We start from the raw sequence: 72,089 nt of genomic DNA, 5'->3' as shown, positions 1-72,089 counted from the left end.
ATATGTACATTTGTTATTCTTTATAAAGAAAAAATATCCTGTTCGCAAATAATTTTTTTTTAACATAAGCTGAACAAATTGGACAGTTGTGGATGTTATACATGTCAGGCAATGATTTGAAAGTTATATCAGTCAAAATGTCTCTTAAAAAATTAGTTTAAAATTTTCATAATGCTAAATATGTCACCATTCAGACCCCTTTTCTGCAAACATATAAGTGAATATGATAATACTAAAGAGATCCATAAGCCTCAATAATGCTGGCATGAAATGTTTTACAATACTTATTTAGTTTTGATTCAACGCATCGAAAGTTTTTAATTTTTTACCCAAAGAAAATTAGGTAGTGGGAATAACTCCGTCATGTCCGTCCATTGTTTAAAGTATTATAGTAATAAGGGTAAGTGTGCAGCAGAAGTGCATGAACACTTTTCTTCTATACATTGAACTATATTCTTCGCCTTCGGCACTACTAAACTGTAGTATTATTTTGAAGAACATTAAAACAATTAAAGCTTAAAAACTATTTCAATATAATTAGTTGAAATCTAATATTAATAATAATAATAACAATAATTATCAAGCAAATCGGAGAATTCAGCAACAAATCTGAAGTCGGTTAAAATTTAATAAATCTAATGTAAACTCAACGTAATCGTAAACACAAATATTGTTACATTTGTAATTACCAAACTAGCATTCCGGCAATTAGTGACCAACATATGATAACAATAACTTTTTTGTTATTGTTACATTTTCAACGTAGTCGTAGCCAGTGCCTTATAATAATTGTCAGATCTTGAAATGAAATGCTATTTTTATGTTTGGCTTACAAATGTACATGTAAGTTAATTGGACAAAGGACATGAAGCTAAGGAGTAAGGAAGCCTTCCAAGACCACATAATTATTTGGACTAGACATTTACATTGCTAATCATTGGGCAATAGTTATCTCAGTCGTATGATTGATGAAAAGGAAATCGTAAACACTATCAGAATGTTGTTGCAGAAAAAGTGTGCAAAAATATCTCGTAAAGTTGTCACAAGTTTAAACATGAATTCGTGAGTTATATCTAATGTGCAAAATTACCTAACCAGTAACCCACACAAATCGATCTTGTTAATGAGAAAATACTTACAAAAGCTGTTAAATCTTGAACATTTTTAGGATCAGAACCACTGGACATATAATCTTTGCCTGTATCCATTTCAGTGTTCTTCTTTTAATGAAAAATATAAACAGGAAGACAGAGGTTGGTAATGCGCAAACTTTATAGTATATTTTCGGAACCCTTCGGGATACATTATCAAGTACTATTGGCGGGAAATTACAAAAATCACCGACCCCATATTTTATATAGGCTGTAGACACGTTCCTACATTTTCTACATAAGGAAATGCCTGTACCAAGTAGGGAATATGACAGTTGTTTTTCATTCGTTTGACTGATGTGTTTGGGCTTTTGATTTTGCCATTTGATTAGGGAGTGAGTTACCGAGCGTTACCCCGGTTTTTGGTGGGGTTCGCGTTACATATTGTATTATATGTCTGGCGTTGTTCCGTCTTTATTTTTCTATGCTGTGTTTTGTATGCTCAGAGGCGGATTTAGGGGGGGGCAGGGGGCCCGGGCGCCCCCTTTTCTGGGAAAAATTTGGTTGATTATATAGAGAATCACTGAAGCATGACCGGAGCGGGCCCCTCTTAGGCAGTCAGTGGGCCCCCACTTATGAAAATTTCTGGATCCGCCACTGATGCTCACTATAATATGTAAAAAAGCATCCAAACAGATAAATGTATTAAAAAGAATTTGAAAACACCTGACTAAACTTGGAAAGTTAACAATTTATTATTCTTTCATAATGTCCAACTTTAATTACAGCCCACTAGTTTGGCACTTTTGTGGGGAGGTTAATACAAAAAAGATTGAGCCCAATTCAAGAGAGAGCACTGAGATTTATTTATGAAGACTATTCAGCAAGTTATGAAGTTCTATTCTGCAAATCAAAATTACCATCTTTAAAAATTAGAAGAATGCGATCATTGGCTATTGAAGTTTTCAAAATTATTAATAAAGATTGTCCTGTTTATCTCCATGATTTAATCCACTTAAAGGAAAACCCTTACTCTTTTAGATACCAGTATACAGCAGACCTACCACATGTGAGAACAACCGCATATGGCCTACAATCTTTAAGGTATGTGGGTGCTAAGCTTTGGAATGAGCTGCCAGATGAGCTACGTAAGCAATCATCTTTAAATTAATTCAAGAACTAGATAAATTCTTGGTCTGGCAGCTCATGCCAATGTTTCGCCTGCAAAACCAGTTAATTGTTATGATATTGTAACTATTATGTTTATTTAGTTGGCCTAATTTGTTTTGTATATCCTTATAACAGGTATAACTGTGTAGTTTAGAAATCACTGGAACAATCATAGAGACTGATGGAATGATTAGAACTTTCTACTTGACTTGCATAACGATTCCAGAATGATCATAATAAAAGATGCGTAATTTAAACTTCTTACACTGTTCTAGAAGTTTCCCTTCTACAGTGTTCTAGAAATTTTCGTGACAACTATATATACATGTATATACAGACACTAAAGTTAAACTTTCAGACATATACATCAATATTCTCAGAAGTTCTCTCATTTACGAACAACATCATACTAGATTGTGACTTATTGGACGTAATATTCTGTTTGGATTCCCGAGAAGAATTCCGGATAAAGAAAAGACAAAAGATCGGGCATACATTTTGACAGTTAAGTTGACATTTCTATTTTATGTAATACTTCTTGTAAACTTGTGTACAGTATTATAACTCTTGTTAAATCTTATTATTGATTTGTGTCTTTTGTTGGCTACAATTAAAAGGTGATATCAACAGAAATTGGTGGCTCGTCCGGGACAACGTTAATAACAGATTAAAATTTTCTGTATTTATAGAATTATAATTAGCCAACAAAATTCTACAAAATGGCATTTGATGCCGGTAAATTTTTGAAAACGCCAGACCTTGAAGGGTTTGATAACTTAAAGAAAGAGGAATTAGTGTTGCTGGCTAAACATCTAAAAATCAATTTTAGAGGATCTATGAGAAAACAAATTATTAAAAATTTGGTAATAGACAATTTAGTTGACTCAGAAACTAGCTCAGAAATCTTTGGTGAAGAGGCTCTTGAACTCAAGGTCGAAAATGTTGATGCTTTCATATTAAAACAGCTTGAATTATAACATGAACTTAAATTAAAACAACTTGAATTAGAAAAGGAAGATGGATTTAAATCAAAACAATTGGAAAACGAAGTTAAATTAAAACAATTGGAAAAACAAAAAGAAGAAAGACAGACAGAACTTGAAATGAGGGAAAGGTTATAGAGATGAAGAAAATGAAAATTGAAATGGTCAACAAAGTAGAAAGCAACACTAATGTAGAGTCAAAATCAGAACATTTTTATTTTGATGCAGCAAAATATATACGTTTGGTTCCCAAATTTTGTGAAAAAAACAGTTGATAAATTTTTTTGACAGTTTGAGAAAATTGCTCAAAATTTAAACTGACCAAAGCCTTTATTTATTTGACTACAAGGCTGCAAAGTGCTTTTGAGGGCAAGGCCGCTGAAATTTACTTAGCACTTTCATCAGAAAAAAGTTCTGATTATGACACTGTTAAACAAGAAGTTTTGAAAGCTTATGAGCTAGTGCCAGAAGCATATAGAAGGAAATTTAGGTCTTATTCAAAGTTTGATTCACAAACCTATGTTGAATTAGCTAGGGAAAAAGAAGTTCTATTTAATAAATGGCTTAATTCAAGGAAAATAGATCAAAATTTTGATAACTTAAGACAATTGATGTTATTAGAAGAGTTCAAGCAGTGCGTTCATTTAGACTTAAAAACACATATGACGACAAAACTGTTTAGACATTACAAGATGCAGCTGTTATTTCCGATAATTATACCCTTTCACATAAAAGAAGTTTCAAAGGTCAAATTTTAATACTTCGAGTGGAAATTACAAAAATCAAAGTACCGAGCATACTGATAGTAAGCCTGTTGCACAGAATAAGAGTCAGTCTAGTTATAATATGTCTAGTCCAAAATTTGATGATTTTGAGAAGAAGTCACTGACTTGTGGTTATTGTAAGAAGAATGGTCACCTGATGGCTGATTGTTTTAGACTACAGAAGAAGAATGAAAGAGATAATAGGCCCAAGACCAGTGCTTGTACGACACCCCTTGTTAGTTACCAATAAGTTGGAATGTCCTGCGAGTCAGGCTTGTAAGTCCAGTTTTTGTGATTACATGGAGGATTATAAACCCTTTATGTCTGATGGGTTTGTTTCTATTGTTGATAATACTACTCCTCAGCCTATTCAGATTTTACGAGACACTGGAGCTTCTCAGACTTTATCGTTAGAAGATGTGTTGCCTTTGTCCGAGGAGACTTCTGTTGGTGCCTCCGTTTTGTTACAAGGTGTGGAGTTAGGTTGTATAGATGTTCCCCTCCATCGTAATTATCCGAAGTCAGATTTGATAACTGGACCAGTTGTTGTGGGTGTTCGTCATAATCTCCCTGTTGAGGGTGTTTCATTATTGCTAGGAAATGATCTAGCTAGAAACAAAGTTATTGCTGAACCAATTGTTACCAGTGAACCGGTTGTGGATGTTAAATCACCGGAATATGATGCTGAACTGTAACAGCTTGTGTTGTTACTAGGGCTATGGCAAGAAAACAACAAAACGGAAGAAGACCAGTTTGATTACATGGGCCTTTCTGACACTTTCCTTGTCGACATTGAAGGTCCCGGTAGCTCAGAGAAGGCCATAGGAAGACCACCTAGTACTAACAAGAATGTAATTATGCCATGGCCAGACGTGAACAGCCATTCATTAGACTGAAGGAAATTTGTCGAAGAACAAAATAAAGACCCTGAGGTTCTTCAGCTCCGCAAGAGGGCTCAACCACAGGAGGAAGCAGACAAAGAGGCCGAATGCTATTATCATCAAGACGGCATTTTAATGAGGAAGTGGAGGCCCCCTGATGCTACCCCAGAGGAGGAAAGGAGAGTAGTATACCAAGTGGTTGTGCCTAAAGTCTATAGGCAAGAAATTATTGGTCTTGCCCATGACACCCCCTTGGCTGGACATTTAGGTATAAGGAAGACTTGCCTTAAGATCTTGCAGCATTTTTACTGGCCCAGACTAAGAAATGATGTCATAGAATACTGCAAACCATGCCATATATGCCAGGTTGTTGGTAATCCCAACTAGAAAATACCACCAGCACCACTTCTGCCAATTCCAGCCTTTGAAGAACCTTTCAGTGGAGTACTATAATTGACTGCGTTGGACCTTTACCAAAGACCAAGACTGGAAAAGCGTATTTATTGACGGTCATATGTTCATCCACTCGCTTTCCTGAGGCTATTCCGTTAAGGAATATCAAGACGCCAACAATTGTCAAAGCTCTTATCAAACTTTTCACGTTAGTAGGACTTTCTAAGTCTATACAGTCCGACCAGGGTTCAAATTTCTTGTCAGGTTTATTTCAGCAGGTCGTTTACCAGTTAGGAATTGCTCAGTATAGGCCAAGTGCTTATCATCCAGAATCTAAAGGTACCTTAGAACGTTTTCATCAAACATTGAAGAACATGATTAGAGCTTTTTTCTTCAATTTGACAGAGACTGGGATGATGGTGTTCACTTTTTACTTTTTGCGGTCCGCGAGTCTCTTCAAGAATCCTTTGGTTTAAGTCCCTTTGAGTTAGTGTTTGGTCATACTGTAAGGGGACCTTTGAAATTGGTTAAGGAAAAATGGCTTACTGAACACACTGACTTGAATCTTGACTATGTATCTAGATTTAAAGAAAAATTGTATACTGCTTGTCAAATTGCTCAGAAAAACTTAAAAACTGTTCAGAATAAGATGAAAATATGGTATGATAAAGATGCAAAGGACAGAGTTTTTGAGCCTGGTGATAAGGTACTTGTATTTTTGCCAGCCCCTGGACATCCATTACAGGCTAAATATGGTGGTCCTTATACCATAGAGAGTAAAATTAATGATTTGAATTATATTGTAAAAACACCAGGTTGGCGTAAACAAAATAGAGTGTGTCATATTAATATGTTAAAACCATATTTTGAGCGTACTAATGAAGGTGAGAGCAACCCAGTTGCCACTTTAGCCATGGTTTAATTGGAGAACAATCATGACAAACCAGATATAACTGAACCACCTTTTGATTCTAAAACTATGGAACAAACAGCAAGATTGAACAATTCAGAAATTTTGTCAAATTTAGACTCAAAACTTGCACATCTGACTTTTGATCGCAGAGAAAAATTAAAAACTTTGGTATTTTCTTTTAAAAATCTTTTTCCAGATGTGCCAAACAAAACCACTGCTGTTTGTCATGATGTTGATGTTGGCGATGCATCTCCAATTAAGCAACATCCTTACCGGTTCAATCCACTTAAACGCGAATTTATGAGACAAGAAATTAGATATATGCTTGACAATGATATTATTGAGCCGAGTAACAGTGAATGGAGCTCTCCTTGTCTCCTTGTGCCCAAACCAGATAAAACCTTTCGTTTCGTAACTGATTTCAGAAAAGTAAATTCAGTTTCAAAATCTGATTCCTATCCGATTCCAAGGATAGACGATTGTATTGATAATATTGGGCAAGCAAAATTTGTGAGCAAATTTGATTTATTGAAGGGTTACTGGAAGGTACCTTTGACACAGAGAGCTCGTGCAATATCAGCTTTTGTCACACCAGACGGCTTATTTCAGTATACTGTAATGCCGTTTGGTATGAAAAGTGCTCCGGCTACATTTCAAAGAATGATCAATAATGTTATAAAAGATTTAGACTGTTGTTATGCTTATATTGATGATCTTATTGTATGTAGTGATAGCTGGGAAGAGCATTTAACACATTTATATGATACTTTTGATAGATTGTCACAATTAAATTTGACTGTTTATCTTGGTAAAAGTGAATTTTGTGAGGCCACTGTTGATTTTTTAGGCATACAGTTAGCCAAGGTCAAGTGAAACCTATTATGGCTAAAGTGGATGCAATTACCAAATTTCCTCCTCCTACAAATAAAAAAAACAACTTATGAGATATTTAGGCATGATTGAATTTTACAGGAAATTCTGTTCAAATTTTGCTACTGTTGTTCAACCATTGACTCATCTTTTACGGAAAGATTCTAAATTTATCTGGAGTGATAATTGTCAAAACGCTTTTGAAAATAGCAAATCACTTTTAATTAATAGTCCAGTTCTGATCACTCCAGACTTTGAAAAACAATTCAAACTTGCCGTTGATGCAAATGATGTAGGAGTTGGAGCTGTTTTATATCAAGAGACAGATAATAATGTTCAGAAACCTATTTCATATTTTTCTAAGAAATTAGATAAACATCAGAAAAATTATTCAACTATTGAAAAAGAGTGTTTTGCACTGTTGTATGCACTTCAACATTTTGATGTATTTTTTAATCCCACTATGCATCCTATTCTGGTTTATACTGATCATAATCCTCTCACCTTCAAACATAAAATGAGAACCAGAGGTTGACTAGGTGCATGGAGTTCATTGTTAAAGGAATATGATGTTATTGTAAAACATATCAAAGGTAAAGATAATGTAATAACAGATGCTTTATCTAGATCTTATTAAAACACTGTATACATAGTATGTATTTTTGTATATATTGTTCATGAAAAGTTCTTGTTACACTCAGACTTTTTTTAAGGGGGGAGGTGTTATGATATTGTAACTATTATGTTTATTTAGTTGGCCTAATTTGTTTTGTGTGGCCTTGTGACATGTATAACTGTTCAGTTTAGAAATCACTGGAACAATCATAGAGACTGATGGAATGATTAGAACTTTCTATTTGACTTACATAATTCCAGAATGATCATAATAAAAGATGCGTAATTTAAACTTCTTACACTGTTCTAGAAGATTTCGTTTTCTATGAGTTTCCCTTCTACAGTGTTCTAGAGATTTCCGTGACAATTATATATATATATATATATATACAGACACTAAAGTTAAACTTTCAGACATAGACATTAATATTCTCAGAAGTTCTCTCAATTGGATTGACACTTTTATTTACGAACAACATCATACGAGATTGTGACCTATTGGACGTAATATTCTGTTTGAAAAGAAAAGACAAAAGATCGGACATATATTTTGACAGTTAAGTTGACATTTCTATTTGTGTAATACTTCTTGTAAACTTGTGTATTATAAATCTTGTTAAATTTTATTATTGATTTGTGTCTTTTGTTGGCTACAATTTAAAGGATATATCTGGCCGTAACATAATTCTGTTCATTATTTTTGGTTAAACTTGTTTGATGCTTTGTTTTCAGCATTGCAAAATTATTTTGTTTTGTTTATTTTAGTGCTTCTGCTATTTGTGCTTATTGTAGTTACTTAACTAATCTCTATGTGCGTTTTATGTTAAACCATTTTACTTTTGCTTTTGTTTTTTTACCTCATAAGTGTATGCTTCAATGTGTGTGTTTAAGATGCTTTATAGAACTTTTGTGTTGCATGTATACATATTAAAACGAACTCTTGCTTTCTATAATTAATTGTATGTGTGAATGACTTGATATGTATGTTTTGTTTCTTGTGCTTTTATTCTGTCGGTTTTAAAAGCTCTTCAGAGCTTTTGTTTGTAATTGTATTGCTTATACCGACTTTAAACAAAGCTTTGTCTTATGTCTTATGTCTCACATGTAGTTTCCTCATGTTCCTGTTACCTTCTGTTAATTCCTCCTCTATCAGGTGTACCTGGAATTTTTCAGTAGTTGTTTTATATCTTTGTTACACTATAGCACGGGGGTAACTTCCTATTATTGGGTATACGGGGATGTGCTAAAAATATGAGTCATAATTTTCGAGATTTTATATAAAAACAGAGACATATATAATAATTATGTCTCTGATAAAAATGACCCTCCTTTTTAATGACATCCTATATCAAAATGCATTTACGTTTGATAACTGTATATTGAATTGGGGTATGATCCTCATATCATATATAAATATGCTATTGAGAATCGGGCTTACATTATTAATGGTCAATTATTATATTAAATTAAATCAATTCATATTTTAAATATTGTATATAAGTATAGGTCATTCTTTCTTAAATATTTATATAACTATATAGGTACTGAATTTTAGTGAATGTTATATTAAAATGGGTACGTTTTTTGAGGCAAAAATGGCACACCCTACCAAAAAAATATCGATGTTACCCTCCGTGCACTATATAGTACATTATTTATAACAAGCGCTTTTCTTCCACCTCTTTACCACTATTAATTTGGTTAATTAGTTAAAAGATTAGATTTTGTTTATAGTAAGTTTATTCTGAGACACTGACTACCTATCAATCTGCTGTTATAGCAGTCTCGGGTTTATTGTAGTAAGAAAACAAGGACAGGTTAATATAATAATGATAATATTTTATTCAATAAAATATCGAGCATACAAGTTTTACAATACACAATATACAATACATAAAGACATATACTAACACATACTTGATAAACATGATAAAATACAGCATTTTAATTGGTGAGTATAGTACTCTTTGTGAACGGAAAAAAATGGTGATATTTTATCAGTGATAACCCATAAAGCTCTGAAGCTTGTTTCCTATGGGGTCCCTTTATGTAAACCGCTTATAGTTTCCACACAAAAAAATGATAATACACAAATTAATCCAACATAAAACTTCATATAAAACTAATTTAGATAAAAAAAAAAACAAATTTAATAATATAAAAAAACAGTCAGATGAAGCCGCACTTGGCTTTTGGGTTAAAACAGAAAGATTTTGAAAGCAGAGAAAACTGCACCTTCTAATCAGCATGACTTAATCAGATGACACAAAACGAATACTAAAAATCCAGGCTAAAAATAAGGCATCGGTACTTTTAATTCAGGCACATGTCGCGGGTGTGTTCTAGTGATCTAGTATATACTAACAACTACATTAAGAAAACACCCGTGACATCGCATGTAAATTTATTGTCTGATTACTAATGATATTTCAATATAACTATAAAAATATCATGGTATACATTTGATTTACTTCACATGTTTATTTTTTATAGAATAACATACAAAAGTCATTTAATTTCATAATTTGGACTCTTTAATGCTTCAGTGATACTCTGCATGGTATCTAGATGTATGTGATATAGAAAAACAGATTGGATTGTCTTACCTCTCTGCTAACATTTTACATTATAAACAAGGTTATCAGTAAAATTTACAGAAAAAAAGAAATCTATTGTCACAGTAATTTCTAAACAATTTATGTTTCTAAACTTGAGCTATCATAATATTGATTAATAGAAAAAAAAACAAGAACATATGTCAAGAAATATATAATAATAATAAAAGCATATGTCTTGAAAGTAAGAAATATAAAATGTTTATAGTGTATTAAAACAAATAAGACATAAAAATATCTTAAAATTTTTTTTTATTTCTTTCAGTATATGAATTATTATTAACCACTATTATATCACATCTTAAATTATAGACATACATAATTTAGACCAGGCTATAAGAAACTGCCTGAATTGCCAGCCATCTTTTCCAAGGCTAAGTTTGTTGGCATGAGTGGGACCATGACCAAACTACAGGTATAAAGAACTTGCCTAAAAAATGTGATTTTAAAACACTACCATTAGATGTATTTCTCCTGATAAAGAAACATTGTTCTTCAGAAAAAAGAAAAAAATGTGTCAAAGGATGTTGTAAGTGTTTATGAACATGTTTTTAAAACAGAATGTATACAATTGCAGAAAAATCCCATATGTTATCCTGTTACATTACTTTTTATCCCCATGTTCTACATGAGTTGTGCCCTTCTTTCTTTTTAAAGTCACTGTTTTGAGAAAACAAAATGACTGAATGCTGTTATTCTGCAATCTCTGCAGATCAGGATGATGAAGTCATACAGCTACATTAAAGGATTTTTCAAATACAGAAAATCCCCGTATAAGGTTAATTTTAACCACTTCTGTTACGGGGATTGGATTTGATCCTACATGTATTACAAGAGTGATTCATACCAGTCCCCCCCTAGAGCTCTTTCCCAGTATCTCCAAGAAATAGATAGAGCAGGTAGGCGTCTGAAGCTATTTTGTACTACAATAAGAGATATTGCCAGAAATTTGCCTGGTATTTCAGATGACATAATTTCTTACTGTAACTTCAATTCTTGTCTAAGAAAAAAATTACTATCTGTATTTGGTTATTTAAAGTCGGGTTCATTACAGGATTGTGCATGTTGCAGCTTTTGCAAGTAAACCTGTGCTTGTGAGATTTGTAAAATAGCAAGCTTAAATTTACAAGAATTTAGAATGTTTGTTAATCAGTATTTATGAATGCATGTTTTTGACCTTGCACAGTGTGACCAGTATGAGAAATATTTTAATGACATACATGATATTACATATACTATCAACAGTGGGATACAACTTATCCATTTTTTTATTCAAAGAATGGGGGAAAAAATAAGGACCAGCTGCAATTTTAATCCCCAAAAAAACAGGAACATTTCAGTAAAACTCACGATCAATATTTATCATAACTTACTTGTGAAAATAATTGTAGATTAATTTCAAAGCGTTTTTATATTTTCATCAGTATATAGATTTTAGTCATTACTACAGCCCTCATTAAATGGCTATGAACTTTTATATGCTGTTTTTCACACCTCGTTTATACAAATAACTTTACCTCTAATAAACAAAAATAAATCTTCCATTGAAGATCATATTTTGAATATAACAGACAAATGACATTTTTATTTTCCATGGATTTTGCACTTGAATGAACATTGAAGACAGCTTTTATATCAGTCAACTAGACTCCTAATTATAATGTCTTAATCAAAACTTAATCACCTGCTGGAAAAAAAAAACAAATTAAAGAATTTTTGCTTCATAAGTGCCGGTGGTTTACATTGAATAAGAAAAATGTTATTTACAAGGTAATAGAATATACAGGTCAACTTAGAATATTTACTTGCAAATATTACTTACTTACTTCATTTTGTGATTAGGTTTGCAAGATTGACAAATAAATAAACTCCAGTTATTGTGATAAGTCTTTCTTATTTAATCTTATAATATTACATGGTCCTTTAATTGTGTCCTCTGTCTTATATGTTAGTTGTTTTTGTGCTTCATGCATTTTTTACTAGTCATTTCCAATTAATTAATGGTTTGAATCAACATAATTTATGTGGATTGGTGCCACATGTGGAGCAGGATCTGCTTACCCTTCCGGAGCACCTGAGATCACCCCCAGTTTTTGGTGGGGTTCGTGCTGCTTAGTCTTTAGTTTTCTATGTTGTGTCATCTGTACTATTATTTGTCTGTTTGTCTTTTTATTTTTGGCCATGGCGTTGTCAGTTTGTTTTCGATCTATGAGTTTGACTGTCCCTCTGGTATCTTTCGTCCCTCTTTTATACTATGTTTGGAATCATACCACATGACATCTCCTTATTTTATATATAAAAAAAAATGTCACCGTGATGGGGTTTTCAACAATAGATATGTGTCTATACAATATTCCATTTTAAGCTTTCGGGTCATTTCTAATTGTGAGTGGTAGCATTTCTAAAATGTTCTCTGAAACTTCTGGCACAAAGCACAATGTTTGGAAACATAACAGGATTGATGATTAGGAGACTACATATGATACTTCTTACATGCTGATAAAGTTGAAAAAAATTCATGACACAAAGAACCTGTTACAAATCTATGAAAAAAGTAAAATAACAAAAATACCGAACTCCAAGGAAAATTCAAATTGGAAAGTCCTTTATCAAATGGAAAAATCAAAAGCTAAAACACATCAAACGAATGGAAAACAACTGTCCTATTTCTGAAATGGTACATGCATTTCCTTAAGTAGAAAACGGTGAATTAAACCTGGTTTTATAGCTAGCTAAACCTCTCACTTGTATGAATATTCACATTTCCACATGCCCTGAAATTTAACCAAGCTTAATTGGTATGAAGCACTGATGGTTCAGATGAGATGAAGAATTAGGCCACAAAAGGCATAATTACCATAACATGATAACAATATGTATCTGCAAGTTAATATATCACTGATAATATATGAAGAACACTTAAGTTTTATCAGGTGTTAAACGATAGAATTTCATAAAAGATTCTGCAATAAAGAGTGAGTATGAATTAATATTGTTCAAAATCTAAAAACAATTACAAGTCTGGCAATTCATCATCTTAACTGTCAGAGTTAATGCTGCTGGCATTGTCATCATTGCCAATGTCTACATGGCCTGAAAGAAGCCGATTGACAGTGATGTCAAGGTCAATCTTCATTTTATTGCCATCAATGCATGCAAAAACATTTTCCCCAAGCTCGCCGAATCCTTCGAACTTTCTTCCTGGTGTGAACTTGAAAGGATTCAAGTCTTCCGACACATCAAACACAACTTGCCTTTCTCCTGTAGAAATTGTTAAAAATGTCACCGTGATGGGGTTTTCAACAATAGATATGTGTCTATACAATATTCCATTTTAAGCTTTCGGGTCATTTCTAATTGTGAGTGGTAGCATTTCTAAAATGTTCTCTGAAACTTCTGGCACAAAGCACAATGTTTGGAAACATAACAGGATTGATGATTAGGAGACTACATATGATACTTCTTACATGCTGATAAAGTTGAAAAAAATTCATGACACAAAGAACCTGTTACAAATCTATGAAAAAAGTAAAATAACAAAAATACCGAACTCCAAGGAAAATTCAAATTGGAAAGTCCTTTATCAAATGGAAAAATCAAAAGCTAAAACACATCAAACGAATGGAAAACAACTGTCCTATTTCTGAAATGGTACATGCATTTCCTTAAGTAGAAAACGGTGAATTAAACCTGGTTTTATAGCTAGCTAAACCTCTCACTTGTATGAATATTCACATTTCCACATGCCCTGAAATTTAACCAAGCTTAATTGGTATGAAGCACTGATGGTTCAGATGAGATGAAGAATTAGGCCACAAAAGGCATAATTACCATAACATGATAACAATATGTATCTGCAAGTTAATATATCACTGATAATATATGAAGAACACTTAAGTTTTATCAGGTGTTAAACGATAGAATTTCATAAAAGATTCTGCAATAAAGAGTGAGTATGAATTAATATTGTTCAAAATCTAAAAACAATTACAAGTCTGGCAATTCATCATCTTAACTGTCAGAGTTAATGCTGCTGGCATTGTCATCATTGCCAATGTCTACATGGCCTGAAAGAAGCCGATTGACAGTGATGTCAAGGTCAATCTTCATTTTATTGCCATCAATGCATGCAAAAACATTTTCCCCAAGCTCGCCGAATCCTTTGAACTTTCTTCCTGGTGTGAACTTGAAAGGATTCAAGTCTTCCGACACATCAAACACAACTTGCCTTTCTCCTGTAGAAATTGTTTTTGTATGCCTTGATGACTTGGGTGTAATTTCTAAAGAGTCACATGGCAATTTTGTCATTGATAGCAGCAATGGCTCCAGCAGCTGCAGACGCTCTTTCTATTGCCTTCTGTGTCTTATTAGCACCAAGCTGTTTTATTAAAGCTTTCTGACTTCTAACTGCATGTTCTTGAAGTAGATCACTTTCTTCATTGTTTGACCTCCCCCCTTTAACATTCACAAAAGATCCTTCAAGAACACGCAGTTTCATAAGTGGTGACAATAAATATTCAACATGAATAATTTAATTAATACATTCAACGAGATATTTACTTAAAGTAGAATGATTTCAAAAAAAAAGGCTAAGATATTAACAAAATAGATATGATACTGGTTATGTTACCATCCTTGGCTGTTTTGTTGAGTACCTCTATGTGTACAAACCACTGCGCCAAATAATTGAAATAGTTAAATATTTCATCTTTTTCTTGGCATAACAAAGCATTATCATTAATAGAAGGTACATAATTAAATTTCGAAACAAACATATCTACAATTTCATTTAAAGCTTCAAATTTGTTATCATTTCCTCTATTTCTTCCACTTCTGCTAAATCGCTCATGAATTGTCAGCCTTGTTCTGTAATATCAGCTTCACCAATTAATGACAGAAAAGCCATGTGGGATTTGAAGTGCCCTTATACTTTGCCTGACACATCTGTTCTTTGCAGTTTGGCTTTGAAATAGGCTAAACTGCCTTCTGTACGGACAAGTCTGTATCGTACATGGCCTTGTAGAATTTCTGAAGTTTAAATAAGGAAAAATATAAAAGTGTTATTTTGTTTGGGCTGTTCTATGATAATGAACATGGGAAAGTCTCTACCGAACTCTATTCTATGGGTGGCTATTGAGTAAAGAGTGAGTTGGATGAAAGAGGAATTCACAAATTACCTCTAAAAATGATAACCCAATTATTAAGTGCCTTCCCTGGATACCGTGTTTGCTTTTTTAATGTAACTACTTGTGGTAGGTCAATAATATTTGGTTTTCAGTTAAATTATCATTTTCACATCACATTTTCATAGCAACTATTTGGCTCTGACCCCCCAATCATGGTCTATTGACTTTGAAACATATCTTTAGTTTATGTGTGATTGGATCAATTATATGAGGACCCCAAGTTGTAGGTCATTGATATTTAGTATGCAGTTGTTATGGCATTTGTATGTCTCATTTCCATAAGATGATATAGTCCCATCTCTTCATCACAGTTCATTGATTTTGAAAATACATACTAAAAAAGAGCAATCACATTAATTAATAGTATGTCACATTTATTTGGTATGCAGCTGTATAAGCATTGTCAAATCTCATTTGTACAGAGTTTATTTGGCCCTACACCTTCATCCATTTTAATTTCTACTATTACATTTACTAACTTGAAATTCAAGGTGTTATTCCATAAAAGGAAGGTTAAGATTGATTTTGGGGGTTATGACTCAATCACTTAGAATGGAGATATCTGGAACAAAGGCGAAAAGATTCAAGACTTACCATGCTCTTCAAAATTATAAATGAGAAAGTTGCAGTGACAAAGGTAGGTCGTCTGATGCCAACTAAACGACTGTCAAGAAACATGCATCACAGAAGCTTTCAAATTCCAGCATCAAGTGATCACCGGAAATATTCTTTCTTTCCACGAACAATCAGAGATTGGAACACTCTCCCTCCTGGAGTTGTATCAGCACCGTCAGTCGAGGCTTTCAATCCTCGGTGACAAAGCTGATCTAAATTCAAACATTATGGGGGAGGGGGGAGTATGCGCACCGAAGTCATGGCAAAATATTCAGTTTGTTGATTGTTGCCATTATCCGGTAGAAGTAGAATTAGACCCTAACGGTTTAGGAAAAAGGGGTCAAAACAATACTTTTGTAATACTTCGTATAAATTGCTGATTTCTTGACCAATTTCAATGGAGTTTAATTCAAAGTCTTGGGGTTCTTTAATATGCTGAATTTAACCGGGTATTTAGAATTTGGATTTTGGGCCCTGTTTTGGAATTGATCCATTTAAAGGTCCAAAGGGTCCAAAATTAACTTTCTTTGATTTCATCAAAAATTGAATTATTGGTGTTCTTTAATATGCTGAATCTAACCGTGTATTTAGATTTTTAAATTTGGGGTCTGTCTTCAAATTGGTCCACATTAATGTTCAAAGGGTCAAAAAATATACTTTGTTTGATTTAAAAACAAATTTAATTCTTGGGTTTCTTTGATATGCTGAATCTTAGTGTGTATTTAGCTTTTTGATTCTGGGCACAGTATTCAAGTTGGTCCAAATTGGGGTCCAAAATTAAATTTTGTTTGATTTCATCAATAATTGAATTATTGGTGGTCTTTCATATGCCCAATCCTACAGTGTTAATTTTTTTTTTTGGTACGTTTTCAAAGATGGTCCAAATTGGGGTCCAAAATTAAACTTTGTTTGATTTCATCAAAAATTAAATTATTGATGTTTTTTTTTATGTGCCCAATCTAACAGTGTTTTAGATTTTTGATTTGGGGCTCGTTTTTCAAACTGATCCACATTAAGGTCCAAAATATCCTAAATTAAACTTAGTTTGATTTTAACAAAAACTGAATTCTTGGGTTTCTTTGATATGCTGAATCTAAGCATGTAATTAATTTTATTTTTTGGGCACAGTTTTCAAGTTGGATCAAATTGGGATCCAAAATTAAACTTTGTTTGATTTTAACAAAAAAAAAATGAATATATGGGTTCTTTGATAAGTGTGTATTTAGATTTTGGATTTTGGGTCCTGTTATCAAATTGGTCCACATTGAGGTCCAAAGGGTACAAAAACAAAGTTTGTTGGAATTCTTCAAAAATATAATACTTGGGGTTCTTTGATATGTTGATTCCAACTAGAATCTAAATTTTGAGCTGTATTGCACAATTATTAGAAATTTTAAGTTGAGTCATAGTTAAAAATAGATATAGCATCATATTCTAATTTTAGAAATTATGTATGAATATAGTTTGAAATTTACTGTTTATTATTAGATATTTTGAAAAGAGGTCAGTTTTATAGATTTTTTAAAGACACTGTATTAATGATGAATGATTTTTTCGAAATTTGTTTTTTTCTTCTTCATTTTTTGGGTAAATTTTTTTGAAGAACTTCGTGGTAGGTTTGTTTGTTATTCTGTATAAATATATATATTTTTTATGAAGCAAATCCCTTTGAAACTTAGCTAATATTGTCCCTTAAAAAATAAATAAATTAAATTCTTGGTGTACTAAGATATTATGGTCCATTAATAAATAAATGAAATAAATTCTTGGTGTTCTTGGATATGCTGAATCCAACCGTGTATTTGGATTTTGGATATTGGACCATAATAGGTAAAATCCAATTTCAATTATTCAGTTCTTTGACCACATTCTTTCTGTGACAGAAACCTATGATGTGTCAAATATTTAATCACAATCCAAATTCAGAGCTGTATCAAGCTTGCATGTAGTGTCTATACTTGCCCCAACTGTTCAGTGTTCGACCTTTGCGGTCGTATCCAGCTGCGCATTTTATTCATTTAGTTCTGCTGCAGGAATATATCTGTTTCCTTCTTCTCACTCTCTCTTTTTCTTAGAAATCTTCTCTGTTTTTCTGATTTTGGCGCTCACACCATTTTTGTTGTCTTTCAGCGTTTGACAGGGCCATCTGAAACGACAAAAGAAGTTTTTAGATACAAATACACGATTTAATAACAAGTAAAATAATTAAGAAATATTTTATGGTAGTCATACATTAATATTTTTTTACCACGGGTAGGCCGGGTAGGCCCTTTATGTCATGAAGTTATACCCGGCAATACCGAGGAATAAAAAGCTTATCACATCACCAAAACAGTGGTGATATCGACTTACAGACGGACAAAGTGACTGTGATGACGATCATGTATATATTCAAGGTAAGTTTGAAGGAAAGTTATGGTCTTAATTCATTAGGTTCATGCACATTTCTTCACCAGGATTTGAAAAATAAGTCTTGTATGGACATTTTTTTCAAATTCGCTTAATGTCCGTAACGGGTCTCATAACTGACCACAGCTGGCACAAGTTTGAAAACAAACCGTGGAGAGACGAACGGACGGACGGACAAATGTCCGGACACTTACTTGACCAAAGACTATATTTTTTTAGGAAGTATGAATTAAAATGACACTTCAAAAGTGTTCTAACATTTTCCCTAGAATTTCTTGTTCAGAATAATTTCGTTGTATGTTTAGACTACCTTTATTGTATCCGTATAGTATCCTCGTATTATGGGTTTTCGTGCAATCTAATTAAAATATAGAACTCGGATTTGGAGTATAACGAAATCCGAGTTCTATATTTTAATTAGTTTGGGTTTTCGTGCTGTTTAGAATGCATTGTGATGTCACAAATTCCATTAAAAAAGCATTCATAGTACGAATTCATATGACGTACGAAAACATATGATCTGACGATATGTCAAAAATGACCTAAAACCTACGTTTTACAAGATTACTTTTAAAAATCCAACTTGTTATGCATCTTTCTTTATCGGTGCAAAAAATAGTCATTATCATATGAACACCATGCAATGTTATCAACATTGCTTAAGGGTATACACTACAGTTTTGATCCCACGGTGAATTATTGACGAAAGTTTGCTACAAGTACAAGCTACTTTTCACCTAGTCAATTCAAATATGTCATAAAAAATATACCTCAGTGGCATATCCAGGAGGTGGGGGGGGGGGGGGAGGGGGGGAGGGGGTTGGAACCCCCCCTTTTTTGTTGACGATCAATGCATTTGAATGGGGACATATAGTTGGAAACCCCCCCCCCCCCCTTTTATCCCGGGTTAGGAACCCCCCTTTTATAACTGACTGGATCCGCACTGTACCTTCATGTGCTACTTTTAGAGATAAATGGGGTCGAAATTTTAGACATTTAATGGAAATTTCGGTTTCTTTGACATTTCTATCCAATGGAAAGACATACTTAACTTTTTTGTTTCAAAAGATAAACGCAAGCGCAGTCATGCCAAGAAATCCTCGCTAAAAATTCCGGTCTACCTCCTACGGCACTCATTAGTAGCTAAAGATTTGATTTCATTCAACAAATTAATGTTTGACCTTAGAGCACGGCCATATACCAAATGGTCAATATTAATCATCCATGCAATTTGCTCTATGGGGTGTTTGCAGAATTTCCACGGAGGCAATTTCTTGGCATGGGAGAAAGGAAGAAAGACCATTCACAATTCGTCTTACATTTGTTTTTCTCTTTTTTAATTAAATAAGAAAAATAATAAACCTTTCAAATGTAGAGTTCATAAGATAAAAATATTCCCTATGGAACACCTCCCCTCCCCCCTTTTTTGTACTCTCTATTTTCAACCCTCGAATTAAGCTTTCCAATCTAATTAAAATTAAAACCTTGCTTTCTAACCAATCTATTCGTGTACCGGACCGGCAACTTTCTTTATTGAATACTTAAATCTGCAGTGCCGTTATACACATGCATGCATGTTGTTTGCTTGGAGTCCCCGCCCGAAAACGGAAAGAAATAGCCCAACTCCAAGATACTATATTCCTGCATCACGTGATTTTTACCACGTGGTGCTTACATTTGAATAAATACCGAATATGGAAAGTGAAACTACAATCAAAACATAAAGTCCAAAGACACAAACAAGAAAAAGAATGTTTTTTTTGCAAAGGGCGCCGGGGTAATTCTATATCTGTGTTCAAAATATACATGAAATATTTGCCACTGCCCCTTTTCTGTTTTCTATGAATTCTAACCCTGAGTTTTCTATCTGTAACATGCCAATAAATCCTCGCTAAAAATTCCGGTCTACCTCCTACGGCACTCATTAGTAGCTAAAGATTTGATTTCATTCAACAAATTAATGTATGACCTTCATGTACGTGTCGCTTAGAACACGGCCATATATCAAATGGTCAATATTAATCATCCATGCAATTTGCTCTATGGGGTGTTTGCAGAATTTCAACGGAGGCAATTTCTTGGCATGTTTGTAAAAACATCTGGAATATCTTCTCTACATAAGTGTGTTTTGAGTTTGTGTAACAATTCTTTGGAACTAATTCATTTTTATCATATTTTCATGATTTTAGTAAAAAAAAAGACAATTTTGGCTGTATATTTACATAATTTAAAAAAATTTCATCGGTGATTTGTTCATAAAAATTGGCACAAATAATCTTCATACATAATCAAGCCTAATGTCAGTTTTATAAAAGAGGGGTTGATGAACTCGTTTTTCAAGTTAAATCAGTCTGAATCATAAAAATCAGTCGAAAAATGCATCTTTTCTCGATATGTCACATTTTGACGTCGCGTAAAAAAATAAAATTTTACGTTAGCAGAGGCGGATCCAGCCATTTATAAAAGGGGGGGTTCCTAACCCAGGATAAAGGGGTGGTTCCAACTATATATCCCCATTCAAATGCATTGATCGTTAAAAAAAAAAGGGGGGTTCCAACCCCCGGAACAACCCGCCCTCCCCCCCTCCCGCCCCTGGATCCGCCACTGGTTATCGACGTCATTACCTCTCATGTAACTCTATCGTATGCCCTTATAATGAATATAATCAAGCGTGTTTATTCGGCATACACCGTCCAATGTCCAATCAGAATTTAATTGTCAAAAGTTCTGCCATAGTATCGAATGCTATTTCATCTTGATTGTTGCTACAATATAATTTTTTGAACAAAGATAAAACTTCTGCTTACCTTATATAAAGGCGTTATTCAGTATTGATGAGCACTTCCATCATCAAGTTGAGATATTTTACGACGACAAAACGACTACCGGCGGTGTTACACGAAAATTGTCCCGAAAATGTACGCCCTTTTTGCGCTTTGTCCGAACGTAAAAACTCCACACGAAGCAAGATATTATTTACGGTTTATATTTTCATTTCTGCAAAGGGAGTTTGTGCCATGGTTTAGTATATATACTTTGTTGCAAAGTTGATATAAATATGCATTGTTGCTTGAGATTGATCCGAGTCTTAATTAATAGAAGCCTCGCATAAAAAAAAACAGTCTTATATATATACAGAAATATGATATATCAGTCGACAATCTTTCAAACGAAAACGTCACTATTCCCATGTATGGAAATTGGCCGTTGAAGGTCCAAAATAGAGATTAAAATTAAACTTCTCCAGTATAAAGTAAAAGCAGAGAGAACAGATATGTACATAAGTCAGGCCGTTATTTATGGCACGTCAAACGTTTTAATATTCAAAAAAAGTATTGATTAAAAAAAAATATGTTCAAAACTTACATATATATATATATATATATGCAAAAATTTTCTATATATATATTCAAAAAAATTTAAAAATTATGTAATATTTTTCAATATATATTCAAAAGATAAATTTTTATGTGCTTTCAAATGTTGAGCTAGCGGTCGGAAAAAATATGGTGCTATATTGCACGAATTGTTATGGAAATTCATTCATGTCCAGTGTACAAAGTAGTACCGATATTGTCGACATCGCAAAGTAGGCAATGTCGACACAACATTGTACAACGTTGTCGACATCGTTTCATACTCTAATCTACATCGTTGACATTGACGATATCGCGAAGTAGACAATGTCGACACGATGTTGTACAACGTTGTCGATATCGTTTCATACTCTTGTCAACATCGTTGACATTGCCGATATCGCTAACACATTACTCGTGTTTACATTGTTAATTTTGAATACAACGATGTCGACATTGTGTTGTACTACTTTGTTGATATCCTTTTATCATCTTGGTTCTGCATGGTTGGCATTGCCGACATCGCGAAAAAGATAATGTCAAAACACTGTATTACAACGTAATCTATAATGTCAACATCGCAAAGATGTTGAGGAGGACGAGAGGGAGGAGGACGAGGATGATAGAGATTTGCAACATTAAAAAACTGTCCAAATAAGTTCTACTATTAAGAACATCGACACAGGCGTAATATAAATACATTATTTGAAATTGAAATTGATAAACTAAACACTTCTTTATTTAAAAAAAAACGATGAAGGCGATGTCAACGATGTAGACAGGAAAGGGGCACGATGTAGACGATGTCGTCACGATGTTGTTAACATCGCGATATTGGCGATATCAACGATGTAGACAGCAAGAAAAACGATGTAGACGATGTCGTCACGATGTCGGCGATGTCAACGATGTAGACAGGAAAGGGGGACGATGTAGACGATGTCGTCACGATGTTGTCAACATCACGATGTCGGCGATGTCAACGATGTAGACAGGAAAGGGGGACGATGTAGACGATGTCGTCACGATGTTGTCAACATCACGATGTCGACAATGTCAACGATGTAGACAGGAAAGGGGACGATGTAGACAGCAAGAAGAACGATGTCGGCGATATCAATGATGTAGACAACAAGTAAGACAACAAGTAAGACAATGTTGCGAGCAGGTATAAATCATGAACGAAGTTGACAATATCGGCGATATCGTATCTACATCGTGCACTGGACATACCTCGAATTGTTCGGCAAATTTTGAAATTCTTATAATAGATAATCAGCACTGATGTGATTAGGGAATTGTGATTTTAAAGTACCTACGGAATAAACATTATGTCCAGCTTATCCTGCATAATGACGATCACGAAGACGCTTGATGAACTTTAATAGTACAATGATACAGGCGGTCCCCTCTATTTGTTAAATGACGTCATAAAAGCGTAGCATTATGTCACCACTGTTTCGGAGTTTGAACTCGAAAGTGGTCTATTATTGCATTATGGGTAATATTTGTAATGAAAGCAATACAACTCGCCCCACTGCCAAATCGCCTAACTTTTAACCAACGCCCAATCATGTTAACTAGCTCGCCCCACTTATGTATGTACGTATATTCCTCCGATATGCGAATCACCCCTCGAGAGCTGCGAGGGTACAGTGGAATACGTGCACACTCCCTATAATGATTAATGGAGATATATCAATAACCTATATACAACCCACCACCACGGATAATCCCCAACCCATCACCAAGGGAGTGTTTGGACACTGTTATTATTATGGTGGAGGAAGCCGAAGTATTCGGAGAGACCCACCGTGCTCCTTGGCGGAAACAGACAAATCGAAGGCGAAGAGATATATACAGATTGATATCCAGGTCATTGCGGGGCTATACTTTGACCTACAGAGGCCCCCAAAGTATCCATTCTAGTTTAAACTCCGTGACGGTCTAGGTACCAACGATGTAAATGAAAAAGAGTTTCATCCCGCTGAATTTAGGCCTGCAAACTCGCCCCACTAATGAAAAAGAGTTAAATCCTGCTGAATATAGTCCTGACAACTAGGCCCATTTATAAAAAAAGTAAAAGCTCGGTAAATTTAGTCCTGCCAACTCGCACCACTTATTAAAAAGAGTAAAATGCCGATGAATTTAGTCCTGCCAACTTGCCCTACTTATGAAAAGTAGTTTAATCTACCCATCTCTCCAACTGTACTGCTAAAATAACAATAGACAACAACAAAAATCCACTTGTAACACTTCTAAAAATAGAAAATTTAATATATGATTCTGATTGAAATTAAATAATGCTTCATTTCTTAAAATAAATTTGTACATTTATTCATTATTATGTAATTGTTGTATTTATTTGAGAATAACTTAAATTTTTTCAAGCTTACTTATTTGAATAATAATGGCAAAATGAAACCAGTTAATTATGTCATAATGCGATATATTATCATAACAATTTAAGGATTCCAATTTAACAGCAATTTGTTTTTATATCAATAAACGGATTGGTAACGTTTGCGGACGGTTGGAAACAGGTGCGTTTAGAACGTTAACATCTTCGCAAGTCAAACAGATATTGTGACATATGTCAATACCATCGTACATGACAGAATCGCTGATACTTACTTCTTTCTGCTTTGTTTCAACTTGGGACTATCATACTAACATTATGTCCCAGTTTCAACCAAAAGAAAAGAAGTAAAAACAACATCAGGCCTTTCTAAGATTTTCATCTGTATTCATTTAATTCTTAAATGGGGCGAGTTAGTAGGTCTTAATTCTTTTTTTCATAAGTGGGGCGAGTTGGTTAAAAGCTAGGGCGATTTGGTAGTGGGGCGAGTTGTCTTGCTTCCATTACAAATATTACCCAGAATGCAATATTATTGAATCTATATATATTTTTTACCACATCTATATATAAAATTTTGCGCATAAAAAATCATTTTTTTAATAAAAAATAGAAAAAAATATTGCATAATATATTTGTAAGTTTTGAACATAAAGTATGTTTTATAATATATAGATATAAAAATATTGCATATAGATACGAAAGCCTATTAGGGTCACAAAAAACACTATCGCGTAATTACGAGATAATTATCGCGTAATTACGAGAAAACTATCGCGTAATTACGAGATAATCCATTTTTATCTCGTAATTACGAGATAATCATTTTTTATCTCGTAATAACGAGATAATTATCGCATAATTACGAGAAAACTATCGCGTAATTACGAGATAATTATCGCGTAATTACGAGATAACTATCACGTAATTACGAGGTAACTACGAGATCATCATCGCGTAATTACGAGAAAACTATCGCGTAATTACGAGATAAGAAGTTTTTTATCTCGTAATTACGAGATAATTATCGCGTAATTACGAGAAAACTATCGCGTAATTACGAGATAATCATTTCTTTATCTCGTAATTACGAGATAATCATTTTTATACGCCCGTTTACGGAACGTATTATGGTATACCGTTGTCCGTCTGTCCGTCCGTCGTCAACATGTCGGACATTAACCCAAAAACGCTTTAACTAATTTGCATAAAGCTTTGGTGAATTGTTTATGTCTATTGACGTGAGCTCCCTTTCGTTTTTTATATATTTAAGATTTTACGTTTCCGAGTTACAAGGTTTTATTCATACGTAAAAAAGGGGGATTTTCCAGTTTTCGGACAAAAAATAAAAAATGCTTTCAGCAGTTCTTATAAAACTTTGGTGAATTGTTTATATCTATTGATGTAAGCTCTGTTTAGAATTTTATAAATTTTTCATTTATCATTTCTGAGTTATTGGGTTTTATTCATTAATAAAGGGGTGATTTTCCAGTTTTCGGACAATAACTCAAAAATGCTGTCAGCAATTCTCATGAAACTTTGGTGAATAGTTTATATCTATTGATGTAAGCTCCCTTTATATTTTCATAAATTTCTAATATGACATTGAGAATTAATTGAACTTTATTAGTTTATAGTCTGACAACAGATTTACTAAGTATTGCGCAACAGCACAGTGTATTGCACTACAGCAAGAAATCTTTAATTGAATATAAATTCAATTCATATAACAAATTTCAAGTTCTTTGACTACACTTATTCAGAAACCTATAATATGTCAAATATTTAATTACAATCCAAATTCAGACCTGTATCAAGCTTGAATATTGTGTCCATTTTTGCCCCAACTGTTCAGGATTGTACCTCTGCGGGCGTATCCAGCTGCGCTCAGCGAAGCAGTTTATTTTATCTCGTAATTACGCGATAGTTTTCTCGTAATTACGAGATAGTTTTCTCGTAATTACGAGATAAAAAAAATGATTATCTCGTAATTACGAGTTAAAAAAATATTATCTCGTAATTACGCGATAGTTTTCTCGTAATTACGCGATAATTGTCTCGTAATTACGCGATAGTTTTCTCGTAATTACGAGATATTTATCTCGTAATTACGAGATAAATAATTTTTTTTTGTGACCCTAATAGGCTTTCGTATATATATTTGTAAGTTTTGAACATAATTTTTTTTTTAATCAATATGTTTTTTTAATATTGAAACGTTTGACGTGCCATAGTTATTTTTCTCGTTTGGAATTGTTTAACATTTGTCATTTCGTTTTTTTTTTAGCTTGCTATGCAGTATGGGTTTTGCTCATTGTTGAAGGCCGTATGATAGCCTATATGTCGTTTGGTATCTGATCAGGTGTAGATTCATGATCTTGAAAAAAGGGGTCCCCTAGAAAGCCAACGTTTGGAGTTAAAAAGATAAAGACATCATTCAAATAACCAGACTACTAGTGTATTCATTTGTTGTGCATTTATAAACGCGAAAATACCCTCAACTTAGACACTTGGTAAGTACATTTATACGCTGAAAAGTTGAAATTTATCTTTAACGAACAAGAAAAGATGATATATATATATATATATATATATATATATATATATATATATATATATATATATAGATAGGTGTAAGGAAAACTTTGTTGAAATATTGTTTACCTAAAATGTAAAAACAGATGAACGTAAATATGACTATATTATAAAGCAAAGTGGACAAGCTTACAAAAATAATCAAACTACGCCCATCTTTGAAAAATACTCAAAATCTACTCACATCTTTAAAACCTGCCTACAACCAATAGTGTATTGAAATAAAAATGTAAAATTCAATATAAAGTTTGTGACTAGCGTAATATGGAAGTCGCACATCTTTTAAAACCTGCCTACAACCAATACGGTATTAACATAAAAATGTAAAACTCAATATAAAGTTTGTGACTAGCGTAATATGGAATTCCATTTAGGACCTCCTTAACATATAATTTGGATTCGAAATCCCGAATTAAAAACAAACTTGTGAACACAAATATTAATTATTCGTTATTGGATTGAACTCGTGATATTGAATCTGAGGAGTTAGGTATTACAGATTTTTGTAATTCGTGATCATGTATTCAATTCGTTATCACAAATTGCTTTCAATCATGAAACGGATGAAATATTCGTTATCACAAATTTCTTTCTATCATGAAACTACGAAAGCCCATTTAGGACCTTCCAAAAAAAAAAATGAATTCGAAATCACGAATTTAAATCGTTATCACGAATTGTATAATTTGTTATAACAGATTAAATTTGTGATAACGAATTGTTGGAAATCGTTATAACAAATTTTATAATTCGTAATTACAAATTAAATTCGTTATCACCATTTTTTGTAATTTGTGATAACGAATTAAAATCGTTATAACGAAATGTATAATTTGTTATAACGGATTATATTCGTGATAACGAATTTGTGGAATTCGTTATCACAGTTTTTTTTGTAATTTGTGATTTCGGATTAAAATTCATTATCACAGATTTTTAGCTCACCTGACCCACAGGGTTAAGGGAGCTTTTCTCCTCACTTTATGCCCGTTGCTGTTCATTACTTTTACAAAATTATTCTTCACTGAAACCTTTTTGCCAAAGTGAAACAAACTTGACCACAATCCGTTGCGATTTAGTTTTAACGCATTTTATTTGCAAAATTAGCAAAAGGGATTGGACACAAACTGAAACAGCATTAGTGACGTCTTCTCCATGTACAAATATAAACACAAAAACACTGTACCTAGAAGTTTTTGTCGTGTAAAATGGGTGGGTTAACTCACAAACTGATAAGTAAGTTTATAAGTCAGCGACCCAGTTTACACACCAAAAATCTCCAGAAAAAAAATGTGTCTAATCCTCATATTTCTTGACCGATATAGTTTTATTCCTTATTTTTCATTTAAAGTCTTTTTAGACCGGCGAATATCATTAGTGTGTATCGCGCATGGATACATTTTACACAGAGGCAACGAAAGTAGTTTCGCCAACATGGTTTATCGAAGTGTAAACCTAGGAAAGAAAATCTAACAGACCAATCACATTTATTGATATGCTAATACTATAACAATTATTTAATAATGACGAAAACATAATAGGAGTGCATGTAATTCAAAAACAAACACAAGATATAAAGAGGAAGAAAATAGAATATAAGTGCACAAGTAGATAAGGCTAGTCTGGAGTAAAGTGAAGTGAGAGCAATAAATCATGGTTTCTAGTTCGAAGAATGTGTGCAATGAGCCCGCAAGCGTAGCAAAATGGACGACATGGCCTAAAATAGAACACAAGGGTAAAATGCAAGTTTGTTTCTTTTATCTTGAAAACCTTTATAGAAAGAGAATTGTTTGGAATCACAAGATTTACGTACTGTCTCTTTACATCAAAATTGTAAGATGACTATTTATAGGAATAATTTTCCTTTATTGACGTTTTTTTTTTTATTTTTTGTTTTGTCTATTATTTTGAAAATTATAATAGATAGAGAGATTCTTTCAATCAATTATTATAGCGAAAATGATCACTAAGAAAGCAAAGATCTACAAATAATTACACATGATTGAAAGCGGCAATTGACCCTTTCTTACCCTTATGTTCTATTTGTGGCCATGTTGTTCCGCAGGCGGGCTCATCGCACACATTCTTTATAGTAGATACCCTTATTTATTTCTCTCTCCTCACTACACTCCAGGCTAACCTTATCTTATATATACATTTTATTCCATTTTCTTCTTCCTTATATCTGTTGTTTGTTTTTGAATTGCATGCACTCCTATTATGTTTTCGTCATTATCAAATAATTCTTAAATTATTAGCATATCAACAAAAACTTGAATATGATTAGTCTGTTCGATTTTTTTTGCTGGGTTTTACACTTCGATAAACCATGTTGCAAAAACTACTTCTGTTGGCTCTGTGTAAAATATATTCATGGGCGATACACACGAAGGAAATCGCCGGTCTAAAAAGACTTTAAATAATAAAATAATGAATAAAAATGTATCGGTTACGAATTATGAGTATTAAACACATTTTGTATGCCCCCGCCGCTAGGCGATGGGGGCATTAAGTCTAGTCCTTGTCTGTCAGTCCAGTCCGTCCGTCGCGTACGTTCTCGTCCTCTAACTTTAGTTTGCCTCAATCAAATGTTATAAAACTTATACACTATGCTTATTACCACAAAACACAGATCAAATTTGAAATTGAATGGCGTCACTTCTATCGTTCTTGAGTTATGCCCCTTTATAAATAGACAAAGTGCTAAATCTGTCGTTTTCGTTCTCTACATTTAGTTTGCCACAACCAAATGTTATTAAACTACTATACACAATGTTTATTACTTCAAAACACAGATCAAGTTTGAAATTGGGTGGCATCACTTTTACCGTTCTTGAGTTATGCCCCTTTACAAAAACAAAAAACAAACAATATCCCTAATTAAGTGTCCAATCCCTTTTTCTAAATTTGCAAATAAAATTCGTTAAAACTAAATTGATTGTGGCCAAGTTTGTTTCACTTTGGCCAAAAGGTTTAAATAAACAGCTGCGCCATGAGCGCATGATACGCCCGTCGTCTTGTGTGTGAATTTTTATGCAATAATCATAAATAGTTTCTGACATACGGCCTGACATGCGAAAACCCCCTTTTTTTTTACAAAAAACTCAATATCTCTAAAATAAAATTTTGAATCAAAACCAAAAAGTATACAGATCTTAAGATTAATATAACTAATAAGTGTGTAAAATTTTAAGCAATAATCATAAATCGTTTTTGAGATACGGCGCGACATGTGAAACCCCCCCCCCCCCTCTTTAAAAAAAAAATCAATATCTCAAAAATAAAATTTTGAAACAAAACCAAAAAGTATACAGATCTTTAGATTAATATAACTAAGAAGTGTGTAAAATTTTAAGCAATAATCATAAATCGTTTTTGAGATACGACGCGACATGTGAAAAACCCCTCCCCCTTTTTTTACAAAATACTCAATAACTCAAAAATAAAAGTTTGAATCATCACCAAAAAGTATACAGATCTTAAGATTAATATAAATAAGAAGTGTGTAAAGTTTTAAGCAATAATCATAAATCGTTTTTGAGATATGGCGCGACATGTGAAAAAAACCCTCCCCCTTTTTTTAACAAAATACTCAATATCTCTTAAATAGAATTTTGAATCATCACCAAAAAGTATACAGATCTTAAGATTAATATAACTAAGAAGTGTGTAAAGTTTTAAGCAATAATCATAAATTTGTTTTTGAGATACGGCGCGACATGTGAAAAAAACACACACCTGTTTTAGTTACTAAGTGTCGTAACTCAAAAAGTTTTAATCTTATTTTCACCAAAAAGTATACAGATCGTTTGACCATCATAAGAAACAACTATGTCAAGTTTCATGAAATTTGGATAAGTCGTTCTCAAGTTACGGTGCGACATGTTTACGCCGGACAGACATACGGACAGACGGACAGACGACATTTGTATACCATAATACGTCCCCCTCCAAATTTTGACGGGCGTATAAAAAAGAAGATTTTTGTAAAATTTAATGAACAGCTACGGGCGCAAAGTGAGGAGAAAAGCTCACTTAACCCTGTGGGTCAGGTGAGCTAAAAATCTGTGATAATGAATTTTAATCCGAAATCACAAATTACAAAAAAAAACTGTGATATAACGAATTCCACAAATTCGTTATCACGAATATAATCCGTTATAACAAATTATACATTTCGTTATAACGATTTTAATTCGTTATCACAAATTACAAAAAAATTGTGATAAGGAATTTAATTTGTAATTACGAATTATAAAATCTGTAATAACGATTTCTACCAATTCGTTATCACAAATTCAATCTGTTATAACAAATTATACAATTCGTGATAACGATTTAAATTCGTGATTTCGAATTCAAATTATATTTTTGGAAGGTCCTAAATGGGCTTCCGTATGAAACGGTTTAATTCGTTATCGCAAATTTTAAACAGATTTTTGTAATTCGTGATCACGGATAAACTTTGTTATCACAATTTTTTGTGATGAAGAATTTAATTCGTGATTACGAAGTACAAAAATCTGTAATAATTAATTCCAAGATTCTTTATTATGAATTTAATCCGTGATAACGAATTGTAATTCACGATTATGAATTAAACAAGTTAATGCTCATAACGAATTACAGCGATTTTAATCCAAGATAACGTTTTTTTTTCAATTCGTGATCTCTAATTTTAATGGATGCCCTAAGTTGGCTTTATGTAACCGAAGATGAATTTTGAAAAATCACATTCATAAAAGCAAATATGATAACTTGCCATCAGAAGAAATGAAAGCATTGACAGATCTGTGAGTACGAAAGGTTCAACCATGCAGTCATTGACAAAATCTATACGCTCTAAGAAAAATGTTAACGTTTCATGGACCTCAGCAGTAATATAAGCTGAGATTCTTGTATTTATGACGTACAAAAGAATTATAATACTAAACTAAAGAGAATAAATTTCTTGCTTTGTTACTTATCATGACATCTGTGTCTACGCCGTAAAATCCGGATAATTTTATGTGATGTATTAAATGTAAGTAATTATTTTCAAATTGGCATATGGTAACTCATATTAAACCAGAATGAATAAATTTATAAACTATTAAACGAAATTATTCGAGAGAATCTTTGCTAAGAATATCATTATTCCTGGGTTCCTTCAGAGGTAGAACAGCGAGGTAAGACATTTGGAATGTAATACTCAGACACAGGTAAAGTTATCATTTCAATCTCATGTTTATGATTTTTTCTTCAATGGGCTACATGTTGTAAGTGAATACCAGTTTTCCAATAACTAATTTTAATATAAGATAACTGTTTTACCAAATCAACTGGCGGTAAAAAATAGGCGGATGACACCAAAGGGATATTCAGAATCACAAGTCGAAGACAAACTGACTACGCCAAGTCAAAAAACGAAAAACGACTAAATGACAAACTAAAATCTGAGCAACACGAACCCCACCAAAAACCGGGGTAATCTCCGGTTATCCGGAAGGATACGCATAACGGCCAAACAACTCGTCATGGCGTCTGTAAATTTTTTTCGAAGGGATGACTTTTACTTCACCATTTGGAACCTTGGCTTAATAGCTGCCCTGTAGTCAGCAACTCTCTATTAAGGAAATCGTGATAATAAATAAAAGCTCAGGCCTTGTGGTCATATTATCAGGCTCTTGAATATCGTTTGAACTAGGAGATATATACTCCATATTCAGGCGTAGCTGAAATGTTGCTACATAAAAATTGAACAAGTCGACAAGAGGAGCATAGTTGGTTCCAATGGGAAACACGCTCTCCAAACATAATAGGACAAGAACTTACTCCTCGACCTTTAGACTACTATAGAAAAGTTTCGTTTTTTGCTGCTTTATACAATTTAAATATTCGACAAAGTGAAGGAAGAGCCAGTTCTTCATCTTAGGTTTAAATTCCAAGTTAACTTAGAATAGACCTATAGTATGATTATTCAGGAAAGTTTCCATTTTTGGTAAGTGTCATGGGGGTAAATGCGAATTGCCAATACCAAATTCCTTTATCAAGCAGTTCCTTTATCAAGCAGTTTATGTAATGTGATTTACATGCAAACACGATGTAGTTTGGGGCTTTATCTGAAACAACAGTAACTGTTTTAATTCATAAATACAACTGGGTCATTATGGATGATAAAATGTGCTGATAAAACCGCTTCTGACAAATGCAGCAAAAACGTGCTACAACCCGAAAAGACACGTTAAACCAGTGTACAATCAATTCCCCCATCTATACTTGGTTACTGAAAATTTTGCTACTTTGAAAATGAATATACCCCTGTGACTGATTTGGCTTGAGTTTTTCAAACTTTAAAACGACGGGGTTTTGTATATACTTTAATACTGTACTGTGCCATCTGTCTATCTTTTAGCTGATTCTTGGTTGATAAATTAATAATTGTTGTATTAATCACACCATTCCATAACTATTTGCTCTAATTTTTTAAACAAAGAAACATTCATTAGGGTTAAAGGGACTAGAATGGTAAATTTTCTAAAGCAGCTACCTTTCCCAAGATCAACACAAAACGGAGACTCTATGTTAACGACGCTCCACATATTGGCTTAGGACAGCAAGACTGTTTAAGACAAGATTATTTGAAAAAATGCATTGTTTCTACGAATTATTAGTATGTGGCTCCAGTAAACGATCAGCCGAAAATAAGAGAGTTTTGAAGAGGGTCTCCCAATAATTATTTTCACTTGTTTAAACAACGCACTTAATTGAAACAATTCAGAATATATTTTACTCCTCATACTTCAATAACCTTTCCCCATACATAACACGAAGAACATTACAATGGAACTTTTCAATTCTGACATAACAACTGTTGCATTTAATTGTTACAGAGAAAAGGGATTACACAGAGAGTAATATGGACAAAGACTGTTGTTGAAAGTTTCGCACTGCAATGATCTCTGCTCGGATGGTAAGTAATTTTACATAAAATTGAGAATGGAAATGGGGAATGTGTCAAAGAGACAACAACCCGACCAAAGAGCAGAAAACAGCCGAAGGCCACCAATGGGTCTTCAACACAGCGAGAAAATCCCGCACCCTGAGGCGTGCTTCAGCTGGCCCCTAAATAAAAATGTGTACTAGTTCAGTAAAAATGGACGTCACACTAAACTCCAAAACATAAAATTGAACTAAAATTAAAAAAAACATACAAGACTAACAAAGGCCAGAGGCTCCTGACTTGGGACAGGCGCAAACATGCAGCGGGGTTAAACATGTTTGTGAGATCTCAACCCTCCCCCTATACCTCTAGCCAATGTAGAATAAACAATCACACAGCAATACGCACAGTAAAACTCAGTTTTAAAGAAATCCGAGTCCGATGCCAGAATAGGTAACAAAAGAAACTAAGCAAAATGACAATGATACATAAATTAACAAAGGACTACTAGCAGTTACTGACATGCCAGATCCAGATCTCAATTAAACTGATTGAAAGATTATGTCTTCATCATATGAAAATCTAACACAATTCCTCCCGTTATTGGTTTAGTATCATACCATCATAAAATATATGAGAAATACATAACCCGTATCATGCCAACAACTGGTTTAAGAATAAATGTGTTTATTTCCGATGCAAAGACCATATGAGTGAATCAATATTAATACCAAAATATGCCATCTTCAATGACCTGACAACAGCATCGTAACTATATCCCTTCTGAATAAGTCTGTCTAAAGGTTTGGTTAGCTTTTGAGGTGAGTGTCGACATTTTTGTGCTTTGTATAGAATATTACCATAAAAGATTGGATGTGAAATACCTGAACGTATAAGATGTATGAACGTTGATTTATATTTACGAATGATGTCCTTGTACCGATGATAAAATTTAGTAATGTTTTGACTAGTTTGTGATATCGAAAACCCTGGTGTAATAATTTTTCAGTAATACAGAGATTTCTTTCGTTAAAATCAAATATGTTGTTACATACACGAGCGAATCGAACAAGTTGAGATATATAAACACTATAAGATGGTGACAAGGGAACGTTACCATCTAAAAATGGATAATTAACAATAGGAAATGAAAAATTATCTCTTTGATCATAAATTTTGGTATTAAGCTTCCCGTTAAAGATATAGATATCAAGATCCAGGAAAGGACAGTGTTCGTTGTTAATATTAGCTTTATTTAAAGTCAGTTCAGCAGGATACATCTCTTTAGTGTACATACTGAAGTCGTCATTATTGAGAGCCAATATATCATCCAAATATCTAAAAGTGTTATTAAACTTTTGTATTAGATGTTGTTTCGATGGGTCTTTGCTGATTTTAGTCATAAATTGTAACTCATAACAATACAGAAACAGGTCGGCAATAAGTGGTGCACAGTTAGTCCCCATAGGAATTCCGAAAACTTGACGATATACGGAATCTCCATAGCGAATAAAAATGTTATCTAGTAAAAATTCAAGAGCAGGCCAAATTGACATAGTTCTTTTGTTTGTTGTTACTAAAAAATGACCTAAAAGAGTTTGAACATATATATTCGCATTCTGACTTTTTAAATGCCCATTTAATTAGGTGTGTGAATTTTTTCTTAATAAGATTATGAGGCAAAGTGGAATAAAGGGTAAAAAAATCAAAACTTTGAACAGATTCGAAATCACCAATATAAGCATGCAATTTATCAAGTACTTCCAACGAATTTTTGACATTTCAAAAGTAATTAATTCCACTATTTTCAGAGGCCTCGTTTGAACAATTTATTACCAGGTTTTTGATTGTGCCAAAATTACTAGTAAGTAGGACAGACAGTTTAGTAGTGGAACAATGGCTTGAAGACGTAATAAATCTATATTTGTAAGGGGTTTTGTGCAGCTTCGGAAGCCAGTACATAGTTAGAACTTTCATTTTATTTGGTTCTGCTTGTAAAGAGGTAACTAAAAGTTTATGTTTGTTACAGATGTCATTTTCCTAAAATGGAGTCAGTTGGAATGTTGGTGAATTGGTGATTTCCTTTTGCAGAACCTCAATGTAAAATTTACGTCAAACAATAATGATATTATTAGCAGCCTTATCAGCCGGGACAAAAACAAATTCCTTGCCGAGTTCTTTTAGCTTATGTTTGATACGAGAAATAGGGCTATTATGGTTGTTGTAAGGATTAAAATGTTCTTTAAAATGTTTATCTTACAACAATAGGAAATGGTCCAATTGACATAGTTCTTTTGTTTGTTGTTACTAAAAGATGACCTAAAAGAGTTTAAACATTCTGACTTTTTAAATGCCCAAGCTTTAAATATTCCTTTTATTTTAGTTTCAGAGTGTCTGCTTGTTGATGATTTTCTTCAATCGATGGACCTTTACATCAGCGCTTGATCCATATACCAAACAGGCCCGATTATGCGATGGTGTTGTTATCTGGCCCGCTAGGCCATTGCTACCGACCAGAAGTATTGATCATGGTGAGAGGTTTCCAAGGTGTGTTAATTTCGTCAGTTATACATCTGTTTTAAAAATTTAAATCACAAAGGTTGGAAAGGGTCAAGACCTTGTCTTTATTTTTCGATTAAAATAAAGTAATATCAGAAGCGGATCCATAATTTTGAAAAAGGGAGGGCTCGGGGCCCCCAAACTAGGCAACGTTTGGAGTTGGACATCTAAAAAGTCTATGCATTAAACATATAATATGTAGCACCATAAGAGGACCGACTCCCTTTAAATCCGCCTCTGAATTTTAAAGTCTGTTTTAAACATAAGAAACCAATTTAAACGTCACACGCTTGATCTTGAGGATATCTAAATTACAGTTTATTAATTTCATGTTTGTCCAGCAACCAAAATGACCGCCATGACTAAACAAATAAAAAGATAAAATGCAAGTAATTGTATAATATCTTGACAACCAGAAGATGTTAAGAAAATTTTACATGGGGGATGTTCAAAATGTCAAGATCAATAAATGATCTAGATGACTACTGACTGGAGGGTAATTTGATTTGGGGGAGCATTGAAGTTTATGTAAACGTATTTTTCTTCCTGATTTTTAGGTTATCAATATGGCATATTTCTACCAGATGAGCGATGCATACTCCTTAAAGCCTCTTATTGTATTTTGTATTCACAGAGAAAAGGCAGTCCATGACTTTGTAGAAGATCTTGAAGTTCTGGTGAGAGAATCTAGAACAGGTATACCTGTCGGTAGTGCGCATACACGCCGTAAAAGAAGTGCCAATGACGTGGTGGATAAAGTGTGTAATGATAATAAAGGAACGTAAGGGCATAATTATTATGTTTGCCTATTGCACCTATATATCTAGCAAATGAATAATCTCGATAGTAAACCATCTATCACCATCTTGATTATTTCATTTATTTTTTCTTTCTTGTTATGATAATGTTATCTAGATCTATTATTTCAAACCCAAAAAATCTTCAATCGCACCAAGTGAATGTAACCAGCCCAAGCAGTCTATAGGATCTACGAAGGCATGGTAGTAGTATAGTATATGTTCTGATTATTTTTCAAGTAGTGTCTATTCCCCTAACTTGACTTACAAAGGCCATTGAGTTTTTTTTCTCTAAAGGTTAAAGATGTTGACTTGAGGTTTTGGTATTCTGCCGTATTTGAGAAGTTACTGGTCAAGTTAAAGATCCTAGCTTTCCAACTTTTCACGCAATTAGCCCTTTGAAGTCTCATGATTGTATTTTGGGGACTTTTTTGGCTATGAATAATATATTTTTCTGGCTATGAATAATATATTTTTCTATAATATTGGAAAAATCATCTTATAAAAATTAACACATCGTTTTAATGGTCTTTGTTTGGGATGATCTTTTTTCATGAAATCATGCTCCTTTGAATTAATAATCGAATAAACCAACTGTGTTCAGCATTTTCGAAATGGATAGAGATGTTGTCCTGGTGTTAAGGAATGCAGTCATCTAAAGAGTTTAGGATAAGTTGAGATTGTGCTCTTTGGATTCAGAAAAATTTAAGAGATCTCAATCTAATTAAAATATAGTTCTCTGATTTCGTTATACTCATATGTACGAGCACGCGAGTTAATATAGGTCTGAATTTCAATCAGATTGAAGAGATCTGATCCACGGATTGTATCAAACAGGTATCGCTATCATTTATAATATTATTAGTTACATGGTGTGTTAGTGACCTAATACGATATATATGGGGTCAGTAAATTCCATATGGGATGAGAGCGAAGCTCGAATCCCCATATGGAATTTACTGACCCCATATATATCGTATTAGGTCACTAGCACACCGTGTAACGAATTTATCTTACCGACTATCTTCACATGTGGTATTTTGACTAGCGACCTATCAAAGTGATTTCAAAGTCTTCAATACTTAGTATTAAGATCCTACTTCCATATGTTTATACAGAAAAGAAATGCCCACAATAACAACTTTTTAGCTTTAAATTTGTTTTATGAATTTATTTCAATCGTTCATTACATGTATCAATTTCTTCGCCGGTCTGTTGAAACCTTTCAGATTTCTTTTTTGTTTTGAAAGGGAAGTAACTCCTTAATGCCAACAATAACAACTTGTTAGCTTAAATTATGTTTTATGCATTTATTTCAATCTTTCATCATCAATTTCTTCGTCTGTTGAAACCTTTCAAATTTTTCCTCAACATCGTGTTGTTAATGTTTTTATAAAGGGTCGTGCCATATTTTTTGTTTTGAAAGGGAAGTAACTCCTTACTAACCCCATATGGTAACTAACAATGCAAGGTAACTACACTGTAACCCTATATTTTTTAGGACACCCTATATCAAATATACATAGTCACCACGTGTAGTCCTTTAACCAATCATATCCCTATAAATCTATCAATCTAATTAAAATATAGAACTCGGATTTCGTTAAACTACATACGTATGTAGTTAAACGAAATCCGAGTTCTATATTTTAATTAGATTGTAAATCTATAGGAGGTAAGATAAATTTACATACATAGTCACATTGAAAGCAAAGTTACATAATTCAAGGTTCGCACTGGTTGATTTTCTTATTTATGGGGACACATTGTATTACTTTAGAACTATTCTTAGAGTGCTTGTTGCATATATTTTCAGAGGTAACCCATGGGATGAAGATTTACCTAGTACTGCATACCGGATGTTAAGAGGATTTATGTAAGTTGCAGTTTCTCGTACTAGCCACTTTTTACTTGTCTGGAAATGAAAAACTTCAGACACTAGTAGTACTGGTTTTTGCTTATTTTTTTTCCTTCGAAGCGCTCAACCATAAACGCTCATGGCGGAAAGAAATAGAAAGAAAATTTCTTAAGAGAAAAATATATTTAAAACACAGACAGATATGAAATGAAAGTTTTATGTATTATCGTTAACGAATATCAGTTACGTTATTTATTTTTATTAATGAAATGCACGTGTCGATAATGATACGTTTAACAGAATATGTCCCCTTTTCTCTTGCATATTACAATGCTACCGAATATTTACCTGCCACTAGCATGACGACGGACATCAGTAGTGGTCGAGCAGTCACTGCTTACCATTCGTAGGCATCTGGGTTTAACAGGAATTAAACAAGATTCGTGTTGCTCATTTTGTAGTTGTCTACGTAATGTTTGTGAACTTAATTTATTTCATCAAATTCAACTTTGCTGGAGGATTTGGAAATTTAGTTATTATGAAATAATTCCTTCGATTTTTCTCTCTCAAATCGTTTCTTCGTTCAAAAACGGTCACTGTCATGACTTCTGGGCGGGTGATACCACCGGGACTAGCAGTTAATTCTCGTTATGAATAAAAAAAAAAAAAAACTACCAAACAATCTACAGCGGAGGACGTTTCACTAAATGGATATGAATTTTTTTGCGAAATAAATCGGACGATTTACCTCGAAAGTATGATTCATTTCAGAGGCAGAAAGTTAACCCGTTTGTTTTTACTAACCACAACAAAAAATGGTCGGCGGGGGACATTTTATAGACTCGGTAGGACATTTTAGGAGGTCGGACGTTTTGGAGCCAAGTATATGATCCATTTTTATTAATGAAAAACATGAAATGGCGGACACTTAGCATTGTGCAGGCTATCTTTTGTATAAGATTATGAAAGCTATTCTGCAAAAGCAAAGGTCACTATACTTTACAAGGCTTGTAATAAATAGAACTGTAAGTGAAAAAACAAATAATGAACACAAAACCATAAAACACTCCATGATGACAAAAACGCACCAACTTATCTAAAAAAAATCGTGGCGATTTTGGCTCTACTCGTTTTGGAAAAAATGTCCAAAAGTAGCCAAAAAATGGTAATTTAATGTTTCTGATGATTTATTTTCATCAGTTTTTGATTAGGTTTTTTCCTTGGTGTATTAGTTTTTGTATCAAAATTCCTATATATGTGGTTAATCTTTTGTATAAGATTATGAAAGCTATTCTGCAAAAGCAAAGGTCACTATACTTTACAAGGCTTGTAATAAATAGAACTGTAAGTGAAAAAACAAATAATGAACACAAAACCATAAAACACTCCATGATGACAAAAACGCACCAACTCATCTAATCCAAAATCGTGGCGATTTTGGCTCTACTCGTTTTGGAAAAAATGTCCAAAAGTAGCCAAAAAATGGTAATTTAATGTTTCTGATGATTTATTTTCATCAGTTTTTGATTAGGTTTTTTCCTTGGTGTATTAGTTTTTGTATCAAAATTCCTATATATGTGGTTAATCGACATATAAGACGTGACATTTTTGGTTACCAGAATCCAAATGGCCTAGATGTGGTCAACTTTTTAAAACAAGAAAGTGAACCTTGTTTAGTTTGATTATTTTCTTTGAATTCTTGCAATCCATGTCCATGTTAACTGTTACGGTGTCACCTGCTATAATTAACGTTGTCAAACGCTTTGGAAATCACACTTTGACATGGTTTGCCAAATTTAAAAAAACTGTTTTGTTTGGTTTCTCTTTACGACGAGTCCAGCAAATAACTTTTTCCAATAAAATGCTGTCTTACGAACATTACGGGTTTACACTGTATGTCGTATCATGTATAGTAGCCCTTATGTATGTGCTGTGGGTTCAGATTTGATACGTTCTCGTGTTGACTGCAATGGAAAATATACTTTGAGCTTAAGAATATTTAGCAGGTTTTTCAGATCCCTCTACTATTATCATAAACCAAACCCAATTTGTGCGCTCGTCATAATATTGAACTCTACTTTATTTAGGGGTTTATGTAACGACCGGGATCAAACTAAAAAAGAAACTGTCATTCAAGAACAAGAGAGCAGAAAAAATACCCCATCACACGGTGTTGCTGATGTTACTCCGGTGAAGAAAAAGAAGAAGAAAACGAAGAAGAAAAAGAAGAAGAAAAAGAAGAAACGGAAAATACAAGAAAACGTGGAAACTTTTCAGCCAGCCGAGGTCCTAACAAAATTGAAAGACAAACCATTTGATAAACCAAAAGCAAAAGTTTGGGATTTTGTAGAACCAGACAATACTGCTAAAATGGCACCATCAGATGACACTCATCCAGACGTAAAAATTGTTAAGTGGAATGGAGGGAATTTTGTCGATCCACATTCATCCAAAGTAGTATCGTTTGGAAGACGCAAGCGCAGTACAGACCAGATTTTCACACTACGAAATGTTGACCACACAGCCTCTGGACATTCTGCATGTTTGCCTCAGTATGATTTATTCTGGTTCAAGGACATTGTTGAGTACATGGGAGACACGTGTTGGGTGCTTGGAAAGTTTTCTCGCAAGTTTTACTACTCTTCACATTGCATGTAAGTGGATTTTCATATTTCTCGGATTTGACCCGAATAAACTTTCAATTACAAAAATTTCCCTGTAGATAAGAACGCCATGGAATATTGGGTATGTGTAAATGCACACCTTATTACCGTCTATGGGCACGACAGATGCAACAGATACACAGGCATATATGTACCACAAATCAAAATCTCCTGTAAACGATTCATTGTATTGCAATGGTAATAGGAAACTCGATAGAGAATACAAACTTCACGATAGTCAACACAATTGTTTTTAATAGCAATCGGGAACACATATCATACTGTGTCTGCCGTATCGATAGTCGGTGTTAATTAGAATTACTCGCTGTCAGTGTAAATTCCAAATTTTATGGCAAACGGGGCATTTTTTCCTGTTTTTAAATTTCCTTTCCTTTATGGTGATGAATATATAAAACTAAGAAGATTTGGTATGATTGCCAATGAGACAACTTTCTACCAAATATCAAATGACGTAGAAGTTGGCAACTATAGGTCACTGTACGGCCTTCAACAATGAGAAAAACAAATACCGTATAATTTCTTGTGCAAATATGATACAATTACATGAATTTGATGAAAGTCACTGCTGATATTTCAAGGTCATGAAGCTTTTTATGGTCACATTATTTATGAGCAATACAAGCTGAATGAACCTCTAGCTAGATAATTGATATTGTTTCCTTCTTTTCAGGCCTGGTGTGTGTCACGCTTCAATTCCATTACTTGGTAAACAGTCCCATTGTTATCCTGGAAAACATTCTACACACGTTATATGGTTTTATTGTCCAAATTTAGAGCCTGGTGAAAGGTATCGAAAAATGGCGTTCAATTTAGCTCACAATTGTGAATGCAGGACTTGTTGATTCGTATAACTTTGTACATTATTAATAAAACATTATTCATGTGTGGTTGAAATGAATTAAAATGCGGTTTTATTTTCCTTTTTTTCGAGATTTTCTACGGTACCTATATTTTAAGGCAAATCTTTTGAGGCCGAGTATTTTTAAGTCCCACGTGTACCTTCTATGTACTTATCTATTGTATATTATTGTAGATAATTCTGTTCTGAATGCACAATAAATCATTCTTCACATCATAGAAGAAGATGTTGTATTTCTATTAAATGGGCTTCAAGGAGCATAGTACAATATCATACATTATTTTAGACAAAAAACAAAAAGTTACAAAGTCTTCCATGAAAAATGCGACAGAAATTTCTATACTTGGTAATTATGTGTTAGCAGAGACATATATGCGTCTCTGGTGTTAGCTAGATTATGTAAGTACAATAAACATGAATTGAAGTTGATGATGGATGAATCTGGAACCTTTTCATCTGAGACTGCTGTAACATATTGTAGTCTCAGGTAACACACGGTATAGCTTGTTCACATGAAGCCAGATAACTAATTTCAGAAAGCTCCTATATATTTGTAGTTTCCTAGAAAATTGCGACGCAAACTTTAAGGAAAATATAAGTATTTGGTAAACAGAAAGTTGAAGAGCGATGGACGGACGGACCTCATACGGATATAATTAAAAGGAAACCCCGACAAAGGGCATAAAAATGCACGAAAAAAACTTTTAAACTATGAACAATTTTGGGAAAAATAAGTATTACTAGAAATTGTTATAAAACTAGTGGTAGGTAAAAGCACAAGAGTACACAGACTGAAATGTCTCGCCTGCTCTACTTATTATTATTGAATTTATTTTGAAAGTCTGCAATATGAAGTTTTTACTTCAAGTGTCACATAAACTCAACATCGTCAATCATCCATGTAAATGAGGTCAAGGTCAGAGGAACCCTGCCAGACAGATATGAACACCTTACGATCATACCAAACACCAAATATAATTAGTCTATTGATTATAGTAGTTGAGAAACGGACCTTATTACGAAAATTTGTACATTGACCACTGAACCATAAAAATGAAGTCAAGGTCAGATGAACCCTGCCAGACAACATGTATACCATGCAGCAATCATTCCATTACCAAATATAATTGGACTTTTGCTGATAGTATCTGACTAACAATAAAAACTTCACATTGGCGAATGAGCCATGAAAATGATGTTAAGCGGTCAGATGAAAACTGCCAGACAGACATATACACCTTACAATCATTTCAAACATTAAATATAGTGGCCCTATTGCTTATACTATCTGAGATATAGACCAACCGGAAAAACTGAACATTTTCAAATGAACCATGAACAAAAGGTCAAGGTCCGATGAAACCTGCCAGATGGACATGAACACATTACAATCATTCCATAACACCAAATACTGCTGACATATTACTTATAGTATCTTAGAAACTGACCAAACCATAAAAACATAACATTGGTCAATGAACCATGAAAATAAGGTCAAGGTCAAATGAAACCTGCCAGTCCGACATGTACACCTTACAATCATTATATACACCAAATATAATTGACCTCATGCTTGTAGTACCTAAGATACAGCTTTGACCACAAAAAAATTAACCTTGTTCACTGATCCATCAAATGAGGTTGAGGTCAGTTGAACCCTGTCTGACTGACAGGAGGACGTGTTTTTCAACAAACAATCAGCATTCCCATGGGAACCAGCTGTGATCCTCTTCTTGCCGACTTGTTCCTTTATTCATATGATGCTGACTTCATACAGGAGCTTCTTATGAAGAATGAAAAGAAGTTAGCATATCCTTTAACTTCACATTCTGCTATACAGAAGGTGCCCTCTCATTAAATATATCGAAGTTTGGTGACTATGTTGAAAGCCACTGTCCCATCGAACTTGAAATAAAGGATACAAAAGATATAGTAAAGTCTGCCTCATATCTTGACTTACATCTACAAATTGACTATGAGAGTCGGTTGAGAACAAAACTATATTAACAAAAGAGATGATTTCAGCTTCCCCATTTCTATGTAGCAACATTCCAGCAGCGCTTGCACATAGAGTATATATATCTCAGTTGATACAATATTCCAGAAGTTGCATTCACTATCATGATTTCCTTGATAGACGGTTGCCGATTTCAAGGAAGATATTGGACCAAGAGTTGAAATTTGAAATCGTCCTTTCAAAAAACTTAATGGACGTCATCATGAGTTGGTTGTCTACTTGACCGTTATTGAATATCTGTTTACAGATGACATCAGGTATGTTCCAATGGTCGTAACCACAATCCCGTCAACTTTTTCTCGAATTTGACCTACCGAATTAGACTTATCACCGGGTTTGTACCAACATGAGCAACACGACGGATGCCACATGTAGAGCAGGATCTACTTACCCTTCCGGGGCACCTGAGATCACCCCGGGTTTTGGTGGGGTTCCTGCTGCTCAGTTTTTAGTTTTCTATCATGTTTATGTTGTGTTTTGTGTATTATTGGTGTTTTTTACATGACAGTGTTAGTTTGTTTTCGACTTCTGCGTTTGAACATCCCTTTGGTATCTTTCGCCTCTCTTGTAGACCCTGCAAGGATCTCATATACCTATAAACGAGGGTTTACACTGCCTCCGCCATACTTTGTTTGTGTAATCATTTCCATCTTTGTCTACAATACTAACAGAATCACAGAGTGATAAATAGAGAATTACCACCCTATACAACCCTTTACTTATATACCGATGTTACAGACACTCATTAATAATGCAGTGAAAGATGCAAAAGTGATACCACAAAAATAAGAACAAATATAATCTGAAAATAAGTTTGAAAAACACTATGAAATGATCACCCAAGTTTGATACTATTGACAAGTTCATACATCCAACTTAAGTTTATGTAATTGTTAATTCGTAAAATTTTCCATATAGCTTTTTATTTCAATCTTAAATTACTATTTTTTCACCAATTATATTGTCTGATTAGAATTGGACGGTATATAAGGGACCACCAAGCTTCTGATATCCAAATATGAAATAATTTTAAAGATACTATTTTCCCTTATACATCAATTTGAAAGTGCCTTGGCGTTATAAATTGAAAAAAAAAAACTATTTCTCATTCTTAGAGAAAATATCAACTAAACTTTATACATGTAACTTCATGTAACAATGCTAAACTTGTTTTTCATACCATAGTTGTATTACTAAAACTACTCTGCTGTCTTTCTCAAAACTTTCAATGATGTTCTTTCCTGAATCTGGTAAAACATGTTTTAACATTAAAAGAAAGTAGCTAAAAATGTAAATATCATTATCAATTTGAATTTTTTTATACCAGACATCTTTCACACATGATTAAAAGGAGAATTTTAGGAAATGACTTAATGTATATGTCGATGAGAACTCAGATAGCATCCCAACATCACAGATAACCAAAGGCCATCATGCAGTCTTCAACTATAGACATCTATTTTCCATTGTAAACATGGTCTATATTTGGTGGATTTTATAGGGGTAATCATCAAACTGCTCACCAGTCTGATTTTTTTAAAAAGGGACATATTCGTGTTAGGGAATGACAATTTAACTTCAAGGAGGTGGGGGGTTATGTTTTTTATCCTAAAAAAATATTCTGATCCCCAATTTGATGAAAAAAAATATCGTGGTCAAGCAGATGACAAAAAAAATATTCTGAATCCAGATTTTCCCCCATACCTTATAGTGTTGAATTTTGAAAAAAAATAATTTGATTGATAGTGTGGAAAAACTAAAAAAAAAAATTCTGACTCAGACAAAAAACCATAATCCCCCCCTTGAAGTTAAATGGTTGCTCCCTTATATCCACTGGTAAATTTCTTGTGTTATTTCAAATAGTCATTTTTTTTATTTTTATTAGCTTGATAGATTATACATCTGGTTAATAAGGACAAAACTATCTATAAATGTCCCATAAACTAATATGATGATCCTTGGATCCACATGCCAATATATTATCAGATGAAAAAGTCACACACTGAACACTTTCTTTATGGTATGAAAGGACGGCTAAAGGTTTTAACTTTTTCACAGAATATATTCTGACATTAGAATCCCATCCACCTGAGGCAAATATCTTTTGGTCATGTCTTATTGAAATACTAGTAAATCCTGGATTTTTGGCTGTAATTTCTTTCCTTTTTATTATAGTGCTATTCTCACTAATTGACCATGATTTCAGGCTTTCATCAGGTGATCCTGATATTCCAAAGTTTGATTGTGATGAGTAATCAAGGCACATGACAGATTCTTTGTGTATTTGTGCCTTATCAGCCATCTTCAAAGTCTTGGCATCCCATGATGCAATGCACCCATTTTCATATCCAATTAAAATTTTGCTTTCAACAGATTTTACGGTCATACACATTCCATATTTTTGCTCTGAAACATCTGGTTTCAGTTCTCCTATACATTGCATTGTACCCATGTCATATAACTGTATTGTAGAGGTGCTATCAGTTGGTATAGCAATTTTATTGTCTACTATGGAACAGGCACAGTATCCAAAACTAGTGGATTTTATTACATCTGTAATCAAAAGAAATTAACGTAAAATAGTGTTTTCTAATTAGAAATAAATAATAAATGACAAATTTGCCTAAGTTAATTCACATACTAATTCTAAATAAAAGTCACAAAAAAGGATATTATATACTTAAGCTGTTTCTATTTCTTCAATAATTATCTATCTTTTCTTTTTATGAATGTTAAAAAAAAAATAAGCAAGACAAAAATCTAAATTCTAAGAAGAACTGGCAATTTAATTTTTGCAGTAATATTTTACTAAACATTTAAGGAAATAACATTTGATTAATTGTGTATTATAGTCAGTCGTTCAAATTTTCCAATAATAACTGCAGGCATTAAATTTCAAATCAAATTACCTGATTTTGTCCATGCATCATCGGTTTTATTCCAGAACTGTACATTGCCATCTCTACCCTGTGTAACCATTAAACAATCATTTATAAACTCTATCCATAAAACAGAATGTCCAAAATGACCAATTGTCTTATTTACTGGACGTTTTGTTTCCATGTCCCAGATGTAAATATTCCCACTCTGATCACCAGAGTATAGAACATTGTTAGACCAATATTTCAAACATGTCACAGCACTCTCACATCCCCGTAATATGTAGACTGGATCTGGTCCATGTGCCATTATATTATCCAAACTATAAAATTAAACAATATTTGTCAGTCACACATAATCATGATAATACTTCTGGCAAAAAATCACAGCAACTAGAAAACTTACCATGTCAGAAAGGGCTGTGCTTGCGGGTTTTTATTTGAGGCAAAGAAACAAATAATTAACTATGTGGAACTATTTTAATGGACTAAAACTAATGGGAGGTGTTTCATTTCTGTATTCTTTAATTATTTAGGTCATTTTGAATAATTTCCTTATTTTTTTTTATTTTAGCACCCCTTTATTCTCCATTTCTTCATTTTGTATTTTTTTGCCCTATATTTCTCTTTTCTTTATTTTTTGATCCCTTTATTCTGCACATTTTGCCCATTATTGTCTTTTCTGTAAACCCCATCCAGACCCTCATTACAAACAAAACAAAAAAATATATCAAGGACAAAAGGGATAGGTGCATTTAAGGCCCAGATTTGGCCCAAGAAAATAAAGTTTTTGAGAACTATTTCAAATTTGCACATAATATTTGAAAATGCTTAAAATCAAGAAATATAAATGAATTACATAAGATTTTGATGTTATGTCAGACGTCAAAACTAGGATCGTCATAATATGCACCATTTTCATGAAAACAAAGAAAACTGTTAACTTTATGCAGTTTTCCATCAATCTTTCCTTTGTGGAAACATTGTGTGCAGTCAAGAAACAACAAAATAATTTAAGAAGAGCTTTATTATAACCATTGACCTATTATAACCAAATGTAAAGTTGTTTCTTGGGTGCACACATACATTTCCAATCTAAAATATACTTAAAAGTTGAAAAGTTAAAACAAGGAAAATCAAGAAATTTACAAAATATACACATTTTGTTCTGACATAGTTTGTTGCCATGGTAACTCATTAAATGTGAAATTTGTTTAAATTTCTTAACACCTTGTACCTCAATGTAGATTTGACAAAGTAGAGAATATGTATGGTAACTTTTCAATGTGCACTATTATCTGAGCCAAATAAGGGCCGTATTGCCCCTTCTCTTTTATGGTCATTTAAAGTCATAAAAAATTATACAGTATTAGGGGAGAGAATATTGTAACATAAAATAATGTCCCAATGAAATATTGTCTGCTGGACAAAGTTTCATAGAAAATATTGTCGGCTGACAATTTATATTTCATACTGAAATACTTCTCTACAGGGCTGTCAAGTTTTCATGAAGCAAATGCATGAGATTTAGCAAAATTTGTAAAGATGAAAGAGAAAAAAACAAAATGTAAGATGTTTCTATTCTCAAATGACAGAAATGTAAAAAAAAAAAATAAAAAAAATTAATTTAGTAAATGTCTTCAACCTCGACCCTACTAATCTCTACAAGCACATGATATATTAGGTATATTTTTTCATAACACATTTAAGTTTACATGGTTTATCAGGTAAAAATAGCTTGTATGCAAATTTTAGTCAATCACTGGGGATTAAAACTATCATTTGCCATAAAGTCTTGTGGAAGTTGAGAATTTAACATATATATATATAGGTATTTAGTGTGGGGTTCTGAACAGTTTTTGATACATATTATTATAATAGATCCATGTTTTACTGGCTTGGCTAATAATAATTAATAAATATATTTCTGTTCTTATTTTCTATTCTATAAACTACATTTATTTAATACATTTACACTACAGATCTACAACTCTGAGTTTTGGCTACACGTGCTGATCTTATCTATAAAGTCATGCATATTCAATAGCTATGTAGGCATGTCAAAATCGTATCATATGTGAAAATGACCAGCCAGCACACTGTGACTGTTGTGATTTCATCAACCAGTATTTAAAAGATAAATATAACACATAATTATAACAATCATATAAACTGAGACTACTCACAGGAGTTTGAAATCTTAGCAATAACGGTGTATAAATATGCCAAACTCGACTATCACAGTAGAGCTTCTCTCGAACGATCATTTAAGGGAGATGTGTCACGGAATAGAAGTTCCTTCATAATATAAGTTCCAAATGGAAACAATATTCTGGAAAATTATTTCCACTGGAATAAATATTACAGTAAATGTAACGGAATAAATGGTATAGAATATTTGTTCCAATAGGAACAGATATTATGACATTATAAATAACAAAGTTTCCAGTGGAACTTCTGTTAGGCGGAACAAATATATGTTGACAGATGGACATGCAAATAAATTGCTGATGCAAAAAAAAAATCATTCAGGAGAAAATAAAAATTGATAATTGATAAGTCAAATGTAAAAAAGCTTAGTTATGTTAGTGGAACTTTTCTTATAATTACGACTACCGAAAAAACTTTAAATCTTTACTACATTTCACAGGCACTTGTTTCTATCTATGGGAAGAACCACTATCAACTAAATATACGTTGATAGTGGTTCTTCCCATCAAGGACGTATATTAGAGGTTATACGTCCTTGTTCCCATGGATAGAAACAATTAAGTGCCTGTGCTACATTTGAATAAATTTCTCAACTGGTAAAATCTGACATTTCTGAGGATGCCTAAAATAAATAGACGCAGCAGCATGTGTTTTTTTTTAAAGAGTGCTAAGTGATTTAGCTAATAATTAAAAATACTTACGTATCAAGTTATATTTACTGTCTACTTAAAAAAAAAATCAACTTTCACTTTATCCATGTGTTCTACTTTCCTTTTCAAAGGAAATTTTAACATCTGTCTAAATAGACATCATTTACGGACAAGACACGGTTTTCATTTACCGGATCATCAACTCTTTAAACTTGAAACAAGTTGCTTTTTAAAAAAAAAGACAATACGTGAACCTTAGAACTTTTTTATTCTAATTATTAATTCAACTGAATAAGAAATTATATATCAGTGTTATCTTGGCCATGTGTGTGGAGGATAATATTTTCTTTTTATTGTTACGATATCATTACAATTTTGGCATGTTGAGAGAAGTGTTAAATATAAAGCTAGGAGAGAAAAATAAAAGATTCCCAGACGTATAATTTCTTAAAGAATAATAATAATTCAAAACACGGAGGACACATGTACCTTCTTCCAAAAATTCATAAAATTAATCTAGAAATAAGTAATGAGGCATTGCGAACTGGTCAGCTAGCAGGACACATTAATGTTCGTTACCGACCAATCATCAATAAGTGTAACTCTCCCGCGAGAGATACTTACTTGATCTAATTATAAATATAAAAAAGAAGATGTGGTATGATTGCCAATGAGACAACTCTCCACAAGAGAACAAATGACACAGAAATTAACAACTATAGGTCACCGTATGGCCTTCAACAATGAGCAAAGCCAATACCGCATAGTCATATAAAAGGCCCCGAAATGACAAATGTAAAACTATTCAAACGAGAAAATTAACGGCCTAATTTATGTACAAAAAATGAACGAAAAACAAATATGTAACACATCAACAAACGACAACCACTGAATTACAGGCTCCTGACTTGGGATAGGCACAGAATGTTGCGGGGTTAAACATGTTAGCGGGATCCCAACCCTCCCCCTAACCTGGGACAGTGGTGTAACAGTACAACATAAGAACGAACTATAAAAATCTGTTGAAAAAGGCTTAACTCATCAGATGGATACAAACAGAAATACTACACAGAGTGGAAGTGGCCGGGTACTTGTATATCCCAACAACAAATAGACACTAAGTACTCGCAGTTACTGACAGCTAGTTCAAAGCTACTAACAACTAATTAAAAAAATCATGCATCCAAGACTAAATTATCAATTAGTACACATCCAACATCCAATTATTGAAGAGGCATAACTTTTACATTCAAGATACAAAAAAAATCATAATTAAAATAGAGTCACGAGGTAAAAAAAGTATGCATTCTTATTGCCTATGATGTACGTCAATGTACACAAATGTGATGATTGATAATTTAGAAAAAAATGTTATCAAGTTGCAGTTCCGAATGGACGTTGCATAGCAGCACGAAGATTTTGCACAGATCACAGATCCAAATACGGAGAGTTTCTAAGTCTTTATTTGCACTTGCATCCTCACAATTTAATATTATAGGTCACTATACCTTGTTTTAACTAATAACTTCAGGCATTTTTGTAAATTGCACGGTGTTTCCAGCTAACTTTTCTTGCAGGCCTTGCCGGACGGCCATTTAATTTCCAGCGCCATATTTGAATTTTGACAAATAAAATTTTATTTTTTCAGACAGTAAGTCTAAGTCTTTTTGTGACTTATAAATAATTAAAATAAATAATTCAGACATCTTTATAATCATTTCGAACAGTTAAATAATTTTTTTCCATTCTAGTTAAGTTTAAATTTTTGACCACATAGTCTGTAGTCTAGACCCCCCCTCTCTTATTTTATTTTCTTGCTAGATCTATTTATTGCATATATATATAGTTTAATCAAACCTTTAAACACACTGTACTTGTGTTTCAACCAATATCCTGTGTTTGAAAGATAAAAGAAAATTTAGTTCTCTGTTCCCACAAAGACTGATATATGTCTGAGACTAAAGTTGTAATGTCAAGCAGATACTTCAGAGTAAATAAGAGAGATATTCAGGATAAAACAGCCGAAAGCCAACCCATAATTATATCTGATAGTAAAGGCAACTTCATAAAGAGAGCCATTACAACTGAAGACTTCCTAAATATAAAATTTATCACAAAAAAGGACAAAAAGTACAGCAAACTATTGATTGGGCCGAAAAAGAATTACCATCTATCCGTCATCAACACAAAAACATCACATTTATATTTGGCTAGGAACCTGTAATTTAACCGAACTTAACAAAACTACCAGATACATCTCTCTTGTGAACCAAAACGATTCAAACGTCCGATATCTAAGAAGAAAATTTATTGAACTTAAGGCTGTCATCACCAAAATAAAACCAAAATCAGAAATCATCTTCTTAGAAGTACCGCCATACTCCATTCGGTGCTGGAACAGATCACAAGACCACAAAAACCCGGACATTTTCAGTGAAGACGATCAAACACTTCTAAACCAGTTATATCAATTAAACACCTTCATCCAAGAAATAAACCAATCTGCAGAAAAATCACCAAAATTTGATCTAGACATTCGAAAAACATCTAAAAGAAAAGGCGGTACTGACGAATACTACAATTTTAATCTATACAAAACTGACGGTGTACATCCAAACTCTTTATTAGCAAAGCTCTGGATGAGAAGAATAGCGACCAAAATTCTCCACAAATGTTATAGATAAATATCATCAATACAGTTGAATAGAATACTATATACATATATATATATATATAAACTTTATAACAACCATATTTAATTGCATTCATATATAGAAATATAACAGCTTTTATATAACCCTAGTCCATAGTGTATAACTAACAAATATAGAGATATATATCTACATACTCATTAAACCCTGACATCAGAAGATATAATAGTTAACTGGAAAATTCTTATTTGAGCAAGCTTTTAGTGGGGACGCCCCGCTGAATGCACATTAATCTACATAGAACTTCCTCGTTAAAAAATAAATAAATATCTAAAGTGAAAAATGAGTATCCAGACTAGAACATCAGCAAGAACCAAGAGCAAACCTCAGCCCTATACACCAGCTAAATATGAAAACTTTAGTATCAATAAAACCAGGGCCTTGGACAAAAAGCTAGAAGCATGTAATAGAACAATGGACATACAAATTGAGCAGAAACATCAAAACTACATCCTAGAGCTATCAGCAGCTGCTTATGAAATTATAAAGGGGGAAATAGACATATACTTTGAACAACAATCTACATACAAGCTCTTGCCAAAACACCAGCATGATAATCAAGGGCTATGCATCAGAACATCACATTCGGTCAGAAATAGAAGTAGTAACAGACAACTCTATCGTATCAATTTATTCCATACTACATCAAAGGTAGAGGTTAATGGCCAAGGTATGGAACACTTCCTGACACACATTGAAGATATAAAAGAAAGAATGAAATCAAGAGGGAACTATAAGATATATAACAAACAGATAGAGGAAAAGATAAACATAATCAAGAGAAATGAAGCCGATATAGAAATAAGAGCAAAACAGAATGAGTCACTTGTAAAAACAACAGCTCATCAGCCTAAAACCAACCACAGTAATATAATACTAGTATCCAAAGGGGCAGAATGTATACAAAATACTGACGAAGAACTTCTAAGTAACTGGAATAGAGCCATTGAATGGTCAGAAGATGAACCAACACCAAGTCCGGACACAAGTGCAGTCAGCATGTCTACTATACATAACTACTGTGCCACATGCAATCAGACAGCACAACCAGAAATATCCATAGACTGTATTGCATGCGGCCAACTGTTTCATTATACATGTGAAAACATTGATCCTGTAAGGATAAGCCAAACTGAAGAAGAACAGTATTCATGTAGGAGCTGCTCTATTATGGACATGGACATGGTTAATATATCAATGAGAAGCAATAACTCAATTATAGATACAGAAGAAACAATACCAAAATTAAGTCTAGAAGAACAAGGCTCGACAAAGGAATATAGTGAAATGGCCCATATAGTTAAAAACGTGCCAGACAATACATCTAAAGACTGTCCAACTAGAAATGATGTTACGAAGGAAGAAGCAGGAAATGCAAACACAGAAGAATTAGAAATGAACAAAATGGCTACATACAAACAACCTAACCAAATATTACAGAATGGCAGAAATGAACAAATAGAAAATGTAGATGAGCCAAAAAACATGAAAGCAAAACCGAAAAGGCAATATAAGTGCAAAAATATAAATGAAACTACTCAACAGCTGGAAGATCAATTAGCACAATGCAGAGCAAGACTAGTCATAATGGAAGATACCAATAGAGACTATAGAAATACAATCAATTTACTTAGGATGCAAACAGAAGAAAGCACCATTGACAAAAGTAATTTAAAATCCTATCAACCAAATTGTAACTGTAGCAACAACTCGCAGGAGCAGACTATAAACAAAGTAGATATGATGCTGAACAACTTCAGGCTAGAAATGGAAAATAGAGACCTAAGAATTAAACATCAAATGGAAATGAATGAATTAAGAAATAAACTGCAAATAATGGAACTACAGAAAGAACTAAGAATGTGGCAAAGACCAGGAAGTCATGAATATTATCCTTATAACCAGAATATGGATAATACTAGGAACACAAACCAACACCAAATGAGTGATCAGCATACTGGCGTAAGCTAACAAATCAGCAATCCAGGATTCCTAATCAAGCCAATGCACTATTCATGAATCATTTGGCACCTCCACACTATAGCCAGATACCAACAGAGCAGAGCAGAATAAATCATGGCCATATACAAGCGCCAATGTACCACAATAGCAGAATACAGGCTATACCTGCAAATGGCCAAAGCAGCCACTATTACACTGGCTATAGAGGTATACCAACTGGCAGTATCAACACTAACATGATACAAAATGCACATTTATACAAACAGCAATATAGGATAGCTCCACAACCTATACCACAAAATATAAATTACCACCAAGGATATAGTCAACAACAGACAAACAGAAAGGAACAAAGTCAAAGAAACATCAATAAAAGATTCTATGACCAAAGAACAAACATGCCAGTAATAGCTAAACAAAGTCAGGCAGAAGAAATTGAAAGACAAAATCAACTACAACAACAAACAAATCAGGCTGATAATATCAACCAAGTAGATAAAGAACCAACAGAAGAAGCTAGAATGAACATCAATCTAACAAATTCAGCTGCTTTGACTACCGCGAAAAATGATGAAGATAAAACCCATACAGAAGTAAACCATCAAGCAGAAGTCACTTCCAGAACTGTTCTTATAACAACGGCTTCTAGTGGGGACGCCCCGCTGGAAGCGGACTGCCATCAGAAGTTTCCCTCTCAAAGGGGGGCTAATGTTGGTGGTCCTAAGCATCTAAAGGGACTAGTTCAGGCTGACAATCTAGAAACAAAAGAAGATGGGAATAGAAAGAAACCAAATCATTTTTTAGGCAGCGGCCGATCAAACAAGATAAAAGGGATGATATCATTATAGGTACACTCAATTTACAAAATGTGAAGTCAAACGCTCTCTATATCAAAAACTTGTTAAGGGATGTACAGGTGTTATGCATTCAAGAACACTGGCTCTTCAATGCGGAAAAGAAAATCATAGCTGAAGTTGCTGAAAATAGCGGATACATAGCTAAAAGCGTTGACGATAATGACGACCCTGATTTCAACGTATCAATGAAAAGAGGATATGGTGGAGTAGCCATAATCTGGAAAAAAGAAATTAATGAAAATATAAAGGAACTGATAGACGGTGGAAATAGAATACAAGCCATACATATTCAACAAGGAGACAAACCAATATGTCTTATAAATGTATATATGCCATCAGATAACAAAAATGCAGATATCGAATACAAAGACACTTTGGCTCAAATTGATGAAATGATAGAGAAATATAAAGATACACACGAAATTATAGTATGTGGAGACATGAACGGGTCACTCCATAGAAGCTCTACACCTCATGATAAAATTCTACAAACTTTCTGCAAGGAAAAATGTATAGGAAATACTGAGAAATGCCCATTAAAAGAAACATTTTATCACCAGAATGGTAAATCGAAAGGACAAATTGATTACTTCCTCTTCAAAAGTAACTCGGAAATAATAAATAAAATCAGACAAATTGATGTCCTTGACACTGACCCAGAGAATACCTCGGACCATGTACCTGTTATTCTGACACTGAATAGCCAACTGAAAAAAGTAAGGGAAAAAGCAACAACTATCATAGCAAAACCTAAATGGACTGACTGTGACCATCAAATTTATAAGGAAATCATCAATAAAGATCTACCAAACCTCATGCAAAAATCAAAAGGAATCATTGAGCAAGATATAAGAAATCTAGAAAAATTGCTACATAAAGCCGGAGAAGCGGCAATCCCAAAGTATAGAAGAAAAATCAAAATCAAATCAAAGGGAAAGGCGATATGGAATGAACAAATAGAAAAGGCATCAAAGCAATCAAAAAATGCATATAAAGTATGGAGGCAACATGGAGCACCTCAAGAAAGAAGTAACGAGCTCAAAATCAAAATGACAGCTGCAAAAAGAATACTTCGAAAAGCACAAAGACAAGCTTATGCCTCTCAGAGAGAATCAACAGCGGGAAAAATTATGAAAGCTTCAAATGCAGACACAAAACTTTTTTACAAGCTTATTAACATGCAAAGAAAAACACCACTTACTAACACCAAGATACTGAAACTGAATGAAAAGACTGCAGAAGATGGACCAAGCATAATGAACATTTGGCAAGAACATTTCCAACAACTAGCTACGCCAACATTAGAAGAAAATTTTGACACTGAAAAGCTAGAGCTTGTAGAAATACAAAACAATATAATAGAATCCATAGAAAGGGAAAAAGGTCAAGGCATTGATCATGTCAATGTAAAGGAGGTTGATAAAGCTATAGAAAAACTTAAAGCAGGAAAAGCACCAGATGAGGATGGAATTTCGGCAGAACACTACAAATACGGGATGGATGAGTTAACTCCCTTTATAGTACATTTGCTAAATTTAATTTTAACATATCTGGATGTACCAATCTTCCTAAAGACAGGGATTCTTACACCAATCCTAAAGAAAGAAAAAGACAAAACATTACCATCTAGCTATAGAGGAATAACTGTGACTAAAACCTTTGCAAAAATATTACAAAGTATACTGAAGGATAGAGTTGACTCTGTATTTAATAACATACAAAACTCCTTGCAAAGAGGCTTTACAGAAGGAGTATCATCACTATGCGCAGCTTTCCTCACATCAGGAGCAATCGAAGAAAGTAAGAAATTAAAGATACTGATGATTTTAATAACTCTTGATGCAGAAAAAGCATTTGACAAACTAAACCATGAAATACTATTCAACAAGTTGTACCATTATGGAATAAAAGGAAAACTCTGGATATTACTGAGAAACATGTATAAAGGCATGAGCATTAAGGTCAAATGGGAAGGTCAATGTACAGAAGATGTAATGGTGTTACAAGGAATTCAACAAGGTGCAAAACTATCTACAACGCTATATAAATGCTACAACAACGTCATACTGGATAGCATTTTAAAAAGTGGACTTGGAGCATGTATTGGTAATATACAAGTCCCTGCACCCACATGTGCCGATGACATTGCTGTCCTGGCAAATAGTACTGCAGACGCACAAGGAATATTAGACATAGTACAGCACCATACAAGCAGAGATCTAGTTAAAATCAATCCAACTAAATCTGAAGCGGTTTTATATAATGCAAAAGGCTCAAACATAACAACACTGCAATTCGAAGACGATGACATCAATATAACCAATGAAACCAAACATCTAGGTATCAAAAGAAACGAGCAAAACCGGGCAAATATCTCTGAAAGAATAAGAACCGGCAGGGCAACAATATACAGCCTTTTCGGAGCCGGTTTACATGTCAGAAGGGGATTCTCACCCATGGTCGCATACAAGCTATGGAGAACATATGCAGTACCAAGAAGCATCTACGGACTTGAGGTGATGAACTTACTTGCAAAAGAAAAGGATATGCTAGAACTGGCAGAGAGACAAATCCTCCGACAAATTCAAGGGCTTCCAAATAATACAGCAAATATGGCTGTCTATACCCTGGTAGGAGCAGAACCTATTGCCATCACATTAGACAAAAATCTACTTACCTTCTTCATGAATATTGTTCGAAATTCAGGAACCATAGAATGTGAAATTCTGCGTCGACAAATAGCATTCTCAGACCAAAGAGGAAAAGACTTTATCAACAGAGTGGGAAAAACTCTATCAAAATACAATTTGAAATCTAGTAGTTACTACATAGAAAAACCACTTAAGAAAATCGAATGGAAAAGACTAGTAGGAATAAAGATCAAGGAATACTGGAAAAATGAATGTCACTATGAAAAAATGGAAAAAACATCACTTAAATACATAGAGATACATAACAATCCATTAAATGAAGCACACAATATATGGAAAAGCGTAAAAAACAATAGTAAAGATGTAAAGGCAGGAGAAATAAAAGCAAGAATAAGTACTCAAACGTACATATTACAAGCCAAAAGAGCTAAGTTCGATCCGAAAGTTAACCCGATATGTACAATCTGTGGACAGGAAAATGAATATCTGGAACATTTTATTCTACGCTGCAAAGAATTGGAGCAAATAAGATCTAAATTTTGCTCAAAAATAGAACAGACAATGGATGAAATCGATACCTCAACATACAAGAAGATCATACAAGAAGGGAATTTACTGCAGCTCATAATGGACTGTACTAGCAAGGACATAAACTGTTACTCAACTGTGTATGAAAACATTGAAACTCTGGCTAGAAATATGTGATACGAGATGCACATGCTGCGCACAAAAAGGATAAAAAACTTGAACACAAGTACAGTATAAGTAAACTTTTTTTTAAAATAAAATAGTTCCCTACTTCACCATCTTACTATTTTATGACGTATTAGGATCTAAATTAAATAAAAAATTTTGCAAAGTTTTAAGATATCCATTTACCTTTAAAGAATAATGATAAGATCCGAAATAAGGTAACTTTAAACTGTGAAGGTAAACTTATGTATATATGATGAATTGTTCTAAACCCCAACCCTTTTACATAAGTCCTATAAAATAACCTTCTCATTATAAATTCTGATGTACGTATAGCACCTTTAACTAACAATTATAAGAAAGTTTAATTTAAGACCACTTAAATTCTAAATTCTTATTTGTAAATATATCCAGTTCTTACTTAACTTATTCTTACACTTCAGCACATTATGAATATTATTTTTAAAATTTTATGATGACAATCCTATGAATTAGTTATAATATTAATTTTTAGTAATTATTATTGCCTAAATTCAGTCATCTGTACATAATTAAATGCTTCCTTATGTTCTAAGGTGTATATAGTTGCTACAATTATACCCTATGGGTAGTGCTCCACAATTAATGGAGGAATATACAAGAAACTGAAACTGAAACTGAAACTGAACAATGCATTAGAATTTATTGACTCATAGGAGAATATACTTTAAAGATTCTCAACAAAATAGATTTAACTGCATTTGTTAATTAATTCTTAGAAACAATGAATTTAAGTTTAATGAACTGTTATACAAACACATAATAGGAGCGCCCATTGTCACCAACATGCACAGATCTGCATCTGTCTGCCCTATTCATTAAAATCTTAGATAAGTTCCAATGGAGAGAAAACATCAAATTACACTGTCAATAGGGATGACGGTTTTATGGTCTTCACAGGCAAATTAGAGCAAATTGAAGATTTCTTTAACCTTGCAAACGAAATTGACCATCTACTTAAGTTCTAATATGAAGCGTCGACATCTAGTATGGCCTATTTAGAGGGTGGTAAAGTGTTATTTTCGTGCAACGTTTTCGGCCTTTTTATTTCACGTGTTTCCGTGTTTCGACGTTTTATTTCTCGTTTTCTCGTGTTTGGTTCGATGTGCATGCTTCGTGTTTTCCCTTAATTATTTTCCGTGTTTCGTGTCGGTACTTTTATTTTCTACTTGACCACCGTCATTTAGTTGACTATCCTGTCACTGTTTGGTGTGCGCTTGCATACTTAACAAGTCCAAAAATAATTTTAACAGAAAGGAAATAATTTGTGCTGTACATAACATTTATACCTGTTGCAAATAAAAACATGGGACTTGAAATTTAATGTGCATGCAGTAGTCTCTTGAACGATTCCAGACTTTCTGCAGCGGTCACTGAAATAATAGTGACATCAATGAATTAAATAAACATTTAATTAACTTACAAGATAACTTAATTGGTAGAGAATACTATAAAAAGGAAACAGTAAAAGTTGTAAAAATGTATATTAACGAACAGTCTTTATTTTACTTGTTTTGTTTTCATTTGAAACAGATTTTTTTTATCTGATTTGTCAAAATGACAAGTGTGCATAATGATTTTATTGTTACAAATCAAATCCCAAAGCCCACTATAACTCTTTATGTAGAAACCACAGCACTATTTAAAAATATCTCTCTGTGAATATCTGTACACAGATGTTTGATACCATAGGTCGTTATAATTAAATCTTGACCATTTAACTTTCACTTGTTTATCAAAGGGTACAACTGTCAACTTTGCTGAAGTCAGTAAACCCTTGCAATGCATTAAATGTAGCTTTACAATAAATATACATGTTTGAAAAGGATCTATAGATTGTTTATTATCATATATCAGATAAGTAAATTAGCGATCTGTGAAAATTCTTTATTGCCATGTTTTAAATATCTTAGATACACCGTATGGAGGTGCTCTTAATTGCAGGAAGCTAATACAGATAAGATGAATAGGTGTTCCGAATGAACAATAATTTAGCTTCCGAATATTCCTCCATAGACTATATTTCTAACTGATAAATATGCGTGAACCATCAGGGATTTACGCAAAAAAGGATCATCATGCACATGCTAAAGTTAATCCCATAATATATGCCTTCGCATTATATTTTCGTTATTTAACGTTTTCATGCTGAAATTTTCATTTTATAAAGCCCGGAACACTGATAGTAAAAAACAAAAATTAAAAAAATGGAAATAAAAAAATTATAAATAGCAAAAATTATAAGTAAAAACTGGGACTATTATACTAACTGTTGATCATGCACCAGAAGCAGCATCCCATCCATTATGAAATAAGCTTCTATGAGTTATGTTCTCCTCGTGGCTGATGTATATGAGCAAAGTTAGTATAATAGACCCAGGTAAAAAGAAAATAGAAAAAAAAAAAAACAGAAATAGAAAATAATGCCCCGATGTCATATATTATAGAAGATGAGGTCAATTTGAAATGCTACTTGATTGCTTCTACAAGTAAAATTTTAGGCCTATATAGTTTTATTATCCTTTTTTTCTCGGGCGGCGTCAACAAATACGATAGTTTGTTGATTAGGTCGGTTTATGGGAAACCACTAGTATTAGGTCAATGATATTTGGTATGTAGTTGTATTAGCATTGACACATCTCATTTCCATGGAGATTATTTGGCACCGCCTTCTCAATCATGGTCTTACATGCTTACTTTACATGTATTATTTTTTTATTAGGTTATTTTAGAGGAACCACTAAAGTGGTAGGTCAATGATATTTGGTATGTAGATGCATTGACATTGGTACATCTCATTTCCATGGAAATTATTCGGTTCTGCGACATCAGTCATATGGTCTATTGACTTTGAATGTTATGCATAGTTTACATGTTAAGTTTGTGATTAGATCAGTTTAAGAGGAACCGCTAATTATAGGTCAATGATATTTGGTATGCAGTTGTAAAGGCATTTGCAAGTCTCTTTTTCGTGGTGATTGTATGGCCCCATGCACCCCTTAGCTGGTTTATTAACTTTGAAAATTTTAAATTGTTTACAAATTAAAGTTTGTGTTTAGGTTATTGTAAAGGGAACCGCTTATGATAATAGATCAATGCTATTTGGTATTCAGTTTTATAAGCGTGAGCATTTCTCATTTCCATTGGGTTATTTGGTACTGCATCATAAGTCATGGTCATTGATTTTGAATGTTTTGCATATATTTTATGTTTAAATATTGCCATTTGGATTCAATATTTGCATTATATAGTCAAATTACTAAAAAAGCAAGACATATCTCTGTGTCAACATATAAAAAAAGAAGATGTGGTATGATTGCCAACGACACAGAAATTAACAACTATAGGTCACCGTACGGCCTTCAACAATGAGCAAATCCCATACCGCATAGTCAGCTATAAAAGACCCCGAAATGACAAATGTAAAACAATTCAAACGAGTAAACTAACAGCCTAATTTATGTACAAAATAATGAAAGAAAAACAAATATGTTACACAGCAACAAACGACAACCACTGAATTATAGGTCCCTGACTTTGGACAGGCACATACATAATGTGGCGGGGTTAAACTAGTTTGAAGGCGCATAAAAATCAGTTGAAAAAGGCGTAACTCATCAGATGGATACAAATAGAAATACATCTCTAACAGAAACACAGAGTGGACGTGGACGGGTACTTGTACATCCAAACAACAAAAAGACACTAAGTACAGATCTGAGAGTACTCGCAGTTACTGACAGCTAGTTCAAAGCCAATAACAACTAATAAAAAAATCACGCATCTAGGACTAAATTATCAATCAGTACACATCCAACATCCAATGGATTTAGTGATTAGTGAAAAAACGTCATAAACAGTCAGTTTATTTAATATACAAAATTTACTTTGTTGCATTTTTCTCAGTTTGGCAAAGCATTTCAACCAGTAAGTTTCGACAGATACATATAATATACAATTACGTACGGCCCTCTGCGGAGGGGGATATCCAAAATGATCAACCCTGCCAAGGGTTAGGGAATAACCCTTGGCAGGGTTGACAATTTTGAATATCTCCCGACTCATAGGGCCGTAACTGTTTTATTATACCGAACAAATATGGGCATTCAATTTGGCACCACCGGCGGTGAATAATTGGGTTATTCATCGGACGGATTCACCGGCCCTGTCTATTTGGACGAAAATATCCGAACTGATTCACTCCCCGTGACCTTTTATCTACCTATAGATTTATTCAATTATACTGTGAGGTATAATACAATTTGTATTATGTCTCTGGTAGTTTCGATGATATGTTCCACAGTAGTTTGTATTCTGAGGGGTTTCTAACAGAAATTCGTGTAAAGTTATATAAATGTGCTTAGAGGTACATTGCTCCGGTTGAAAACTTTTCTCCTCTCACGGCGTTCAGGACTATGACGAAATGATTAAATGATTATTTTTTATTGAACAGAGAAAAATACGAAGTCAGTGCGCTCAACACGTGTTTCCAGAATAACAACATTTAGATATGCTCGTTGTAAACAAATTGGAAAACCTATAGATTACCGTGCCCTTCAACAATGGGCAAAACACATACTGTATATTCAGATATGGGTCCCGACATGACAAAATGTGAAACAAATAATAAAAAAAAAACAATTAACGGCCTCAATTTTGACGCAACAATAAACGAAACACAAATATAACGGACCGCAACCCACGACAACCACGAAATGACAGGCTCCTGACTTGAGACAGGCACATCGTAGAATTGGACGGGGTTACACAAGTTTGTGAGGCCTTGGGCTCTTTTAAAGTTTTATTACTTATTTGGGTGTTTCGCGAGAAGACGAATTCTGAAATTTTGAAAATTGGTAAAGTTATCAACTTTCGTACAATCGTGTTAGGGAACGAACATTTAAAACAGCTATATTTCATAGAAGCCAAGGAAACGTTAACGAACGTTTTCTTTCGGACAGACGGACGGACGGATTCGAGCGGTTACTATACCTGTTTCGGCTAGAGCAAGAATTGACCATGTATATATAGATATTGTTAAATCAAGGATATGTCTAGTATTGCCACCTTAATTTGGTGTTATCATTATATAGAGAGAACATTGACAGAGCGGGGTCATGGCTACCTCTCGAGATTGATTTACGGGTAATAATTTGATAATCACATTCTTAATAATTTTTGTCCTTTTTGGTTTATCAGCTTTTCATTTCTTTAATAAGGTGTGGCTTTTCAAATATTTTGGCCTCGAACATAACTGAAGACACATTTATTGTTTGTAGAAATGCGCTTCTGGTGCAGTAAAATTGGTACCGTTAATGTTACAAAAATATACAAGTAATTGTGCGATGAAAGCGTTGTTTAAATTTAGAGTACCACTAAAACAAAATGTCTTAAGACATGAATATTCATAGCTTAATGTGGCTTCCATTTATCTGAACTAGTATACATTATTGTTTAGCTGAAGTCCGCCTCCTTCGGCTGTATTCTGCTCTTTGGTCGGGTTGTTGTCTCTTTGACACATTCCCCGTTGCCATTCTCTTTTCTACAGTGTGTAATCCCTGTTTTCCAATACCACTGTGTATCATCGCCACCGGAAATTGGGTACTAACGAAGCGGAGAGAAATGAAAAAAAAAGTAAACAAGGTAAGAATTCATTCAATTTAAAGCATTTCTACTGATTTGACGAGGGTACCGCTTAAGAAATGATTTTCTGCTATATAATTCTTTAAATTATTAGGCCGATAAGTACAAAATTAAGACAATATTTTGTGTTACACTCCAAAGCTTGCCACTTAGTACCTGAAAAATTTCGAGGTCGATTGTCCTCTGTTGCCCCATTGGCAAGATATTCAACTATTTTTCATTATTTTTCCAGACACGTTTTTAGATTATGATAGTGTGACATCATATTGACTGAAATCTGTTGTCATAAAGATGTTTTTAAAGAATATGGACCAAAACATTGTTAGTTTATTGTACGGCGAATTGCAGGACGTTGTACGGCGAATTGCAAAATAACAACTTTTGTCTGTACGGCGTCTTGCAATATATTGTAATTTAACGATGAAATTAATCACTGTTTAGATAATATCAGGTGACGAAATTTTGGCTGTATCAAAGCTTTACCGGCTTACAAATATACAAAATAAACTACTTATCAAATATTATAAAATATATGTCGTTAATTTCGTTCAGAAGTCGTCGTTGCGTACCTCTATTTGACTTTGTGTTTTTAAAGACAAAAAGGTTTTTTCAACCATATTATCCTAAATACATTCATATATCGTTATAATACTAACGACTGTTGTCTTATTTGTTGTCAGGGTGAAATTTTGTAAGTTCAATAAAAAAAAACGACCATTCATCTTTTGTTGGCGCTGTTTTTTTTATAAATATAAACAGTGGAGATGTTGTATGATTGCTAATAAGATAACTATCCATCAGGGTCAAATAAAGTGTATGTAAGCAATTATATACTATCGTTTGGCCTTCAACAACGAAAAATCGTACCTTACAGTCGGCTATAAAAGCCCCGACATGAAAATTGTGGAAGGATTCAACAAGAAAACTAACGGCCGAACTCATAACAAAACAATTAACGAAAAATAACAAATATGATAGAGATGAACCAACGACAACCACCAAACTACAGGCTCGTGGCTTCGGACAGACACATAAAGACTGTGCTGGGTTAAATAGATATAGGAAGATATGGTATGAGTGCCAATGAAACAACTCTCCATCAAAGTCACAATTTATAAAAGTAAACCATTAAAGGTCAAGGTACGATCTTCAACATTGTTTATTGTTTATTTTTTAAATTTCTGAAATGAATGATTTGTTAAAAGAAAAGTGAAGAAAATACTTTGTTTTCATTGAAAATTAGGAGAAATAAATCATGAATTGTGGTTCGATTAATTTTCTTGTTTCTTATTGAAAATAAGATTGTATTTTTTTTTTTAGTTTAAGTAAATTCAATCAATCTTTTTATTTACATTAAAAAAAAAAAAAGACTGTTGCTAAGGCTGTTTGGCCTAAACTTAAATGAGTAGATGGAGGGGTAGTGAAAAGGAGTGTATTCGTCCGAATTTTCATTGTTACAGTAGTACATTTTCATCATGATTACTATGTATAATATTTCTCAGTAAATTTTAATGTGATATTGTACCAATTAAAATTATATAATTAATACAAGTAAGACTTGCATTTGCCTTAAAAGATATAGCAGTACGTGATTATTTGTTTTCAAACCCACCTTCTCTGTTTTGAAACTTATAAAGGTATGGATCTCGGCCTATCTGTTTAGTTGAATATAAATGTGAAGTCATAGAGTTTCAAAATCAACAGTAAGCCCTGTTTGTGTGTGTGTGTGTGTAAATAATCTAATCTTTAGATAGATGCTAAAATTAAAATCATTTTTCTTAATAAGAAGAAAAAAGTGCAACTTAAGCACGCCTGAATGTAAAAAGGTGTACCCGACTTATTCGTTCACGATAACAATTTACCGATTTCGGTATTTTAACAAAACTGTTTACGAGGACAATTAAATAAATGAACGCTATCAAATCAACATTTAAATTTACGTGGATTTTTCCAAAAGAATTTATGAGTTTGCACCATCAGGATTCAAACATATTTCAACCTGTCCTTATAAGATGTTATTTCATTATAATTCTTTAAACTTACAAGTCGAAGATGCTAGCTTTTGTGAATTGTATTAATAAGTATATAATATAAGATGACAACAAAAAAAAACTTTATACAAGGTCATCTGTATTCTCAAGTAGAAAGTTTATATAGTTTATAGTGCTGTGCTAGCTCAATCACTTATAAGTTTTAATGGTCAATTATTTGGACTTTTGGAAGCAAGGACAAGGTGCTCGATCGTTTAATTTAAATGAAAAGAAACTCAAATGTAGAAATGGTTTTACGATTATTTCAGAAATTAAACAAATTCAGTTACTTATGATTGGGACAAAATAATATGAATACATGTATTCTGGTTAACTAATGGAACTTAATTTTCTGTAAGAAAATTTGATGTTGTTGATTTTAACCAAATGCCAACAGGTTAAATCACTACGATTTGACTTACGACTGCCTGTTAACACTCGTAAGTTTACGATCAAACTTACGATAAAATTCTACTTACAATTGTTTATGAAACGGTCAAAAACTTACGATTTGACGTACGACCGACGTAAGATCTAAGATTGTCGTACGATTTTTTGTGAAACGATGGCCAGGTATGTAAAAGATGTAATAGGACTGTGTTCAAGCCTTATATTGTGTATACATCTTAAATGGTGTCAAGCGAATTGTATTTTTATCAAATGCATAATTAGATATTTGAACCTAATACTTTATTTTCTTTAAAAAGACGGCAAATAAATATTTTGAAATTAGCAAGTTGCCATACAGTTGAAAACAAGTTGCCATACAGTAAATTTGTCAACATGAGCAAGTTGCCGTACCCTAGACTTTATTTTTTATGGTCTATATTCTTTAAAAACGTTCATTTTGACAACAGATTTCAGTAAATATGATGCCACACTATAATAATCTAAAAAAGTGTCTGGAAAAATAATGAAAAACAGTTGAATATCTTGCCAATGGGGCGACAGAGGACGATCGACCTCGAAATTTTCAGGTACTAAGTGGCAAGTTCTTGAGTATAACACAAAATCTTGTCTTAATGTTGTACTTATCGGCCTAATAATTTAAAGAATTATATATCAGAAAATCATTTCTTAAGCGGTACCCTCGTCAAATCAGTAGAAATGCTTTAAATTGAATGAATTCTTACCTTGTTTACTTTTTTTCCATTTCTCTCCGCTTCATTAGTACCCAATTTCCGGTGGCGATGATACACAGTGAATACGGTGGCGCGTAATTGCTTGATATCAACTATATTTTATGTTTCATCGACTTATATCAAGTTCAACCTCAGAGTTCGAAGTTTCCTACATTCATTAACTTAAGTGTCGAATACACCAAGAGAGTCTAGCTGTATCACACAAAAGTATGTCACTCTCAGAATTATACTTCACGCTTCATTGACTTACATCAAGTTTTACATCAGAGTACAGTTCTCATATTCTGAGCAAGTTAATAAAAATCATATAACTTGGTATTAAGATGCATCCAGGGTGTATATCAGTATCCCACAAAAAGAAGGTCATGCTGATCTTTATTTTACGCTTCATTGACATATTTGAAGTTGTACGCCAAATTACAGTTCTCGGATACTAAACTACCTACAATAAGGATGCATCGAAATGACTAATGCAGCATCCCATAAAATGTTGGTCCAACTTACCTATGTATTACGGTATATAACTTTGTAACAAGATGCATTAATGAAATATAGCAGCATGTCATGAAAAGTAGGTTAGGTCACTATTTTCTCCTCTGAAACTGTTTAATTGTTTGAATCAAAAGTTTCTCTGCTTCATCTATAGGATGTCAACTATACATTTGTGATTTTCGTCCAAGTTGATCAACCAATATGGCCATCGTGGCTAAAATAGAACATAGGAATCGCACTACAGTTTTGGCTTAAATCGCTAAAACTAAAGCAATTAGAGAAAAACCGAAAGGGTACTTATGGTCAGCACAACAAGTTCTATCTATCATGAATTTTTTTGAAAATCCATCTACCTGTTTTCGAGTTGATGCCTCTAAATTGTGATTTTTAACTTTTTGGCATTTCCCAACCATTCTTTCAGAAACTATAAATAGGAGCAAGATTGAAAATGTAAATGACAACATGTATCCACCCTAAAAATTTGAGAAACATTTAACCATTTGTTTTGGGGTTATTCCCCTGAAATATCGACCCCCTTATTTTTAGCAGCTAATGTCTGTAATCGTGAAAACTGTAGGGGCTAGGTTAAAGTATAAATTGCAAAAAGGTTCATTAAGACAAGCGTTGGAGGAAGCATAAATTACAAAAAACTCTATCCTGAAAATTGGAGAAAAATCTGTCGACCTGTTATGGAGTTATTGCCCCTGAAATAATATTTATTTACAGGTTTTTGATGAAAAATATAGGAACAAAGTTAAAAGTGTAAATTGCAAAAAGGTTCAACACAACAAAATGTATCTACCTGAAAATTGGAGAAAAATCGGTCAACCTGTATTGGAGTTATTGCCCCTGAAATATTTTTTTTAAGTATTTGTCTGTTATTGTGAAAAATATAGGTACTATGTTAAGTGTAAATTATCAAAAGGTTCAGCTCAACAAGATCTATTAACCCTGCAAATCTCAGAAAAGCCTACCTGTTTTTGAGTCATTGCCCCATAAATATACATTTTCTCCATTTTACATTTTTTTGCTGTTATTTTGAAAACAATAGGTGTAAACTGCAGGTGTATTTTAATGTTTGATCATTAAAGAAGATATCTCGCTTAATACACATCAAGATCTATATCAAATCTTTCTATAATGACTTTGATATAATTTTGTTCATAATAAACATGAAGCTTGTGTAGTGAAGCACCAACCTTTGGTGTTTGATGCTGTACAGACACCTTATAGTCTGGATATATGCTTTTTCAAAATTTGTAGTGCAAATGTATATGACATTTAACAGTATATGTCTGGCTGGGATTATTTAGGACAAGGTATAATATACATAATGCTTCATGGCATATGACAAAACCTGCATAAGTTGCTGTTGCAAAGGAGATTACCAAAGTTTTGAGAAGATTTTCAATGTTGCTTATGTTGATGAAAACTAAAATGAATTTCTCTCTCTCTCTCCATGTTCTCTGTATGTATAAATATATTGATTTATTGATGTTCTGTTTGTAATCATGTCCTCAATGCTTAATTGGTTTTAATTAATGAATATGGTTTTTTGTATAACTGTGGTAATTGGTGGCATACATCCATGATTTTGGATCAGTACCTTTCAAAGTGACTTTTATGGACTGAAGAGTACAGATATTATCAGCCCGTTCATTTATCAATAAAATTTACATAATTTTGAAAGGCTGAGTATAGTTCTCCGATACTAAATGACCTACAATAAAGACGCATCTAAATGACTAAAGCAGCATCCCATAAACAGATTGGCAATCATACCATAGTCTTACTACACAAATCCTTGACAATGGCAAGTTAAATTTGGAATATATAAAATGCCTGGCAAGCCTTGTAATTTAAATTTTAAACAAAAGAACAAAGTTCCAATGTCCCCCACGTTGCACATATTTTATGAGAGAAATGAAGGCTTGAGAACAAATAACTCTTAAAATTGTTGATCGGCAATGATTTTCGAATTTGTCCAACAATGCTGATATAAACCTAAGATATAAGTTTTATAAAAATCTTCAAGAATTGTACACATAACACTAACAATGCAATTTTCCAAGGGACATAAATCTTCTAAAAATTGTTGATTGGCACTGATTTTTGAACTCGTCTCTGTCATAGTTGTTATAAACCTACGATACAAGTTTTAATAAAATGCTTCGCTGGGCGCAGCTTGATACGACCGCAGAAGTCGAACCCTGAACAGTTGGGGCAAGTATGGACACAACATTCAAGCTTGATACAGCTCTGAATTTGGATTGTGATTAAATATTTGACACAGCATAGGTTTCTGACACAGAAAGAATGTGGTCTACCGTCTAAGAACTTGATTTTTTTTTAATTTACCTATTATGGTCCAATGTCCAAAATCAAAATACATGGTTAGATTCAGCATATCAAAGAACCCCATATATTCAATTTTTGTTGAAATCAAACAAAGTTTAATTTTGGACCCCAACTTGGACAAACTTGAAAACTGGGCCAATAATCAAAAATCTAAACACATGTTTAGATTCAGCATATCAAAGAATCCCAAGAATTCAATTTTTGTTAAAATCAAACTAAGTTTTATTTTGGACCCTTTGGACCTTAATGTAGACCAATTTAAAAAACGGGTCCCAAAATTAAAAATCTAAATACACGGTTAGATTAGGAATATCAAAGAACCCCAATAATTCAATTTTTGATGAATCAAACAAAGTTTAATTTTGGACCCTTTTGACCTCAACATGAACCAATTTGTTAGTGGGGCCAACAAATAAAAATTCTAAATACATGGTTAGATTCAGCATATCAAAGAACCCCATATATTCAATTTTTGTTGAAATCAAAAAATGTTTAATTTTGGACCCTTTGGACCTTAATGTAGACCAATATAAAAAACGGGACCCAAAATTAAAAATCTAAAAACACGGTTAGATTTGGCATATCAAAGAACCCCAATAATTAAGTTTTTGATGAAATCAAACGAAGTTTAATTTTGGACCCTTTTGACCTCAATATGAACCAATTTGATAGTGAGGTACACAAATAAAAAATCTAAATACATGGTTAGATTCAGCATATCAAAGAACCCCATATATTCAATTTTTGTTGAAATCAAACAAAGATTAATTTTGGACCCCAATTTAGACCAACTTGAAAACTGGGCCAAAAATCTAAAATCTAAATACATGGTTAGATTCAGCATATCAAAGAACCCCATATATTCAATTTTTGTTGAAATCAAACAAAGTTTAATTTTGGACCCCAACTTGGACAAACTTGAAAACTGGGCCCATTATCAAAAATCTAAACACATGTTTAGATTCAGCATATCTAAAATCTAAATACATGTTTAGATTCAGCATATCAAAGAACCCCATATATTCAATTTTTGTTGAAATCAAACAAAGTTTAATTTTGGACCCCAACTTGGACCAACTTGAAAACTGGGTCAAAAATCTAAAATCTAAATACATGTTTAGATTCAGCATATCAAAGAACCCCATATATTCATTTTTTGTTGAAATCAAACAAAGTTTAATTTTGGACCACAACTTGGACAAACTTGAAAACTGGGCCCATAATCAAAAATCTAAACACATTTTTAGATTCAGCATATCAAAG

The 72,089-nt window shown here is 33.2% G+C and overlaps 3 protein-coding genes across 3 annotated transcripts in view; 1 reads left to right on the top strand and 2 right to left on the bottom strand.

The window, feature by feature from the left end:
- Positions 1–1,282, bottom strand: part of LOC127701709 (heat shock factor-binding protein 1-like) — a 7,176-nt gene extending 5,894 nt beyond the window's left edge. The window contains exon 1 of the mRNA XM_052205713.1: positions 1,140–1,282. Within this exon, the coding sequence (XP_052061673.1) occupies positions 1,140–1,208 (69 nt within the window). The 5' untranslated portion in view covers positions 1,209–1,282. The remainder of the gene's footprint in view (positions 1–1,139) is intronic.
- A 25,226-nt stretch (positions 1,283–26,508) lies between these two features.
- On the top strand, positions 26,509–42,536 carry LOC127701681 (uncharacterized). The gene is made up of 7 exons (XM_052205678.1): positions 26,509–26,730; positions 33,685–33,764; positions 36,118–36,281; positions 36,928–37,074; positions 38,907–38,966; positions 41,036–41,602; positions 42,303–42,536. The coding sequence occupies exons 2-7, from the start codon at positions 33,747–33,749 to the stop codon at positions 42,472–42,474; spliced, it is 1,128 nt and encodes a 375-aa protein (XP_052061638.1). The 5' UTR covers positions 26,509–26,730; positions 33,685–33,746; the 3' UTR covers positions 42,475–42,536.
- A 3,717-nt stretch (positions 42,537–46,253) lies between these two features.
- LOC127701688 (guanine nucleotide-binding protein subunit beta-like protein 1) lies at positions 46,254–50,382 on the bottom strand. Its single transcript, XM_052205687.1, has 3 exons — positions 50,300–50,382; positions 47,418–47,710; positions 46,254–47,061 (listed from the first exon to the last, which is right to left on the bottom strand). The coding sequence occupies exons 2-3, from the start codon at positions 47,695–47,697 to the stop codon at positions 46,430–46,432; spliced, it is 912 nt and encodes a 303-aa protein (XP_052061647.1). The 5' UTR covers positions 47,698–47,710; positions 50,300–50,382; the 3' UTR covers positions 46,254–46,429.
- Between the last annotated feature and the right edge of the window lie 21,707 nt (positions 50,383–72,089).

Source organism: Mytilus californianus, unplaced genomic scaffold (assembly GCF_021869535.1).
Source record: "Mytilus californianus isolate M0D057914Y unplaced genomic scaffold, xbMytCali1.0.p SCAF_5, whole genome shotgun sequence".
Lineage (NCBI taxonomy): Eukaryota > Metazoa > Mollusca > Bivalvia > Mytilida > Mytilidae > Mytilus > Mytilus californianus.
Note: the sequence above shows the minus strand (reverse complement) of the source record. Positions and strands in the feature narration are given on the sequence as shown.

What these genes read in the sequence shown, in the direction of transcription:
- LOC127701681 (XM_052205678.1), top strand. An exon ending in CATGGTGAGAGGTTTCCAAG is followed by an intron (nt 36,282 to 36,927) that starts GTGTGTTAATTT and finishes TTGTATTCACAG; the next exon opens with AGAAAAGGCAGTCCATGACT. An exon ending in TACTACTCTTCACATTGCAT is followed by an intron (nt 41,603 to 42,302) that starts GTAAGTGGATTT and finishes CCTTCTTTTCAG; the next exon opens with GCCTGGTGTGTGTCACGCTT.
- LOC127701688 (XM_052205687.1), bottom strand. Translation starts at nt 47,697, where the DNA reads ATGGCACATGGACCAGATCCAGTCTACATATTACGGGGATGTGAGAGT. An exon ending in TGATGCATGGACAAAATCAG is followed by an intron (nt 47,062 to 47,417) that starts GTAATTTGATTT and finishes TTTTGATTACAG; the next exon opens with ATGTAATAAAATCCACTAGT.